General features: G+C 37.2%; 2 protein-coding genes across 7 annotated transcripts; both read left to right on the top strand.

The window, feature by feature from the left end:
- Positions 1-24,625: 24,625 nt before the first annotated feature.
- Positions 24,626-39,024, top strand: LOC110604217 (tRNA (guanine(37)-N1)-methyltransferase 2). 6 transcript variants are annotated; one of them, XM_043952128.1, is made up of 10 exons: positions 24,626-25,138; positions 25,247-25,344; positions 25,728-25,832; positions 31,313-31,375; positions 31,564-31,637; positions 32,310-32,922; positions 33,046-33,204; positions 33,806-33,912; positions 34,474-34,548; positions 38,184-39,024. In XM_043952128.1, the coding sequence occupies exons 1-10, from the start codon at positions 25,044-25,046 to the stop codon at positions 38,244-38,246; spliced, it is 1,452 nt and encodes a 483-aa protein (XP_043808063.1). In that variant the 5' UTR covers positions 24,626-25,043; the 3' UTR covers positions 38,247-39,024. The 6 variants fall into 6 exon arrangements, with proteins under 6 accessions (XP_043808063.1, XP_043808065.1, XP_043808064.1 ...); XM_021742357.2 differs by lacking the exon at positions 38,184-39,024 and adding an exon at positions 34,655-34,923 and having other exon boundaries at positions 24,627-25,138; XM_021742359.2 differs by lacking the exon at positions 38,184-39,024 and adding an exon at positions 34,655-34,923 and having other exon boundaries at positions 25,122-25,138; positions 25,247-25,361.
- Positions 39,025-58,482: 19,458 nt separating this feature from the next.
- On the top strand, positions 58,483-64,927 carry LOC110604157 (syntaxin-32). The gene is made up of 6 exons (XM_043952044.1): positions 58,483-58,812; positions 58,955-59,219; positions 63,156-63,406; positions 63,506-63,681; positions 63,929-64,141; positions 64,533-64,927. The coding sequence occupies exons 2-6, from the start codon at positions 58,973-58,975 to the stop codon at positions 64,690-64,692; spliced, it is 1,047 nt and encodes a 348-aa protein (XP_043807979.1). The 5' UTR covers positions 58,483-58,812; positions 58,955-58,972; the 3' UTR covers positions 64,693-64,927.
- Positions 64,928-72,089: the final 7,162 nt, after the last annotated feature.

The following is a 72,089-nucleotide window of genomic DNA, read 5'->3' as shown; positions in this document are numbered from 1 at the left end:
CATATAAGGCATGTAGGGTGGATATGGGGCAAAACTGGAGTAATCCGACGTGCCTCCCATCGGATACTCTGGGCCCTGTGGAAAGGGTGGATAGCCAAACCCCGAGGCCTGCATGCCTCCCTGGGACTCCCCCATACCTTCTTCTGACCTTCCTACACCCACGCTTGCATCTCTACTCTGATCCTCTTCCCTCACACCTCTTTCTTCTACTGACCTTCCCCCTCTGCTTACTCCTCTCCTGCTCTCGTCAGAAGACCTTCTAGGGTCTCGTGACGTTCCTTCCCTGCTTGACCTGTGCGATCTTGCCCTTGGCAAGGCAGGTGGACGAGCAGCTGTACCCTCACTTACAGGTGGGACTCCAGTCAATCTCGCGGATCGACGAGTTCCTCGCATCTTTACGTTCTGGAAAACAACAAATCACATAACACATCAGCAACACATCAAAACCATGCACATGCATAACTCAGGGCATAGCACATCAGCATAACATCCTATCCTCGTGGACATGTTTTTCCTATGGTGCTTGACCTGCTAAACCTCTCTATGAGCCCAACTCTCTCTCTATAGGTCCGACCATGTGAACCTAGGGCTCTGATACCAATCTGTAACAGCCCGGAAACCGAACTGCCACCGGCACTAGGATCCAGATCGACTTAAGGTCGCCGGGACCCGTAGTAAGCCTGCTATCCTGTCTGTATACCTGTGACATCCCATACATGATCATACATTTGCTGTAAAAACATAAAACTTTTCTTCGTTCTCAGGCTTAACCTGTGCATGCACATTCTCTGTTCTATACTAATCCCTACTAGAGCTCCTCATGGCTCTAGGCGGATCACACTCATAATGTTAAGCCCGGTTTTGCTCATAAACATACAACAATAGATGTAAACATAAACTGATCATGTGAAAAGAACAAGGGATTACAACTCTTATAGTCAAGCACCATTCTATACACTGTACATATACACAATCTCTATACATATACATGTCCACACTAACTATTACAAAACTCTGTACTCTTCCTGTACCCTGCTGAGTTCTCTCTGACCTCTGAACCTGCACCACTGAAGTTAGGGGAGAGGGATGAGCTACGATAGCCCAGTGAGTAGAATAGGCAAATATAGGTGATAAAACATGCTCTCATGGAATGCAACACAGAATCACATCACCTCGGCCGGACGGATCAAAACTCCCTCTATCTCATCTGGGGTACCGGAGTACCATGTGCCTGGTCCCCGTAGGGCTGTTCCAGGTCTTTATGCCTGGTCCTCGTAAGGCTGTTCCAGGTCTTTCCTCTGAGGGCTAATGAATCCTCACGAAGTCCATGCCGTCTCACATAAGCAATGTACAAGGAGCAATGCCAAGTACAAGGATAAATGCAATGCATCATCTTTGTGTACACTAATGCACTCACCCTAAAGCATATTCATGATGCATGAAGCATGATAAAATATCAGTTCTCATATTAAAACATTAAGTTAAATTCCACTCACCTGGTTATCTCTGAACTGACTCTGCAGGTTCTGACACTGGACTCACTGCTGACCTCCCTGATTCCTCTGGTCCGTACCTACACAGGTGGACTCAAATGAGGGACTAAACTCACTCAAGAACATCTCTACAAAACTCCCCAAAACCCCTCTAAACAATCCTCAAACCATCACATAAAACATGCAAAGGAAAGCTGGACAGGGCACTTTCGGCGGCAGGTTCGGCGGCCGAAACCCCACTCCAGAGACGAAACTCATGCATGTTCGGCGGCACCTTCGGCGGCCGAAGGTCTCGTCCAGAGACGAAACTCACACACTTTCGGCGGCCGAACTCCCTCTTTCGGCGGACGAAATCCCTTTCTAAACCGAAAGCCTAGCTTTCGGGGGCAACCTTTGGCAGCCGATTTGCCTCCACAAAGGGTTCGGCGGCCGAACCTTCCTTCGGCGGCCGAACCTGGTTTTGCCCGAAGGGCAGAACCCTGCTCTGTTTCATGCAGACTTTGCCCAAAAACCTACAAACATGCATACCAACTACTCCCAACTAGCATATACACATATATATGCACAAAGGGGTCTAAAACTACCCTAAAACCCCAAACAAATATAGCACACAACACTTAAACATGCTGGAACACCACAAATCACCAAAAACCACACCTAAACCTAAACATGCAAACTACCCATACAAACTTCATAAAACCTTTCAAAATCATCAAAGAAGCTCAGGATCTTCACTTACCTCTTACACAACTTGAGGATGAAGGATCCTAACGTGAAGAAAAGCTCTTCCAAAGCTCCAAGCTTCAAAACTTGCTTCTTTTGCTCAAAACCTTCATAAGTCACCAAAACTCTTAAAACTCTTGAAAGATTTGATGAAAATCATGGAAAACATGAAAGTCAACGTAGGAGAGGCTGAAACTCACCTCTGGCTGCAAGTGGAGGAGAAATAACCTCCTTCCACCGACCCTTGGCCCTTTTATAGGTGGCTGGCCAGACCACCTTCGGCAGCCGAACGTGAAGCCGCAACCATGCAATGTTCGGCGGCCGAAAGTGACCTTCGGCGGCCGAACCTTTGCATTTCTCCCTTGTTGCTTTTCTTTCAAAACTCAAGTCTTTTAACATTTCAAAACATAAAAACCAGTGAAAATGCCTTGAAAAACATATGCCTTACCCTTCTCGAGGGTTCCGACACCCGAGATTCCACCGGACTACAGGAATGCCGATGCCGGACTCGAGCCGGGTATTACATAGAGAGTCCTTGGATGTTTTCCCAGACAAGCTGCCAGGTTTACCACCTGCTAGGAGATGGAGTTTGAAATTGAAGTGATAATGGGGACCAGACCCGTCCCTACCCCTCCCTACAGGATGGCACCTACAGAGTTAAATGAGTAGAAAGAGCAGTTATAAAAGTTAGTAGACAAGGGTTTCATCCGACTGAGTACCTCGCCCTGCGATACTCTAGTGTTGGTTATGAAAATGAAGGATGGATCACTAGGACTTTGTATCGACTACAAGTCGTTGAACAAAGTCACTACCCAGAACAAGTATTTGTTACCCTGGATCGACGATCTATTTTAAACCAGCTAGCAGGAGCTGGTTGCCTTTCCAAGATAGATCTGAAGTCCAGGTACCATCAGTTAAGATCAAGGAAGAAGATGTACTGAAGGCGGTGTTTAGAACCAGATATGGGCACTATGAGTTACTAGGAATGTCGTTCGGGTTAATGAACGCCCTTATAGCATTCATGGATCTCATAAGTACAGTTTTAGTCGGTTTCTGGATCACTCCGTTATTGTCTTCATTGACGGTACCTCGGTGAGTTCCAGAAATACAGAAGAGTATGCCCATTATCTGAGGTCAGGATTGCAGATCCTGAGAGAACATGGCTTGGATGCTCAGTTCTCCAAATGTGAGTTCCGGTCAAGGAGCATATCTTTCTTGGGTCATGGCATGTCGGAAGAAGAAAAGTGAGGTAGACCCGAGGAAGTTGAAGTTGTAGCTGACCAGCCCAGGCCCATTGTAGTGACAAAGATCAAGAGCTTTTTGGGTTGGGCAGGTTACCTACTGGAGGTTCATCCAGAACTTCTCTAGAGTTGCCGCTCCTATGACCAGATGGATCAAGAAGAACCAGAGGGTTGCGTGGTCTACTCAGTTTGAAGAGAGCTTTGAAGAGCTGAAGAGAAGGTGACGTCAGCACCGGTGGTAGCTCTGCCTACCAGTAATGAAGATTTCGCAGTGATCTGCGATGCTTCCCGTATGGGGTTAGATTGTGTGTTAATGCAAGTGATGGGGTAATTGCTTATGTTTCTAGGTAGCTGAAGAAGTATGAGTTGAATTATCCTACACATGATCTAGAGACGGCAGTTGTAATCTTTGCACTCAAGATGAGGAGGCATTACCTTCATGGGGTAAAAATGTGAGATCTTTACAGATCATAACTGTAACGACCCGGAAACCGATACCCCTCTGTAACGGACCGAACCGCCACCGGTGCTAGGATCCAGATCGGCTTAAGGCCTCCGGGACCCGTAGCAAGCCTAACCTGAACTATGTGTACCTGATAAATCCCATACATGATCAAACAAATATAAAAAAACCTGAAAAACTTTTCTTCCAACTATCAGGCTTAACCTAAGCATACACTACAAACATTCAGATATACTAATTTGAACCCGCCCTCAGGGCCTAAACCAATGAATACTACCCGCTTTGGGTTCACGCCCAGCGTCCTTCCCCTCACGGTTATGTTTCTGGGTCAAGGGATTCAAACCCTTTCTTTCCCCATAACACAAACACTGGAACTCAAGGAAACATACCATATGTTAAGCCTGATTTCAACACATTTCTCATCAAGAAACGTAAAACAAGATCCATGTACAAAGGGATTAATCATACACCAGGGCAAAGCACAACTCTATCCATAAACATAACTCTATTTCATATTACATTACATCACATTATCTTACAATACGTTATGTCATTTTTACCATACATGTCCACACTAAAACACTAGTCTATTACAACAACAATAACCTTAACTCTTGCGACTTCTCGATCTTCCTCAGACCTGCAAACCTGGGGTTAGGGGAAAGGGGTGAGCTAAAAAGCCCAGTGAGTAGAAACAATAAAACAGTTCATTAATTACATGCTTTTATGAAATGCGTCACAGCACAAACATTTCACATAACGGATGGACATGACCACCAAAACTCCCTCTGTCTGTAACATATCATGGTGCCCGGCCCTTCGGGCTCCTCAGGACTTCATTATGCCCGGCCCTCAGTGGGGCTCCTCAGGACTTCATTAACATAACATATATAGGGCTATTGGGGTCGCCTTGGTCCATCCACATCAACAGAAAATAATGCAATGCGTCATATTCGTGTAACTAGTGCAATCAACCTACTACATATAAACATGATGCATGAACATGCTTTAGGCATTTGATTTCGTTAAATAAAATATTAAATCTAGTTCTACTCACCTCTGGCAGACGCTGGACTGACTCTGCAACAGCTAACACTAATGGCCTCCTAGGTCCCTCGGGTCCGATCCTACACAGGTGGACTCGAATGAGGTGCCAAATACATTCTAAAAAACTCATAAACAACTCCCCAAAAACCCCTAAAACATTACCAAAGCATGCATAGAAAACAACCATGGAAGGGCTGGACGGGGCACTTTCGGCGGCACTTTCGGCGGCCGAACCCTCTCTCCAGATCCGAAAGTCAGGCACTTTCGGAGGCCGAACATTACCTTCGGCAGCCGAAAGTCTGCTCCAGATCCGAAACACAACTCTCGGGGGCAAGGTTAGGCGGCCAATCTATGCATCCATAGGCAGGTTTGGCGGCCAAAACTACCTTCGGCAGCCGAACCTGAGTTCATCCAGAACTCAGCCTCTTATGTATACCAGCCTCCCAAGCCTTCCAGACACCCCAACAAGCAACCAACTTCTTAAAACACATGCATAAACCTTAACCATGCACAAAGGAGCTTAAACAAGCTTAAACTCCAACAAAGAACATCACATAAACATACATTGGGCATAAAACCCACATAAACCTAAACATGCATATCTACCCATACTCAACCATCAAAACATCTTTAAACTTACTTAAAACTCCATTAAAACATGAGGAAAGCAAGGATCTACACTTACCTCTTGAAGATCGAGGGGTGGTGCGATCCCTAACTCGGAGGTGTGGAGGATCCAAGCTCCAAAAGCCTCCAAGCTCCCAAAACTCCTATTAAAGCTTCAAAACTTCAAAACAAGGGTAGAACTCATGAAAATTTGAGGAATGGGTAGAGAAAACATGAAAACGACCAAAGGAGGACAAAAACTCACCTGAGCTCGAGAATGGGGAGAAAACTCGCCCATTTCCGATCTGAGGGCTCTTTATAGGTGGCCTGGTCAACGACCTTCGGCAGCCTAATGTGCCCTCTAAACTCATGCATGTTCGGCGGCCGAACTTAAGGTTCGGCGGCCGAACCTTGGTTCGTTCAAACAAAGCTTTCGAAGGCCAAAAGCGCTCCCGAAACTTTCCCATATTCGGCGGCCGAACTTCACTTTCGGCGGCCGAACCTGGCAAATGCCTCCTTGGTCTTTTCTTTTCAAAATTCAATTTGTTTTCCATTTAAAACCATAAAATCATGTGAAAACATTTTAGAAACACATCTTACCCCTCTAGAAGCCTCTGGCATCTTCAGAATTCCCGATTCCAACGGAGATTCCGCCGGAAGGTAGGGATTCCGATGCTGGAATCTAACCGGGTATTACATTCTTCCCCTCTTTAAGAACATTCGTCCCTGAATGTTCCACAAACAAACAGGCATTCTCAAAAACATAGCATCAAGCATACATAACTAGCAAGCAAACAAGCAAGCAAAACCTAAAAACCTCTCTCCTAAAAAGAGACACAGGTACTGCTGGAGTACGAACTCCCGGGTCTCCCAAGCGAACTCGCCCACACTGGCGATTCCAAAGGACTTTCACCATCGGGGTTTCCTTGTTCCTTCTCTTCTTGACTTGTGTGTCTATGATCCGCACTAGCTACTCAACATAGGTGAGACCCCCCGAGATCTCCACCTCTGGTTCTTTAAGAACCTCACTTGGATCTGACACGAACTTCCATAGCACAGGAACATAGAAATCCGAATGGATTTTTTTTTCCATGGAAGTAGGTAAATCTAACTTGTCGGATACATCCCCTAATCCTTTGCAGGACTCCAAAGGGTCTGATGTATCTTGGAGCTAGTTCACCCTTCTTCCCTTAACAATGCACCCTCTTCATAGGAGACACCTTAGCAATACCCCAACCTTCTCCTGAAACTCGACACGCTTCCACTGCGCTACTCTGATCCTTTCTCTTCTCTCCTCTTCTCTACTAAACTGACTTCTTCTCTAACTCTCAACAGGTAAGGAATACCTGCTCTTGGTAGCGACCTTGTCCGACTGCCTAAAGTCGACACAGGGTCTCGAGGATTCATCCTGCTTTTCCCATTACAACACTGGAACACTCTAAGGTGAGGTACTAGGTCGGATAAAACCCTTGTCTACCAAGCCCTTGCAACTGCTCTAACAACTCTTAAAACTCTACAGGTGCCATCCTGTAGGGAAAGATAGAAATGGTTCTGGTACCGAGTACCACTTCCATTCCAAACTCTATCTCCCTAGCAAGTGGTAATCCTGACAACTCGCCTAGGAAAACATCTAAGACTTTCTCTCTAACAACTGGCATTGAGGCTGGTTCCCCGACCTAACTACTAAACTCCCAACAAGAACTCGAACCCTCTGACAACCCTTCCTACGCACCCTACGAACCTGACAGGCTGATATCAAACCTCTAGGCATCCCTATACTGTCCCCTCAACAGACTACCTCTGACCCATCCTATCCTCAGAATCTGACTACCCTGTCTCTGCAGACCAAGATAGCATCACGAGTAAAAAACCAATCCATCCCTCGATTGACGTCCAGACAGTCAAGTCTAGGACCTCAAAGTCGGGTGGAAGGCATCTACCCTCAACTGACACAGAACTAGACCGGCAGACTGACTCTGCCACAGCTGGATCACACTTGGGTCCACTGATCCAAAGGGGACACTCTAGCCCAAAAGTTATCAACTCAACCTCTCGACGGCTCCTAGAGCAACTAAAGAAAGAGAAATACCAGGGTTCACAAAAGCATACACATCAGAACATTCAAAAGTGAGCATACCTGGCACCACTGTGTTCGATGCGTCTGCCTCCTGCTAAGCTTGGGTGAAGATCCGAGCTGGAGCTAACAGACCTTCTCCACGGGAACCTACTGAAGAAGAGGCCAACCCTCTTCCTCTACCTCGACCACTGACCTGCAACATGGCTGGAGCTACTGGCTGAGCCGCTCTACCTGAAGTTGCCCGCTGAGACTGTGCCAACCAGGGCGCAATGGGACACTCACGTACCATGTGCCCTTCCTGACCACATCTAAAACATAGATTAGTCCCAATCAGACAGACTCCCTTGTGCGGCCTTCCACACCTCATGCATCCAGAAGTATCGGCGCCAGAACTCGAACCACTACCTAATCTCAGACTAGACTTCAAATTCTTCCAAAACTTCTTCCTCTTCCCCCTCAGGGTTCTGCCCCACTTTACTCCTCTTGTGGCGGCTGTACTCAGAGTGGAGGGATCAATCCCCCCTGAACCTGAGATTCTGGAATCCTGAGTCTGAGCATCCTCCTGAGAATCTCCCTTGCCTTCCTCTGGCACTCTGATTCCCAAACTGACATCTCTTCTCTGAACATCCATCTCCACTTCCCTCATACTAGCTGACATCCTTCTTGGAGCCATTCCTTCTCTGCTCACATCAAAAGACCTTCCAGGGTCCCTCGATGTTCCCCATCTGCTGACTCCCCACGACTGCGCTCTTGGCAGAGCAGGGGAAAAGGTATCCATACCTTCCCTCTCAGATGGAACTCTAGTCGATTCCACAGATCGACGAGCACCTCGCATTCTGGCTCCTCTAAAGAACAACACACAAGCATTCAAACATTAGCATCATACGGTTCAGGTGAAAACACATGAACCTACAACACATACATAGCATACATAGCATAACATTAATGCACATGCATATAATCATGGCATTCCACATCATCATACAAGACAGGACTCTACATCCTATCCTAGTGGACATGATTTTTTTCCTACTGTGCTTGCCCTCCTATAACCTCTTTCCGATGTGTAACACACCGTACTCTTGAGGCCCAAAGCTCTGATACCACTCTGTAACGACCCGGAAACCGATACCCCTCTGTAACGGACCGAACCGCCACCGGCGCTAGGATCCAGATTGGCTTAAGGACGCCGGGACCCGTAGCAAGTCTAACCTGAACTCTGTGTACCTGATAAATCCCATACATGATCAAACAAACATAAAAATACCTGAAAAACTTTTCTTCCAACTATCAGGCTTAACCTAAGCATACACTACAAACATTCAGATATACCAATCTGAACCCGCCCTCAGGGCCTACACCAATGAATACTACCCACTTTGGGTTCACGCCCAGCGTCCTTCCCCTCACGGTTATGTTTCTGGGTCGAGGGATTCAAACCCTTTCTTTCCCCATAACACAAACACTGGAACTCAAGGAAACATACCATATGTTAAGCCTGATTTCAACACATTTCTCATCAAGAAACGTAAAACAAGATCCATGTACAAAGGGATTAATCATACACCAGGGCAAAACACAACTCTATCCATAAACATAACTCTATTTCATATTACATTACATCACATTATCTTACAATACGTTATGTCATTTTTACCATACATGTCCACACTAAAACACTAGTCTATTACAACAACAATAACCTTAACTCTTGCGACTTCCCGATCTTCCTCAGACCTGGAAACCTGGGGTTAGGGGAAAGGGGTGAGCTAAAAAGCCCAGTGAGTAGAAACAATAAAACAGTTCATTAATTACATGCTTTTATGAAATGCGTCACAGCACAAACATTTCACATAACGGATGGACATGACCACTAAAACTCCCTCTGTCTGTAACATATCATGGTGCCCGGCCCTTCGGGCTCCTCAAGACTTCATTATGCCCGGCCCTTCGGGCTCCTCAGGACTTCATTATGCCCGGCCCTCGGTGGGGCTCCTCAGGACTTCATTAACATAACATATATAGGGCTATTGGGGTCGCCTTGGTCCATCCACATCAACAGAAAATAATGCAATGCGTCATATTCGTGTAACTAGTGCAATCAACCTACTACATATAAACATGATGCATGAACATGCTTTAGTCATTTGATTTCGTTAAATAAAATATTAAATCTAGTTCTACTCACCTCTGGCAGACGCTGGACTGACTCTGCAACAGCTAACACTGATGGCCTCCTCGGTCCCTCGGGTCCGATCTTACTCAGGTGGACTCGAATGAGGTGCCAAACACACTCTAAACAACTCATAAACAACTCCCCAAAAACTCCTAAAATATTACCAAAGCATGCATAGAAAACAACCATGGAAGGGCTGGACAGGGCACTTTCGGCGGCCGAAGGTCCCTTCCAGAGCCGAAAGACATGCAGGTTCGGGGGCACTTTCGGCGGCCGAACCCTCTCTCCAGATCCGAAAGTCAGGCACTTTCGGCGGCCAAACATTACCTTCGGCGGCCGAAAGTCTGCTCCAGATCCGAAACACAACTTTCAGGGGCAAGGTTAGGCGGCCAATCCATGCATCCATAGGCAGGTTCGGAGGCCGAAACTACCTTCGGCGGCCGAACCTGAGTTCATCCAGAACTCAGCCTCTTATGCATACCAGCCTCCCAAGCCTTCCAGACACCCCAACAAGCAACCAACTTCTTAAAACACATGCATAAACCTTAACCATGCACAAAGGAGCTTAAACGAGCTTAAACTCCAACAAAGAACATCACATAAGCATACATTGGGCATAAAACCCACATAAACCTAAACATGCATATCTACCCATACTCAACCATCAAAACATCTTTAAACTTACTTAAAACTCCATTAAAACATGAGGAAAGCAAGGATCTACACTTACCTCTTGAAGATCGAGGGGTGGTGCGATCCCTAACTCGGAGGTGTGGAGGATCCAAGCTCCAAAAGCCTCCAAGCTCCCAAAACTCCTATTAAAGCTTCAAAACTTCAAAACAAGGGTAGAACTCATGAAAATTTGAGGAATGGGTAGAGAAAACATGAAAACGACCAAAGGAGGACAAAAACTCACCTGAGCTCGAGAATGGGGAGAAAACTCGCCCATTTCCGATCTGAGGGCTCTTTATAGGTGGCCTGGTCAACGACCTTCGGCAGCCTAACGTGCCCTCTAAACTCATGCATGTTCGGCGGCCGAACTTGAGGTTCGGCGGCCGAACCTTGGTTCGTTCAAACAAAGCTTTCGGAGGCCAAAAGCGCTCCCAAAACTTTCCCATATTCGGCTGCAGAACTTCACTTTCGGCGGCCGAACCTGGCACATGCCTCCTTGGTCTTTTCTTTTCAAAATTTAATTTCTTTTCCATTTAAAACCATAAAATCATGTGAAAATATTTTAGAAACACATCTTACCCCTCTAGAAGACTCTGGCATCTTCAGAATTCCCGATTCCAACGGAGATTCTGCCGGAAGGTAGGGATTCCGATGTCGGAATCTAACCGGGTATTACAATAACAGTTGGCAGTACATCTTGAGTCAGTGAGAGTTGAACCTAAGGCAGAGAAGATGGGTAGAACTGCATAGTGACTATGATTGCAAGATCCAATATCATCCGGGTGAGGCAAATGTTATGTTAGACGTCCTCAGCTAGAGATCACTTGGCAATTTATCCCATATTACAGTGGAGAGAAGGCCGGTGGTTAGAGAAAGAAGTAGAACTGCTGTGAGTCAGCAGAAGAGTTGTGTAGAGTTCCAAAAGGGGGGGGAAGAGTTTTATCAGAGTGCGCAGTAAAAGCTTGTTAAAGTCTAAGAGAAGGTTGTGGTATTACTGGGGGTGTCTCCTTAGAAAGGGTGATTCGTTATGGAAAAAAAGGGTAAACTAACTCTAAGATACATCAGACCCTTTGAAATCCTCAAAGGATTGGGAATGTATCCCACGAGTTAGATTTGCCCACTTCAATGGAAGAGATCCATCCATTTTTCCATGTTTCCACGGTATATGAGTTCGTGTCGGATCCGAGTGAGGTTCTTAAAGGAACCAGAGGTGGGGATCGTAGAGGATCTCACCTATATTGAGCAGCTAGTACGGACCGCAGACACGCAAGTTAGAAAGTATGGAAACAAGGAAATCCCAATGGTGAAAGTCCCTTGGAATCACCTTAATATGAAAAGTGCACCTGGGAGACCGGGAGTTCATACTCCAGTGGTACCGTGTTTCTTTATAGACTAGAGTTTTTGTGTTTTATGATTGTGTTTATGTTATGTATATGCATGTGCTAGTTGAGGAACATTCGGGGATGAATGTTCTTAAGGGGGGGAAGAATGTAATACCCGGCTAGATTCCGGCATCGGAATCCCTACCTTCCGGCGGAATCTCCGTTGGAATCTAGAATTCTGTTGATGCCAGAGTCTTCTAGAGGGGTAAAATGTGTTTCTAAAATGTTTTCACACGATTTTATGGTTTTTAATGGAAAAAAAATGAGTTTTTAAAAGATTAGACCAAGGAGGCATTTGCCAGGTTCGGCCGCCGAAAGTGAAGTTCGGCCGCCGAACATGGGAAGGTTTTGAGAGCGCTTTTGGCCTCCGAAAGCTTTGTTTGAACGAACCAAGGTTCGGCCACCGAACATGCATGAGTTTAGGGGGCACGTTAGGCTGCCGAAGGTGGTTCAGCAGGCCACCTATAAAAGAGCCCTCAGATCGAAAATGGGCGAGTTTTCTCCCCATTCTAGAGCTCAGGTGAGTTTTGGTCCTCCTTTGGTCGTTTTCATGCTTTCTTTACCCATCCCTCAAGCTTTCATGAGTTCTACCCTTGTTTTGAAGTTTTGAAGCTTAAATAGAAGTTTTGGAGTTTGGAGGCTTTGGAGCTTGGATCCTCCACACCTCCGAGTTAGGGATCGCACCAACCCTCGATCTTCAAGAAGTAAGTGTAGATCCTTGCTTCCCTTGGTGTTTAATGAAGTTTTAAGACGTTTTAATGGTTGAGTATGGGTAGATATGCATGTTAAGGTTTTTTTTATGGATTTTGTGCCCAATGTATGTTTATGTGCTGATGGTTGGGGGCTTGGACTAGTGTTTATGCCCTATATGCATGTGGGAGAGTGTATGCATGATTGGGAGAGGGCAAGTGAGATTATGGGTTGCTTTAATGGTTTTGGTGTATGTGGGTCATGAACTATTGATGTGTGCTTTTTGATGTTGTTTTAGGAGTTTAATCTAGTTGTTAAGCTCCTTTATGCATGGTTAAGGATTTATGCATGTTTTTGAGGAGTTGAATGCATGTTTAGGATGTTTGAAGGCTTGTTTGTGCATGAGGCTGAGTTCTGGATGAACTCAGTTTCGGCAGCCGAAGGGACTTTCGGCCGCCGAACCTGCCTGTGGAGGCAGCTTTTGGCTGCCGAACCTTGCCCCCGAAAGTTGGACTTTCGGCTCTGGAGGGGAGATTCGGCCGCCGAAGGTGCCGCTGAACATGCATGAGTTTCGTCTCTGAGAAGGACTTTCGGCCGTCGAAGGTGCTGCCGAAAGTGGCTGAGTTTCGGCTCTAGAGGGACTTTCGGCCGCCGAACCTGCCGCCGAAAGTGCCCTGTCCAGCCTTTTCTTGGGTATTTTTATGCATGCTTTGATGATGTTTTACGGGGTTTTTGGGAGTTTTTTATGAGTTGTTTAGAGTGTGTTTGGTCCCTTATTGGAGTCCACCTTTGTAGGATCAGACCTGAGGAACCGAGGTGTTCAGCAGTGAGTTAGCTGCTTCAGAGTTAGCCCAAAGCTAGCCAGAGTTATGTTTTTGTTAAATTTAAACCAAATGATTTAAGCATGTTCATGCATCATGAATACCATGTTATGTAATAGGTTGTTTGCATTAGAATTCACGAATATGATGCATTACATAATACGATGACAATGATGTGGATGAATATTGAATGATCCTCTAGCCCTCAGTACGATATGATATGATATGATATGACATGGTATGACATGAGATGGAAAGACCAGGTGTGGCCTAATCGCCCCTGGCTTAGTTGGACATGTTATGATATGAGTTATGTAAGGAAAGACCAGGCGTGGCCTTATCGCCTCTGGCACAGTTGGACATGTTACGATTTGTTAAGGGCTATTGGTGACAAGTTCATCCTTGATGTGATATGTTTGTGATGTGATGCATTTCATAAAAGCATATGTTCAAATGATTTTTATTATCGTTCTGCTCATTGGGCTTTATAGCTCACCCCTCTCCCCTAACCCCAGGTTTGCAGGGTCAGAGATAGTTTAGGAAGTCGACAGGATATGGCTATGGTTATGATGTGTAATAGAATAGTAGTGGACATGATGTAATGTAAGGTTGTGTAATGATGTAAAAGAGTTGTATTGTAAAATGATATTATGTAATGTGTTCAAGAGTTATAATATTGTGCTTGGCTCGAGTTGGATAATCCCTTTGTACATGAGTTTTATACTATGTTGATATATGTGTTGGACCGAGTTTGACATAGGATATGCTGACCCTAGGGGTTCTATGAGTTCAGTCATAGTGCATACACAGGTCAATCTTGGTAAAGGTAAAGTTTTAAATGTTTTATGGAAATGTTTGATCATGTTTGGGATTATACCAATTGTACAGGATGCATAGTAGGCTTGCTACGGGTCCCGGCGGCCTTATGCCGATCTGGATCCTAGCGCCGGTAGCGGTTCGATTTCCAGATCGTTACATTCTGTGCAATCTTTTGACCTTTGTGAAGTATACTGGACAATTTGCCCAAATCGTCTTGTCAAATAAGTTTCTATATTTTTAAGCCATTTTTCATCAAATCTCTTTTTTTTATGCTTTTCTGCAAAATATGACCAAAATTACAAAATTAGCTAGAAAATATTTAATTCAATACCAATAACAGTAGGAAAAATGTGCTTAAATTATGTTTGATCACTTAACGACTAGGTGTCAGCTTATATAAAAGTTTCTAAGATATTTGATGCCCAAGCCATGAGGCGAGTATCCACTAGGCTCAACAATTGAATGTTAGTCCCATATAAAAGTTTCTAATGCATTCGAGGCCCAAGCCCCAAGGTGGGTATCCACTAAGCTCAATGACCGGATGTTAGTCCTACATAAAAGTTTCTAACCCATTTTAGGCCCAGGCCATAAGGTGGGTATCCGCCAGGCCACATGTCCGAGTATTGGTTCTGTTTTACAAATAAGGCAAGTTATTTATTCCATGACCATTAGTTAGATCAATAACCGGCTGTTATGATCAGGTGTTAACCCTTTAGCAATTTTTATCAAATATCCAAGTCTGGTTTGGCAATAAACGGAAGAGGGTTACCAATGAGTACCAATAATATAAGCACGTACAAATAATAAAGATATGAGAGAAAATATTTTTCATTAAAATCTCAGAAGATTACAGAGGAGGAGGGACGACTTCAGGTTCCTCTTCTCGAGTCTTTATAACATCAACATTCCCTACATCTATTATATTTTCTGCAGGGACTCGATCGATATCATCAATCATCTCCTTCTCTTGCTCGTCCTCGCTCTCCTCCTCCTCTAGAAGGATGTCATCTATCCAAGCAAATACCTCAGAAGAAAACCACTTCACCAGCTCCTTCTTGACCGAGCCTTGGTCCTCAATGAACATCTCTCCTCCTCAAACCACCGTCTCTTAAAGCTTGATCTCTAATTTAGCAATTCTATTAGAGGCGTCTCGATTCTCCTCAACCTGAGACTGCAACTCCTGGACTTGCGCTGAAGCATGGCCTCTTGATCCTCATCACTCTTAGCTCGATTCTCAAGGACACATTAGGAAGCGTTGACCTTACCCAAGTCTACCTGGAGCTTATCTACCGACTCTAGAGTCTCTTTTATGGTGCCTTTCACTTCATTAACTCGAGTCTTTAGTCTTGACCATTCCTCTACCAGGAGTCTTCCATCTGTCTCTTGAGCTCCGAACTCCTGCCTCAGGGTTTTGTTACGCTTTTTAACCATATACGCACAAAGGGCACTCTTAATAGTAAAATGCATGACGTTGTCAAGAAATTCATTCGTCTTGATCCCGTTAAGACTTTCTAATAATTGAATTCCTTGAAAATGTATTTTTTAAAAAATATAATTTTTATAAAGTGGAGTATTTTAAATAAGCAAAACCTTAAAATAAGTAAATTTCAACGGTTATATATATATATATATATATATATATATATATATATATATATATATATATATATTAAAAATTATTTCGTATTAAATTATTTTTTACTAAAAATTAAATGTAATCAGTATATAGGTATTGTGCTAAACCGGAAATTATATTGTTATATGTTACCATGGAAAACTGAAAATTCAAGACCTTACGATACTAATAAAAATAATAATATAATTTTAACTTCTCATATTAATTTCACTAAATAAATGCATAAAACACAAAAAGTGATTTCCGCTTATTTTACAGAAAAAATAAAATAATTTTTTGCGGTTAAGGTACTTCAAAAATTGGTGAATGAAAATAGTTTTCTAATAAAATAAGTCATTTAAAAAATTTTAAATCTTATTAATATTATTAAAGTTTCCACATATAAAATTGCTAATATTCTTTATTTTTCACATATTAGTTATTTTCACAAGAAGCTTAGGATAAAATAAAAGAGAAGGGAAAAAATATGAACCTTCTGCATTTGAAAAAAATTTTCTAAAAAATTTTTAGAGCACATTTTAGCAAGAGTTTGATGGGAAATATGTTGGTGGATGAAAATGGGGTGGGTTCTAATTTTGCCCTGATACTATGTTAACAAACAAGATTTGGAGAAGAGAAGTGAGTGCTCTCATTACATTGAAATGTATGTACACCGGCCATATAATTACAAAAGAGAGCTTGGAAATGCACATGATTTAACAACTCAATCTAACTAATAGATTCTCAGTTATTTGGTGCTAACTTTATTTACATGTGCTAATATTCCCTGCAAGCTGGAGAGTAACAATTTACAAGACCCAACTTGACTATTAAGTCTTAGAATAGAGCTGTACTTAATGAATGAACTGGAAGCAACTTGATAAGACCATCCTGAAGCTTTGCACGTACGAGATGGCAATCAATTTCTATATGTTTAATATGTTTATGAAAGGCTAGATTTGCTGCTATTTGAAGAGCTGACTTATTGTCACAGTATAAAAGAGTTGGCTGAAGATGTAAGATGCACAAATCATTTAATAAATACTTCAACCATTACAATTCATAAGTTGTACTTGTCAAGGCTCTATATTCTACTCTAGAGGAGGATCTTGATATTCCACTGATTAAGGAAGAACCAAGAAATATACAAAACCTTGTTATTGACTTTTGAGAATCAACGCAACCAGGCCAAATTGAGTCACTGAATCTTTTAAATTGAAGAGTAGAAGCTGCAGGTAAGAAAATACCAAATTCTAGAGTGTTTTTTATGTATCTAAGCACTATGTGTGCAACTTGAAAATGGATGGATGTTGGTGTATCTATGAATGGATTGAGGTGTTGCACTGCAGAGAGATATCAGGCCTAATTGAAGTCAAATATAGCAGTCTTCTAATTAGCTTTTTATATTGTTGAGCATTAAGCAAAGGCTCTCCTTCATCCTTGCTCAATTTCACTTTGAAGTCCATGGGAGTGGAGGCAGATTTGGCATCCAAGAAACTTGTATCAAAGAGTATATCAAATGCATACTTTCTCTAATTGAGAGTGATACCTACTGAATTCCTGCAAACTTCAAGTCACAAAGAATTTTAATTCTCCCAAATCCTTGATTTTGAATTTATCATCAAGGAAGGCTTTAACATGAGCTAATTTAGTATTATTTATGCCATCTAATATAAGGTCATCTAATATTAGAAGAATGATAGTAATGTTTGAAGAAGAATGCTTTACAAATAGAGAATTAATGTGAGCATGAGAATGACACGGTTCTTCAATAATAAGTTGCACATTAAAATGTTCACATTCTTCAAATATTCAATATGGAAAGCTTTGAATTATAAGGAATCAAAAAGAATTCGAGTCATTCATTTTGAATACCATGCACGTTTGAAAGATAAGAAAAAGAAATGATCTTATTTTTCTTAAAAAATTTGTGGATCCAGTTTCATCCATTATAAGTTCACTTTTGGAAGCTCATGTATGAGATATTTTAGTACGTTTTGATGTTGTTTATAATCCTATATGGATTAGGAGTCAAATTAGTAGGATTAGATGTAATTTTCCTTGTTCAAATAGGTTTTCTTATGTTTCCCTATTTCAACTAAGATTTGTTTTCTATTTCAATTAGAATTTTTTTTTCTATTCCAACTAGGATTAGGGGATAAGTTAATAAGTGAAGATTTGATATTTTTCTCCATAATGAATATTTATTCTTAGAACTTTAGTTCTTCTCTATTATTTAGTAACTTATTAAAGTTCAACATTGTGATGTTCTGATATGGATCTCATCCATACTTAGTTAACTTATCAAGAACTTCATTAGGGGATATTTGGCTATAAACAGCCTTTATTTTGTATGTAGAAGAGAATAAGTTAATAAGTGAAAATTTGATATTTTTCTCCATAATGAATATTTATTCTTAGAACTTTAGTTCTTCTCTATTATTTAATAACTTATTAAAGTTCAACATTGTGATGTTCTGATATGGATCTCATCCATACTTAGTTAACTTATCAAGAACTTCATTAGGGGATATTTGACTATCAATGGCCTTTATTTTGTATGTAAAAGAGAAGAAGTTAATAAGTGAAGATTTGATATTTTTCTCCATAATGAGAATTTATTCTTAGAACTTTAGTTCTTCTCTATTATTTAATAACTTATCAAATTTAACCTTGTGATATTCTGATATGGATTTCATTCATACTTAGTTAACTCATCAAGAACTTCTTGTAGCGTTCTCTGGCTAAAATTGTTTGATTATATATGTTACTAATCACATTAGTTAATTAGGAGTGTAGTAAAACAATCTTCTGGAAGATATCTTTGCCTCGTTCTTTGTCAAGTTGTGTGACAGGATTCTTGATCACGAGTTGATCTTGGATTCTGCATCAGTTTTATATTAGAGCACAGTGATACATACATTTATTTCGTAAGTTTTATTCTTTTTTTCGTTTAATTTTATTTTTTTAACTCGTTGTTGCATTATTTTACTTTATTTCATAATTTTAGTTTGTAAAAAACAAAAAAAAAGAAAAAATAGTTATATTTCTATTATAAAAAAGGTAAGATGTCAAAATTCAGTACTTCATTCGAGAAATTTCATATTGAATTCAAAGATTTCATGAAAATCTTAGAGAAAGCCATCCAGAAAGAGAATGAATGAACTACCAATAATAATGTAGATCGATTTGAAAATAACTAAGAAGGTGATTCTAAATCTAAACATTACCATATGAAGAAAAAGCCAAGAAGATGTGATAGAAAGCACTTTGGTAGACTAATTCCAAGAAATCCAAGTTTCCACTGCAATTGTTGAAAAGCACAACCAATAAGAAGTTAATTTTCAAGACATTGAAATTAAACAAAATTTTGATATTGGATTTAATTTTAATTCAGATGATTATTCTATTTAAGAAATCTAAAAAGTTGAGATTTTAATTGCTTTTGACATTATTGCACAAGACAATCTGTGTAGAAATGATCCCGTGTATGTAGATCCTTTTCTTGTCATTATGGCTAAAGATTCGAGGACGAATTTTTTCGAGGAAGGAGAGAATGATACAAGCATGAGAATGAAACGATTCTTCAACAATAAGTTATGCATTAAAGTCTTTACATTCTTCAAACATTCAATATGGGAAGTTTTGAATCATGAAGAATCAAGGAGAATTCTATTCATTCATTTTGAATGCCACATTTGCAAGATAAAAAGAAGAAATGATCTTATTTTTTTAAAAAAAATTTTGTGGGTTCAGTTTCATCCACTATAAATTCACTTTTGGAAGGTCATGTACAAGATATTTTAGTGTGATTTTATGTTTTTTATAATCCTATATGGATTAGAAGTCAAATTAATAGGATTAGATGTAGTTTTTCTTGTTCGAATAGAATTACCTTTGTTTTCCTATTTCAACTAAGATTTGTCTTATTTTCCTATTTCAATTAGAATTTATTTTGTTTTTCTATTTTAACTAGGATTATGTGATATTTGGCTTTAAATAGCTTTTATTTTGTATATAGGAGAAAAGAAGTTAATAATTGAAGATTAATATTTTTTTCCATAATGAGAATTTATTTTTAGAACTTTGGTTCTTCTCAATTATTTAGCAACTTATCAAGATTCAATCTTATGGCATTCTAATATGAATTTCCTCCATACTTAGTTAACTTATTAAGAATTTTTTATGACATTCTCTAACTGGAATTGCTTGATTATTTATGTTACTAACCACATTAGTTGGTTAAGGGTATAGTAGAGCAACCTTCAGAAAGATATCTTTGTCTTGTTCTTTATCAAGTTGTGTGACAGAGTTCTTGATCATGAGTTGACCTTGGATTCCACATCAAGAAAGATCTGAAGAGGACTAAGTATAACCTATTGATAAAAGAGCCAGTGATAACTTTGAAAACTATTGTCTACTAGCCTGTATTAACCCATATAGGGATTTTTGAAGTTTACATACTTGATTGGGCTTAGAAGTTGAAAGCTAGAAGGAAAAACCATGTAGAGATCTTCATTTAGATCACTATGTAAGAATGCATTATTGAGATCTGATTGCTACAAACTACAGTAATGAATGACTGCAAGGGCTAGAAGCAATATGATAGTTATCATTTTTGCTACTGGAGAAAATGAATGAAAGTTATCAATCCCTTTTTGCTGAGCATATCCTTTAGCAACTACGTGTGCTTTATATCTCTCAATAGAGTTATCAGACTTGTATTTGATTCTGAAAATCCATTTACAACCAATGGGACATTGCTAGGAGATAAACTAGTAATCTTTCAAGTAGAAGTTTACTCTAGTACTTATATTTCACCTTCCATTATATGTCTCCAATATTCATGTTTCATAGCTTGGTTATAGATTTATGGTTCAAAAGTGATAGAAATTGCAAGGGAAAAATGTTTATATGCAGGCAATAAGTTGGAATAACATAGTATTGACTTAAGTGGATAAAAAGAATGAGAGGAATTAAGGTTGTTTCTAGGAAAAGTAGACAACAAGTTGTAACGATGATCTTGGAGATATGTGGGAGACTTTCTGATTCTAGAGGATTATTTAAGTATAGAGCCGATTGAAGGCATAGAAGAGGAAGGTGGAATAGAATCATTTGAGATAGGTAAAATAAGGTCTATTGTTGCAAAGAACTGTCTTAAGGTAAAGAGACTGGTGGAAGTGAGGAAGAGAAGTCTTGCAAGGGCAAGATATGTTCATAAAACACAATATTTCGGGAGACAAAAATGTTTATGGTATGAATGTCCAAGAGGAGATAACCCTTGGTACAAGGCTTATATCCCAAGAAAACATATTTTTGCAGCTCTTGGATCAAACTTGGATCTATTTGCAGTGAGTGTGCTAGCAAAGCAAAGAGAGCTAAAGACTTTAAGATCAGCAAAGGTAGGTAACTTGTTGTATAACATCTTATAAGGTGTTTTGTTCTAAATGATGGGAGAAGGTAGCATGTTGATGATGTAAACAACATGTGTGATGTGTAAGGCCAATAGCACTTAGGTAAATGGGATTGAAAAAGAAGAGAACTAGCAACAATAAGTATGTATTGGTACTTTCTTTAAGCAATGGCATTTTGTTGTGTGATTTCAGCACAAGAGATTTGATGTATGGTTTATTTTGTTGCATAGAATGACAGGCCCACTATCACTCCTTATGATCTTGATTATAGTAGAGAACTGAGTTTCAATTAAGTAAAAGAATGCTTTCAAGGATTCTCTGACTTGTGATTTGGATTGTAAGAGATATACCCATGTAAATCTCGTACAATCATCCATGATGGTCAGAAAGTATCTATGATATTTCATAGATAGAATGAAAAAGGCCCCCTCCCCAAATATCAGTATAAATCAACTCAAATGGCATTGAAGTTGTGTTATCTCTTATAGGAAAAGAAAGCATCTTTTGACATTGATTATTGTTTATTACAAAAAAGCTAGGCAAATGTTTATTGAAGGTTTAAAGTTTAGATGTTGAGGGATAACCAAACCTGTAGTGCCATACATCAAATGAAGGAACAATAATTGAGAAGACTTTATGATTTGCATGTTGAAAACCATAGAGACCATTGTGGATTTTAACTATACCAATTGTCTTCCAGCTATCAAGATTTTGTATAAAATAAATATTTTTATTAAAGATGCAACCACAAGGAGAAAAACTTATGAGCTTAGGCACTGGAAGAATGTTGAAGTGGAAAGATGGGATATAAAGAAAATCAAAGAGCAAGAAATCTACAAAAAATATAACAATGCCTACAATTATAGCTAAGATCTTATTGTCATTTGGAAGTGTAATAAAAATTGGATAAAAAGTATGTAATTTGATACTTGACACTAGTATCTACGATCCATTCAATAGTATCATGAGAATAGGCTAATGTAAAATAAGTATAGTGTGAGGATCAAAAGATGAAACGAGATTGCTAGTGGAAGATTGAGGTTGAGGCTAAGAGACTCGCTGAGAAGAAGAAGCACCAACCTATGATGCCTTAAGTAACATCAAGAGATTTTAATATTAATCTTTAATCAACATAAAATTGAAAGTGCCAGAATTTTCATTGTTAATATCAGTGGTTGCAGTATATACATTTTAAAAAACAACAACATTGCTAGCAATAATAAAATAAGATCTAGGCTTGTATCCTGACAGATATCCATGCTTCCTATAGCATGTCTCAATTGCATGTTTAGATTTTCCATAAAAGGTGTAAAACCTTGTATCACTAGTGGATTGAGGAGATTTGAAATTTCTTGGAGAGACAGTATCATTTAAAAATTTTCTTGTTCTTGGATTTAAGTGAGAAGATTTGGAGGATCTAGCAGCTAATGCCTTAGAGTCAATTGAATTAATAAAAACAACATTAGAAGATTTCAATTGTCTTTCTTGTTAGATAATTAAAGAGAAGGCCTTGTTAATTGTTGGAAAGGGATCCATCAATAAAATATGAGATTTGATAATGTTATATTGATTATTCAAATCTTTTAAGAACCTCCATAGTTGCATTGTTTGCACAGAAGCAGTTAGGAATAGGTCTGAAATTCAACATCTGATCCCAAAGAATCTTTAGCTCTGTAAAATAATATGTGACATATCTATCTCCTTACTTAAGAGCATATATTTCTTTCCGTGAATTTAAAATCCTTAAAATATTAATTTGAGAAAATCTTTCTTTTAAGTCATTCCATATGTTTACCACCTTATCAATCCATATAATACTATGTGTGATTGATTCAAAAAGAGATCTAATAAGCCAAGAAACTACCATATTATTTCATCTCATCCATGCGAAATATAAAGGATCAGTAGCTGCAAAAATTCTCAAGGTTCCATCAACGGAGCTTAATTTGTTCTTTGACAGAAGAGCCATTCTCATTGCTCAAACCCAAAATGATAGTTCAGTCTTGCAAGAACTGGAGACTCCAGAACTAACATAAGATTCTTATTAGGATAAAAGATAGTATGGACTGAAAGGATTTTGGGTGACATTAGTAACCTGAGTAGTTGTTTGAGCTTGACTCAGGACTGCCATGAATGCTTAAAGTTTAAAAAGAAAAGAAAAATTAAGAAAAAGAATGCTTTGAAACCATGTTGACAAACAAGATTTGAAGAAGAGAAATGAGTATTCTCATTACATTGAAACGTATGTACACCAGCAATATAAATATAGAAGAGAGCCTGAAAATATATATGACTTAATAACTCAGCAAATAGCTCAACCAAACTAACAGATTTTCAGTTATTTGGAGCCATCTATATTTACATGTGCTAATATAATAATTTTAATATCATTCTTGTTTCTGCTATTATAATCTTAGAAGAGTTTGCCTTTGATTCATAGCCATTTTAAATTATAATCTTATTTTCCGTTTATTTTATGAAAAATAATTCTTAAAAAATATTTTCTATATTTTTTTATATTTAAAATATTTAAAAAATTTAGTCAACAAAAGATATTCTCTGGACTAAAAAAATTTAAATTATTTTTTAAAAAAATAACTTCCTCTTTAAAAAAAAAGTCACTTTTCACATTTTAGATATTTTATTATAACTCTATATATAAATTTATTAATATATTTTATTTTTTAAATTAAAATTAAATAATAAAAAATAAATTATTTTATTAAAAAATATTTTTCAACAAAAAATATTTTTTAAATATAAATTATTTTTTACAAACAAAGTCTTAAATATAGATGGATGTTAAATTTACTAAGACTACTATTTATGGAATTAATGTTCAAGTTTCACCCCTTTGTTTATTAACTAAGTTTAATTTAGCTCCATTTTATTTTTTTTTATTAAATTAACTCAAAAATTTTCATTTTAAGCTCTATTTAATTCAAAAGTTAAGAAAATTGTACTGCCTTAGTTAAACTAAATATTAATTCCTGTATTTTTAAAAATACACTAAATAATAATTATATTTTTATACTGTTAATTATTTAATTTTTTTCATTAATTATAGAATTAAATCATTATTATTTTAAAATTATTGAATTAAATTGTTATGGTTTAAAATTACAAATACTAATTAAAAATAAGTATATTTTAATCATTTTCAATAGAAAAATACTTATTTATATAAAAATATTAAATAGTTAACAATTTAAAAATAAATGATTACTTAGTGTATTTTGAAAATAGAAAAAATAAGTAGCTAGTTTCACTTAAATATTATAAGTAAATAATGAATTTCTCTCGAAAAATTTTATTCCAAAAATCATGGTATTGAACTTTTTGATTCCAAATAGAGCCATATTGTCATCACCACTCTTACCATATTCACAAACGACATTGTTTAGTTCCATCACACGAGAATCAAGCCCACCGACCGATTACTAGTATGAAAGCCATATCAGTACCTCACGTCTTTATAGTTGTTTAATCGAATTTTCAGCAAAATTCCTTGTTTGGGTGGGTTCAAACAATATGTGGATAATAGCAAGAGGTTTATTTTTTAAATGGGTTTAGAACGGGCTTGGATAGTGATGTCCTTATTTTGTTTGGGTTTGCAGATCCCCAATTTCACGAGTACCCTGCCCCTCATCATGGCTACTTCTCATGTTTTCCTTGTGCTAATTTAATAGGGTTTATCCATCCTCTTTTGTAGCTGAACGGTCCCATATTCAATTTAATTAAACTTTATTGCTTGTTGCTCTACTTTTAACGGCTGCCAGTTGATTCAGTTCTTTAATTACTTCAATGTTGGACGAGAGCAAGTTTGATGTTCATTTGAGGTTATGGGCACTGAGGATCCCTCGTGAGTTCTGCAAAGTTGCCACTCGCTTACTAAATGGGTACGTGTTTTAGCTTAGACATCCAATCTAAAATTTTCAGTTTAATTTTGTAATTAGGAGATTCATTGGTATTCGTTTGAATTGTGTTGCATTTTGAAATTGATGCAGATACTTGCTTGATAAAGCTCGTGTTAAACCCATTACAGAAGATCCTACTTTTGTCAATAATCGTTATATGATATTATCTGAAAGTGTTCAAAATCCCGGTGAGAAATTTTGGATGGTTAGTGTTAGGAAACTGCTGTTTGTGAAATTATTGGAAGTCCCCTTTTTTTTTATTCTTTCTCTGTTTACAGTTAATACCTAAATGCCCGTTTTTAATGTTATGCATATAGAAAGAAGTTGTTGTATCATGATGAATTCCAAGGAATAAAACGCCAGGAAAATAATCCAATAAGTGACAGTTAACATAGTTACTTACAAGTTATTTATTGAGGAATAACAAAATCAGAATTCCTATATTTCTATTCTCTCTCTTCTCTAAGTCTTCTTTCTTTCCTGTCCTCCGAAATTCTGGATATCTACTTATGATTAATTGTATGAAACTAGTTTGCTTCTCTTCTAATTGAAGTTTGTTGATATGGAACAGACTTGACGGATATCCCGGCTGAAAAACTTGATGAGATGAAGAAATTATGCAAGATTGAAGTAGTTCCATATTCTATGACCCTTGGATATTCCTACTGGGGTGCAGGTTGGTGATTGTGCCCTTTTGAAGCGTATATGTAGGCTGTGACGAAAAAGCTGAATAAGTTGGCTGCTATATTGTGCTAACTGTTTTTTGATTCATTTATGCAACTCTGAATATTTATATTTGAAGAATTTTGGGTAAGTTTAGAGTATTATTGTATTTCACTCTTGATCTTTACAATTGATTTATATGACTATTTATACACAAAAAATTATATCTAAACAGAAAGCAAAAGCAAATAATCAAATAATAATTACAGAGATAATTAAAGATTATAGTCAAATCAAATCATATCCCTAGAATTAGCTAGAATCAGCAAATAAGTCAACACTTCCGTTCAAGTTGGAGCAAAGATGTTGCACATGCCCAAATTGCAAATCAGATAATGGTAGATCTTATTGTTAAGCCCTTTAGTAAACACATCCGCAAGTTGCCCAGTAGAAGTCACATGAACTAGGCTCAAGACACCATCTGTTAATTTTTCTTCAATGAAGTGCTGATCAATCTCGATATGTTTCTTCCGGTCATGTTGGACTAGATTTTGTGCTATACTGATAGCAACTTTGTTATCACAATACAAAGTTATCTTGTCACTTTCAGGCAACCTTAACTCCTCCAATAACTTTTGCAACCATAAGAGTTCACGCACACCTTGAGTTATTGCTCTGTATTCTGCTTCAGCACTTGACCGAGTAGCAACACTTTATTTTTTACCCCTCCAGGTGACAAGGTTTCCTCCTAGAACTATGTAGTAGCCAAAGGTGGATCTCCTGTCATCGAGAGATCCTGCCCAATCTGCATCTGTAAAAGCTTTAACTCGGAGGTGACCATGTTTGGAGTAAATAAGCCCTTTCCCTGGTACAGACTTTAGGTATCTCAAGATGCGAAGTATAGCCTGCATATGAGTTTCGCGAGGGTCATGCATGAATTGGCTGACTAAGCTAACAGCATAGGCTATATCCGGTCGAGCGTGTGAGAGATAAATCAACCTTCCTATCAATCTTTGGTATTTTGTAATATCCATGGACTCACCAATTCCTGCTTCCAGCTTGTGATTACTTTCAATGAGAGATTCTGCCGGTTTACTCCCCAATATATAAGTTCTTTTCAAAAGATCTAGAATATACTTTCTTTGGGAGATGAAGATTCCTTTTTCTGATCTAGCCACCTCAATACTTAAGAAATATTGCAGTTTTCCTAGATCTTTGATTTCAAATTCTTGAACCAACAACTTTTTTAGTTGAGCCATTTCCTCTTTGTCATCACCTGTCACTACTCTATCATCAACATACATAATAAGAAGGGGGATCTTACCCTTGTGGTATTTGATAAACAGAGTGTGATCAGTATTGCTCTATTGGTAACCAAAGGACATCATGACTCTGCTAAACCTGTCAAATCAAGCTCTGGGAGCTTGTTTTAGCCCATACAAAGCCTTTTTTAACCTGCACATCTTTCCTTGTGTCTTCCCATCAGCGAACCTAAGAGGGATTTCCATGAACACTTCTTCCTCTAAATCTCTATGAAGGAAAGCATTCTTCACATCAAACTGTTGCAAGTCTAGTCCAAGTTGGCTGCGCAAGATAATAGGACTCTGATTGAGTTCATTTTTGCAACTGAGGCAAATCTCTCTTGATAATCCACTCTATAGGTTTGGGTGAATCCTTTAGCAACCAATCTGGCCTTAAACCGTTCAATTGTGCCATCAGTTTTGTGTTTCACTGTGAACACCCACTTATAGCCAATGAGTTTCTTCCCAGGGAGAGTGACAAGCCCCAGGTCTCATATTTAGCTAATACTTTTATCTTTTCAATCATTGCTCCCTTCCATTTAGGACTTGCAAGAGCTTCCTTTCAATCTTGTGGAATAGACACAGAGGAAATATACAAGGCAAAGGCTCTATAGGAGGGAGACAAGGATTCATAAGAAACAAAGTTAGAAATAGAATGTTTAGTACAAGATTTGACACCTTTTCTTTATGCAATAGGTTTATCTAAGTCATTGGAGCATTCAAGAGTTAGTGAGTAACCAGAAGAAGATTCTTAACTTTGAGTAGACTACATAATGGTTTCTTCTGTCTTGTCTCTCCTCGAATACCTCCTCGAATACCTCCTCAAATCTGGCTTGTCCAAACGTATAATTCTCTTTCTCTAATTGGACATCTCCCCCTGTCTACTAGAACTCAAATTCTCTAGCTGAACCATATCATTCAGAATCATAGAATTCAGGATCACCTCTTCTTGCTCATTATTCTCCCTCTGAAGAGGTGAGTAGGTGGTATTGAAGTAGGGTTCGATTTCTCGGAAGGTAACATCCATACTGACAAAGTATTTCCTAGATAGAGGGTGATAATACCTGTATTCCTTGTATGTCGGAGAACATCCAACAAACACATATTTAAAGGTTTTGGGGTCCAACTTCCTTGCCATCCTAATATGGACAAAGCAAACACACTCAAATGCTTTTGGTGGAACAATGTATAAATTCTTCCCTTATAGAACCTCCAAAGGGCTCATAAAGCCAAGGGCCTTCAGGGGCATTCTATTGATAAGTTAAACAGATACAAGGACTGCATCTCCCCAATATGCTTTGGATAGATTCATGGTGAACATAAGAGATCGAGCTACCTTCAATAGATGTCTATTTTTTCTTTCAATAACGCCATTTTAAGCACTAGAATAAGGATAACTAGTCTTGTGTACTATCCCATTATTCTCCAAATAAGCATTGTCAATTTTCAAAATTTTCACCTTAATATCAAATTGAGTACAAATCATTTTATGAAAACATTGAAAATAAGAAAAGACATCACTTTTAGCTTTAATCAAATAGATCCAAGTCATTCGAGTGCAACAATCAATAAAGGTGACAAACCATCGATTACTAGATAAGGAGACAGTTTGAGTAGGCCCCTAAACATCAAAATGAATAGTCAAAAAAGGAATTTGGCTTTTATTATTACTCAAAGGATAGGAGGTTCTAGTGTGCTTAGCATACTCACACGCATCACAAAATAGAGAACCAAATTGAATTCTAGCAAATAAATTAGGATAAAGTTTTTCTAAGACAAAAAATGATGGATGCCCTAACCGCCTGTGGCACTGTATTATTTCCTGATTGACATCCTTATTTTCTCCAAAACAGGCTTGAGATATCGGAGAACTTGGATCACCTTCCAACATGTATAAGCTATCAAGCAGCCTACCATTGCCAATCTTTTTCCCTGTGCGAAGATCCTGAATAACACAATGATCAAGAAAGAATTTAATTTTACAGTTAAGAGTATTGGTGATAGCACTGACAAATAAAATGTTGATAGGAAAGCAGGAAACATGAAGGACATATGATAATTTAATATTGGGTTTGCAAATAACTGAACCTGTTCTGGATATGGGAGTAAAAGAGCCATCAATAATTTCGATATTATCTTTGGTTAGAGAAGGAAAATAATTGAGAAAGCCTTTAGAAGAGCCTGTCATGTGTCTATTCGCACCAGAATCAATAATCCATGGAACATTATCAAGAGAGAAAACATTACCTGACTTTACAAAGTTAGATGTGGCATTAGAGGATGAAGAGGTGTCAACATGAGACAGGAGTTGCTTAAGACCCTGAATTTCATTAGGGGAAAGGAACTCAATTGTTGTTGTCTCCTTAAAGGGCTCCTCCACAGTTTCTACTAAATTAGCGTGAGTTCTGGAGTTACCTAGTTTCCCTCCACGGCTTCTAGTGGGACGACCATGTAACTTTCAACAAGTCTCATTGGTATGCCTCGGTTTCCCACAATAGTCACAGTGTAGGTGATCTTTCTCAGAATTAGGAGGCTATGGTGTGCTCAAACTAGTAGTTAACCCATCCTTTTCAACTAGCGTAGTATAGAACATAGCATGTCGACGACTTTCCTCTTGTTGAACATAGGCGTGGGCCTTTTCTAGAGAAGGAAAAGGATTTCTTCTCAACACTTGGACCCGAATTGGATCATATTCGTTATTCAACCTTACAAGAAAATCATAGACCCGCTCCTTTTTAATCATTCTCCGAAATTTGACAGCATCTCCAATGCAGTCTTCTTGGAAGTCCTGATAGTAATCAAGTTCTTGCCATAAGCCACATAACTCAAAATAAAATCGGGAGATAGCCATTTCTCCTTGCTTAGTACCATGGATCTTATTTCGAATATCATAAATTTGGGCATCATTCCCAATCTTGGAATAAGTTAAGGACAAGGCCTTTCATATTTCTGCAGCAATATCAATTAACAAATGGAACTTAGAGATATGAGGTTGCATAGAGTTAAGTAACCATGTCATAACAAGACAATTATCCGAGTCCCATTAAGGAAAATCTTGATCACTCTCGTCCGGTTGCTTCTTATTATCAGTAATATAGCCCTGTAGTCCTCTAGTCTTGATAAACAACAAACAAGACCTTGACCAAGCAAGATAATTGGTTCCATCAAGTTTTATGGGACTAATTTGTAAGAAAGAATTATCAGAGTTAAGAATCGAGACCTTTTTACGTTCTGCCATCGAAACCCGTTTACCTTCTGCCATAGTAAAGACAAATGAACCGTGAAAGAATAGGAGTTATCCAAGGTTGTACACACAAGAGAGCTCAGCCGAATCACCAAAAACCGGGTAGTGGCATGGGAAGGCCGGAAAGATGGTCGGAATCGTCGCCGGAGTGATCAGAGCGGCGAAGCAGCGTCAAGCGATGTATCACGCGCTAGGAAGGGAAGGCGCCTGAGCCTCACGCATAGGCTTTTCCGGTGTCGAAGCTGGCTGTCTGGCTGGCGATTCCTCCGATGCCGGCAGTGAGAGGTGGAAATGCTCCTAGATGGGTTAGTACCAAAAAGGTAGATTTAGGGTTTTGAAACCCTAAAGAGGAAAAAATTGAATTTAAACCCTAAAATCAGGAAAAAGCTATGATACCATGAAGAATTTTGGGGAAGATCAGAGTATTTTTGTATTTCCCTCTTAATCTTTACAATTGGTTTACATGACTATTTATACACAAAGAATTATATATAAACAGGAAGCAAATAATCAAATAATAATTACAGAGATAATTAAAAATTCTAATCAAATCAAATCATATCCCTAGAATCAACAAATAAGTCAACAGTATTCAGCAATACCTTTGTGCAGTCCTTGCTGTGCTCTTAATTTCTCCTGCCATTTCTGTTTGCTTGCTGGAGTATCTATGAACTTATTTAAATGGTTAAGGCCTTAGTCATTCCAGGTTGCATATATGAATCATTAACACGCTTTAATTTTCTGGCACTTCCTGAGTTAAATGCTCCAGTTTTCTGTGTCAATATGCAATGCCTCTCACTCAGTGCTGATCATAGAATAAGCCCAAATGCTTTATACTTTAGCACGACAGTTAAAATTATATTTGTCCTTTTGTTAGTAATGATGTCTAAGTCCAGTCTGTATATTGATGAATGGCTTAACAAGCGAACCTGTTACCTTTGCTTGCAGATCATATATTGAAACAGATCCTGCCTCCTGGAGTGGAGATCCCTTCATCTTTTGAAACAATAGTTAAGTTATTCAATTTATGTTGTTTTCATCTTGGGCTTTCCATTTGCCTGCAATTTCCTTTTGAAGTCTTGCAAATTCTTGTATACTATTAATCGCCATGTAGTTTGTGAGATGACCATTGCTCATGGTAGATAGTGAATTTACAACTGGGGAAACATATCATCTGATGAGTGAATTATTATCTACAGGTCATATTGCACATCTGAATATACATGAGGAATTGCTTCCATACAAGGATGTTATTGCTAAGGTTATTTATGATGTAAGTTTTCATCACCTGAGCACGATCTTTGCTTAAATCTCAACTTTTACTCGAGAGAATTATTGTTACATCCCTGAGTTTTAGGAAATTTATTAGTTCGTCATTATAATTCTTTAGCCCAATTAAAAGGTCCTTACTATTTTGAAATGCAACTATTTATTACTTTTGTTAGTCAAAGGACTAAGTAATGAAATGTGAAGGAAATTCTAGTAGTTTGTTTAAAATGTTAGGGATTAAATTGAAATGGTTATTTGTGACATTTATCGAATGACTAATGGAATCTGTCAATATACATAACAGAAGGACTACATAGTTGCATTTCAAAATAGTAAGGAACCTTTTAATTGGCTTAAGAATTATAGGGATGAACTAATGATTTTCCTAAAAAACCCAGGGAGCTAATAGTAATTATCCCTTTCTGTTTTTTGGTAAATAAGCATGATGCTCCCATCATCCATCTCTCTTCTGCTTTTTATTCAAGGAATATTTTTTATTGATGTTTCTTGCAGAAATTTAAGAATAATCTCGGAAGGAAGTTTCTCAACTATCTTAGTTTGTTCTCTTTATAAATTAGTCATGTACAGGTTCTTATGTTGAATGTCCTTTTCTTTAGTTGATAATTTCTTGGATGGTTACAAAGGAATTTTGTTTATTGTTTTCTTATGTTGGCAGAAAAATCATCCCAGGATCAGAACAGTTGTTAATAAAGTTGGAACAATTACAAATGAGTTCAGAGTGCCAAAGTTTGAAATTTTGGCTGGAGAAAATAATATGGTCACAGAAGTGAAGCAATATGGGGCAGTATTTAAGCTTGACTATAGCTTGGTTTACTGGAATTCAAGGTTGGAGCATGAGCATATAAGGCTGGTTTCTCAATTCCAGCCTGGGGAGATGATTTGTGACATGTTTGCTGGTATTGGTCCTTTTACAATTCCAGCAGCACAGAAAGGATGTGTCGTTTATGCAAATGATTTGAATCCCGATAGTTATCAATATTTGAGGATCAATGCAAAACTCAACAAGGTCGATGACCACATTTATGCATACAATATGGATGCTAGAAAATTTATTTCTCAACTGATGGCGGCACCAACTTGTCAAAATAATTTAGAATCTGATGCATCCACTCATAAAGCATGTGGTGATCGCAGCATACAGGCCGATGAGGGAACTCAGCTGGCAAGTGATAATGTTTTAAGTGACCATGAGGGTTTACAAGATTCATTCAGACAGGAAGATGCATCTGTAGCTGCAGTCCAAAGGCCTTCATGTCCTTTCCAGGAAGGTATGATAAGCACTAACTTATGCAATTGATCATTGCAAAAGTTTCGGAATCTGGAGTTAGATGCATGAAACAATCATTTTGTCTTGCCTGTAACGTCTAAACTCTCTTTCATTTTTTGAGCAGAAAGTGAAAATAACCATGGTGCTGCTATTTCTTTCACTTCTAGGAGAAAAAGAAGTGCAAATGAGAGGATAAGAGCCTCTGAGTTGCCCAACACTAAGCCTTGGGAGCATGTTGATCATGTGATAATGAACCTCCCTGCATCTGCTTTACAATTTTTAGGTACAGTCCATATTTTACTGGCTACTCTGTCTCATTTGTGTATATTCCTTATGTGGCTAGCAGTTCTGCGGTTATGTAGTAGCAGTTACATCATTTGCTTCCTTAATATTTTCTTTTCCTCCTCTTGAACTGATACCTTTATGGAAATTCTTTTCTCCTTCACCTGATTTAGGACTGAGCCTAAAATATTCTCTAGTTGCTGTCATTGAGATTTTTTTTTTGGATGTATATCATTCATTCTCTACCTTCTATTCATTCTAGTTTATGAATTTCTACTTTATAATTTTTCTGGCATATCCAGTCCTCCTTGAAGATACTTTTCTCTGTTTATCATAAATGCCATTGGTACTTTCTTCATTTATTTAGGGGGTTTTTGACATCATTTCTTCTTCAGTCACATCTCTTCGCTGCAAGGATGGGGATTTATCCTCTTCTTTGCTGAGGAAAAGCCTTAAAGTTCTTTTTCTGTGTCTCTAAGGTCATTGTGCATTGTATTGTTGTCTAGACTTTCCCTTCACTGCTCATTCTCAAATCTGTTCTACTGCTACGATATTTAGTGGAAAATAAATTAAATATTTATTTTCTTTTTCTCCGCTCTCAGATGCATTTAGGGGTGTTATTCAGAGGAAACATTGGAAGGGGCTTCTCCCTTGGATTCATTGCTATTGCTTCATGCGAGCAAATGAAACCAAAGAGACTATAATCTTGGTAAGCTTTGATTGTAGACTTTGTTCTCACTTTTCTTTCTTCAACTTTCTTCTCAGTAAACAACCAGAATTGAGCCTGGTGCTCTAGTGGTGTAGACTGTAAATGCTTATAACTTGTTTAAGGTTGTTGGTGTCGTGGAAAGCTGCAAAAAGGGTTTATCTTAATATCTGTGGTTTTTTTTTTAAAATGCCAAATTTACCCTGGAGACAAATATAACAAATTAAAAGGGTTTATCTTAATATCTGTGGTTTTTTTTTAAAATGCCAAATTTACCCTTGAGACAAATATAACAAATTTCAACTTTCGGTCTAAATTTGCCCTAAACTATCATTAGAAGGCTAAACTTGCCCTAAACTATCATTAGAAGGCTAAACGGACTAAGTAGTAAGTACTCTGATCTACTTAATTTGCTTAGTCTTCTAATGAGGCAAATTTAGAACGAAAAATGAAATTTGGTATTTTTGACTTGCTGATGTATAATTTAGGGGCAAATTTGATCTTTTTGCCATTTCTTTTTTCATGTTTTGTTATTTAAATAAACTTTATCTGATCTCTTTGCAGGAGGCAGAAGCTGCATTAAGTGCTCGAATAAAAGACCCAATATTTCATATGGTCAGGGATGTTGCTCCAAATAAGGTACAAACTACTAAACTTATTGAAATTATAGGCTTTCTAGAGCAGCTTTTGTTTCTTTTTCTTATTTATTTCATTTTATCAATCAGATATTATTCTTATGCTGCAGGCAATGTTTTGCTTAAGCTTTAGGCTACCAGAAGCTTGCTTGAGAGAGAATGGGCCTAGCCTTCATTCTGCAAATGGAAATACATAATTTTACTGCTTGCTTCAAAGATGATTCTCTGCTAACTGAAACATTTCATTATTTATGGTTGTGGTGGACTTGGTCCCTTGTACTATTACTACATTTACACAAGCATAAAGCAGAATTTTAACATTTCTAGGAAAACTAATTTATGATGCAGCAAATATATATAGCAACTCTTCTTCTTTCTTGATACTCTCGCATTTTCCTCTTTCTTAAATCTAATTTCTTCTTTATTAAACCTAATTAGGGGTGTAAACGAATCGAGTTGAGCCGAGCTTTGAAGAGCTCAAGCTTGGTTCGTTAAAATTTTTTCGAGCTCGAGCCGAATTTGAGCTTTACTCATTTCGAACTCGAGCCGAGTATTAAGAAGCTCAAACTTGGCTCGTTTAGAAAACGAGCTTAGACAACTCGAGTTTTTATCGAGCTGAGTCGAGCTTTTATCGAGTTTAGTCTCGAATAGTTCACGAGTAATTTAATTTATTTACATGTATAATGAGTTTTAGTTTAAAACTAATAAGTTTAAAACTAAAATGATTTTAGTTAAATAAGTATATCTACAAATTAGCACGTAAACTTATAAAGATGAGCTTTTAAATCTTAATGATTCAAATATATGCAAGTTTAAGAGTGTAATTAAACTATATAGAGCTGAATTTTAAAAAATTTAGATTTGCCTCATAAAAATATATGCAGGGTTTGAGTTTATTTCTCTTATGATAGTAATTTCAGTTTACTTAACGAGACTGTTCACGAGCCTATTCGCGAGCCTGCTCATGAACTCAGAAACGAGTCGATCTCACTAGCCTTAACGAGTCGAGCTCACGAGCCTTAACGAGTCGAATACTATGGAGCTCAAGCTTGGCTCGTTTACCAAACGAGCCTAAAAATTAAGCTCGAGCTTGGCTCGTTTAGAAATCGAGTCGAGCTCGGTCGAGCTTTTATCGAATCAAACCTCGAATAGCTCACGAACGGTTTGGTTCATTTATACCCCCTAAACCTAACTTCTTCTTTCCCCTTCCCCATGGAAGACGATCTGCGTCAATTGACTATCGATAAAGAAGAAGATGTTCTCCTTATTAAGAGCTCCAGAGATATTCCGATCGTCTCTTATAATTTATGTATGGTGGGGATGTTTTTCACATACAATCCAATCAATTTTCAGAATATGCAGATCTCTTTGGCAGATTTATGGCATCCTTTAGAGGGGGATGTTGTTGTCCCTGATAAGCTTGATGAAGATATTGCAGCTCGAATAAATGATGATGCTAAAAAAAGGTCAAGAAATACTAAACATAACGTTGTTACATGTTTTCCTTCCTCTCAACAGGATGTCTCTAACAACACTCCTGCGAATGTTAATTTGACAGACAACAGTGAAGCGGCTCATCCCGTCAAAGGTCGGGATAGCCGAAAGCAATGATCGTCCTGTGTTGGAACTGTTGAGAACTCGGCAATCCTCAGACAGTTAATGCATTGAAGGATTTGGTTACTAGTTATAAGTCGAATATTTTATTTTTGATGGAAACAAAAGTTTTTAGTTCTTGTATGAAATTTTTTCGTAGTTTTTTATATTTTGATGGTTGCTTCTCAGTCAATAGATAAGGATTGGGAGGAGGCCTTTCATTAATGTGGAAGAGTCATGTGTCTGATTTTGTGGTTGGCTTTTCTTTAAATTTTATTGATTCGGTTGTTTCATAAGGTAATGTTCAATGGAGGTTTATTAGTTATTATGGGTTTCCGGAATCGCAATGACGACGTCAGTCTTGGAATTTTATTCGAGTTTTATCTCATAGAAACTCTCTTCCATGACTTTGTTTGGGAGACTTTAATGATTTATGCTCGAGAGATGAGAAAGAAGGAGGAGCATCTTTGCCAAATTATCTTATGCAGGAGTTTAAACATCCACTTGAGACATCCACTTGAGGAGCATTTTTACCAAATTATCTTATGCAGGAATTTGATTTTGAATGATTATAAATCATTGTTAGACTCTAAGAACTGATATTTCTAAACCTCCAAGGAGGCCATGGGCCCCTGAAATTTTTGAAATTTTTTAAGGGTATATAGGTAATTTTTCTTAAACTATAAAAAATTATCATTAGATTCCTACATGTTTAAAAAACTTACCAACTCATCCTTATTTTAAAATTATTTAATTAAATCAGCATTATATTTTATAATTTCAAATTCTTTAATCCATTTATCAAAGAAATTTTTACTATTTAGTTCCTCATCTTCTATATTATTTTTCAATCGAAAAAATTTGCTTCTCATTTTCAAGATTTCAAATTCAAGTCTCCACTTAAATTTTTTATTAGGTTCATTACTTAATTTATTTTTATATACCATTTTTATTATTAAGTGATAGTTTTTTTTTTATTTATCTCACTTAGTTACTAATCTATTTATATGATTGAAATTATACGAAAATAAGTAATCTATAATACATTTTTTTATAGATTTGTATGTTACAACCATAAAGGAAAGAAATTTTTCTATAATAAATATCATTAAAAGTAAATTCTATAGTGATGAACCATAAATAATTTATTATATTTTAATGAATAGAAAATAGATGAGAATGACCATAATTTAATTATAATAATTTATTCATTTTTTATAAAAATTTATTTTCTGAATATATATTTATTTTATACTCTCTTTATTCTATACCTTTTGTCCATTTTAATTTTTTACACATTAAAAAAGACAATTTATTTTATTAACTTTTCAATAATACTATCTTAAAAATGTTAAATTTTATTAAATATTAAGAAATATTTTGAATACTTATTTAGAAAAATAATAATTAACAATAAGTTGATTTGAAAATAACATAAAATTAAATAAAATTATAATAGTCAATTATATATTACTATTATGAAAGAAAGCGAACAATAATTCTAGGACAATAATAAAAAAAATCAACAAAATAATAAAACAGGAGATACTTATTTAAATTGGACCATTGAACTGAATTTCTGCATTCGTCACTGTGTCAAGATCTGTTGAGTCTCGTATCTCTCACTAATATAATGCATGGAAACTCTTTGCTATTAAGTTGGTTAATCGAAAATTTTAATGAGCTACTAGATGATATTGATAAAGAAGTGGTCCAAAAATATGCCCGTGCTTATATTTTGCAAATCATTAGGGTTTTTTTTTTCACTGAAAGGAATTCTAATAGGGTCAGCATAATGTTTCTACCTCTTAATGCTAATTTACATTATATGGTCAACTACATTATCATTCAGAGTATCTAGAATGATATAAAAGCGTTTCTCGTCAATGGATATCACATCGTAGTGCACACAATGATAATATTTTATTATTTAATATATTTTCATATGTTTATATTTATTTAAAATATCATTATTTAATTATATAATGCCAACAGGAGGACGATATGAGAATATTCATTTGATAAATTGATAGTTTTTTAATCCAGGTACAGATCTTATTGAAAGAGAAACAACAGTATTCTATGCCATGGAGGAAGAGAAACGAATAACTGAGATACCTCACCACAGCTTGCTCCTCCGGCACAACTTATGCCAAATGACCCTGACGAACTTGTGGACCCGTCGAGGAGACCTAAGCGTAGATATAACTCATGCCAAGAAGCTGATGTTGATGCACATACCACTATTTCGGCAAATGTCATAATTCCGACGCCCGTTTCATTCCATACTCATCGACCATTTAGTGAGATTGGACAGGACTTAGTGGATCACAATATACTACGTGAACACATAGTAGTTATATGCCACCACCTCATATAATCCCGATGTAGTGGTCCTTTGAGCAGGTTGGTATTTTAGATCATCTATTTCAGATATAGACCTCGGTAGGCAGTATTTTTGATGCTTTAGCCCGACATGTCAGCTCCGTTAATGCATGTTCAGCTGGATATTTTATGGATATTCCATCATCTAGTTTAAGAGCACAACCATTCTCTAGCAATTTTATATAGTACACATCGGGCCAGCATTACTCTACTTTTACATTTGAAGATATCTTTTTATCATTACATTATATTGCAATACAAGATCCGAGATCGGTGGCTCCTGATTTTAATATTCTCATGATCTCTACAAATATTGATCCTGCTGCGGCTGAGAGTGAGGGTATAAGCGGTGACTGCCGGCCATATAAAACTCGACGTCCACACGAAAGAATGGAACGTTTATGTGGCACGAAAGAACATTTGCATCATTCTTAGCATTATTTTTTTACTTTATTATTTGTAAATATATTACTTTATTTTTATACATTTCACCATTTCCTAATTATTTAGGTGTATTTTTTATTTAATTTTTGTAGTTTATATAATTTATAAATATTTATATTAATTATTTATAAATTAATTCTAATAAAAATAAAAAATATAAGAATAAATATAAATTAATATTATATTCTAAATAAATTTAAATAATTAATATTTATAATAATATTAATATAATTTTTATAATTATATTTATATAAATTTAATATATAATTAAATAAATTAATATAATATAATATAAAAAATTAAATAAATAAATTTTAAATTAATCATGCAATATTAAAAATATTACCGTACTTTATTTATAATTTTTTTATTATAATGATTTTTAACGCACTTGAAAAATACGATTGACTTTATCGCATTAGAATTCATCAACAAATTTTTTTTCCGAATAAGAGTTTGAAAATTAATATTTCTTTTCGCCTTCAACTGCAAAAAATCCCACTACATAACCAAACAACCCAAGGTATCTCTCTAATCTAACCAACAAATCAGAATATATCTAACTTAGTCTACCATCGTAACTAATAAAAGAGATAAAAGAGAGGATTATATTCCTTTCGCATTAATTTACCACAGTGATGTGGAAATAAAATAAGTTATCAAAATAATATGGTGAAGAGGGAAAAAAAATTAGAAAACTTAAATTAAAACAGTTTTTTCTTGAAATGTTTAAAGATCAAGGAAACGGGCAGTTTTCCAAACCTTTGCTATTTCCAAAAAACTGTCCGCTTCAATTATTTAAAGCTTAACTTTTTTTCCCCTGAAGTTCAACAAATCTCTCCTAGTTCATTCAAGTTTCTCAGCAATCAGCATACATGTATATATTCACTGGTCAGCTTTAAATTTACAAACACAAAATTTATGTCAAAAATAAATTAAATATATTTTTAGCCAAAAGAGATGTAATTCTATTATAATAAATGTAATTCTATTAAAATCTAAATTAAAATTCAAAAAAGCAAATTACTCAATTTTAATTTATTAAAACTTGTTAAATTTTTATTTAAATATCATTAACCTCCTTTTTAACCTTATATAGTAAGTTTTTAAGTTAGTTCAATTAAAATATTATTTTTCTCTCCGAATACATTTCACATATTTTTTTTTTCTGACTAAAATTTAATAGATTTTAGATATGTATACCAATAGTAATATATTTACACTTACCACATCATATAAAATTATTTTTTTATTATTTTTAATTGTTAAATATACAAATTTTAATTCTTTTAAATGGAATTATGATTTCCTTTAAAAAAATTACTATGAAGTCCTTAAATTTTAATAAAATTACTTAATTAGTCCTTATAATTCTTAATTTCAATTAAAATGCTCCTCATATGTTTAAAATACTAACTATTACGTGTTTCTGGTAATAACTGTTAAGATATTTTATTAAATACGTATGAAAAGTCTTAAATACTCTCACTTAATTCCTAAACGTAGAAACTATTCTCCATCTCTCCTCCACTTTCTAGGGGTGAGTAGTATTCGGTTCAAACCGAAAAAATCGACCGAATCGAACTGATTTAAAATTTTGATTTGATTTTTTATACATTTCGGTTCGGTTCAGTTTTTAATTTCAGAAATTTCGATTATTTCGGTCCGGTTCGATTTTGATCAGAAAAAAATCGAAAAAATCAAACCGAACCGATTAGTGATAATAATATGTTTTTTCAATAATATAGAAAAATTAAATCATATTAAAATTAAAATATTTTAATTAAATTTTAAAATATTAAAAATAAAGTATAAAAAATAAAAAAATTATTAAAAATCGAAACCGATCAAACCGAACCGAATCGAATCGAATCAGACCGGTTTGGTTCGATTCGGTTTCTGACCAAAATCGGTTCGGTTCGGTTTTAATAAACACTTAAATTTCGATTTTCGATTTATTCGGTTTGGTTCGGTTTTGAACCGAACCGACCGAATGCTCACCCCTACCTCTTTCTTTCTCTTTGATTCTCTCATCCCACATGATGGTTATCTAATTAAAGGTGTAGACACCGTGAATGGATTCTTGCTTCACTTTACCTCCAACCATATTTCTAGCATTAAGGATGATTCAAGGACTGATGTTAAGCTGACTTGATTTAGATGTGAAATTTGATCAGGGTCAACAGGCATTTTGTAGGCAATGAATAATGCGATGAAACATGGGCGTGATTTGGAGACCTTTGTTCATATTAGTGGATTCAAGCTGTATTGTTGGGGTCGACGGGAGTTGTATAGGCGATGATGAAGGCACTTAAACATGGAAGTGAGCTACGATGCTGGATTTGAGCCTTTATATACTTCTTTTTGTGGGCAAAAAACGTCGAGGATGAGAGGGATCTATTGAGAATATTAGAACAGGGGTTAGACAGGGTGAAGTGCAGCTAGATTATTTTTGTGTGGTAAGTTCATCAGCATCAACCAAAGGCTCCTCATCGCATTAGAGCTTGGTTCCATTCATAGTGTCAGAACTTGGACTCCCCGAAAATGTGCTTCTAAATTGGATAAATGAGTGATATTAATTTTCTTGAATAAATTTAGTTTTAGTGGATGAATGATATTAATTTTATGGAAAGAATCTAGATTTGATGGATGAATGAATTCAGTTTTGATGCAGTTGGTTTAATTTTTATGAATGAATATGGGTACTAAAATTAATTTTGTAAGGGTACTGAGATTAATTTTATAATTTCGTAATTTGACTATCAGAATTAATAAAAGAATGTAATTATTACGAAAAGGTGAGAGACATTTTAATTAAAACTAAAAATTATAAGGATTAATTAATTAATTTCATAAAATTCAATGAACTGTACTAATACTTCTTTTTTTTTACTCTTTTATTCATTTACCTTTTGATGAAATTAAATATTAAATACATAATTAAACAAATTACATGAGTTTTTTTAATTTTAAATTGAAGTATAGAAGTATAATTAAAGAAAGCGTTAAACCATATTATAGTTTTTGTAATTATCTTTTATTAATTTTATTTTACTTATATTTTGTTAAATATTATTATATTATAATTATAATAAGCTATTTTTTTTAAATGAAAATTAAAAATTTAGAGAGTAGAACATGAGATTTTTCAGATTTATTCAGATATACTTACCACCAAGTTAAGTCTATAAATGCAATAAGTTTATTATCAAACATAATTTAAATAGTATTTTTATTAAAATATTTATTTATTATGAGTATTTAAAAATAAAGAATAAAATATTAAAATAACTTAACTAATAAATTAATAAAAAATAATATAATTTAATATCCCTTTTTTACTTTTATTTTCATTTGTGTTTTGTTAAATCACTTTTACAAATTGAAATGTATTAAAAGATACAATTAAAATGGTAGGAACGACTGAATCTTTTCTAATAATAATAATATATTTGATAAAAATTTAAGTTTAATATTTAAAATTTAAGTATTCATGGATTTAAATTGGTGGTAAGTGTATTTAAGTAAATATGAGATATTTTACATTTTACTCTATCGATTTTAAAAAAAAAATATTAAAGCACTTCAAGACTTAGCCTGGTGGAAAGTGCATCCTGTAGCCTTGAAAGGTCTAAGGTTCGACTTCTCCAATCCCCTATTTCAAAAAAAAAAAAAATTAAACTTTAAAATTCAATATATATATATATTCTAGTTTTTTTAGCACGTGTATATTTTTATATATTTTTTATTTTTAATGGTAAAATTTTAATTTTTAAATCATATTTTTAATTTAATTATATAATTGATGGATTTATAAAAAATTTATAAAAACAAAAGTTTCATTAAATAAAATTTTAAATTATCATTATAAAATGCACTTATAATATTATTATTGTTGATTTTCTTTTATCTATTTATTAAGTAAAAATTTAAAAATTTCATTATCATTATTCGCTGAATCTCTTTATAAATTAAAACTAACAGTATTTTGTTAATTTATATTAAAAATAATAAATTATTTAAATAATTAAATAAAAGCATTTATATATAAATTAATATTATATTTAATAAAATAATTCAGCTATTATATTTATTTTGCATGTATAGTTATGATATTTTTTTAAACTTTATTACATATGTTGATTTTACATAAATAATTACAACCAAAATATCTTTAAAATAAAATATTGAATTAAAATTTAATTATTATAAAATTAATTCAAAATAAAATTAAATAAAAAATATTTAAATGATATATATCTATTATTTTATTGTTCTTTATAAACATATTCATATATTTGAATACTGTAAAATTATAATATAAATTTTTTTAATATATGATAATTTTATGTTACGATAATATATTGTGTTAATATTAAATTAAATTTTTTATAAATATTAATATATTTAAATATTAAATAATTTCATTATACTATTTATATGGCTGAAATAGAACTGAACTGTGATTAGTTAATCTGTAAGAAAGAAAATGTAAGGTGATTGACGCCTATAGCAGTTATTCCGATACTGAAGTCAGTAAACTAGAAAAATGGACGAATATAATAAATTGCTTAGAATTCAGAAATAGTTGTGTAATAACGCATACCTTGATCTCTTTGTTGATTAGTTTTTATATTATCAGAAGGTGGAGTTTATTATCAAATCTCCTGGAAATCCAACTGGTACCAGCTAGTAGATAAGAGATCTCATGACTATAAGTGTAAAGGGAATCCGCTGGATTATTTCCACTAACAGTAACTTTCCTTGGAGTCTTGTCCTTCTCAAGAGAGGGCGAGTCTCGGTGAAGAACCGAGTGTTAGGGTGTCCGGGTCTTCCTTTCTACGGGTGGGACCGTGTATCAGCTTATCAAATTCTTGCTACATGACTCTATCTTATTGTGATGGCTCATGGCTTACTTAGGGGGATTATTATGTCTTATCAGAGACCCCCCGCTGGTCTTCAATTCTTCAGATTCGAGGGTTTACAGTTGCCTTCACGATCTTGGGCACGTGGCATGTCTGGATTGGCTTTCTATGCTCGCGTCTCTTCACCTGCTCCTAGTCATAAATGATGATTGCAGCATTCAAAACCTGTCGTCGAAACCGTCATATAAAAACCCTTCTTCTTCTTTGATTTCCATTTTTGCTCACAACTGGTCTCTACACTCATCTTCTTCATTCCCACACTTCTTTACTCAAGGTAATTTGTGCTTTCCTTCATAAAAATGAATAAGAATTCTTCTTCTTCTTTCTCTTCCTCTGGTGGAAGTCTATCCTCAAGCTCCTCCTCCGGTGGCCCCATTCGCGCTTCTGCTCCCATTGTCCGCTGAGGATGATCCATGAAAATGAAAGTGTTATGGTAAATGACATCCCTTCTGTGTTGACCGAGAAGGATATAAACAGCCTTTATGATCACTATCAAATCTCTCAAGAGACCTTTTAGGTTTATGCTCCCACCCCGTGTGTTTGTGTGGATGATCGAATTCCTATGGAAGATAAAATCATCATCTACGAAGAGCAACTGAAGGTGGATCTTCAATTTCTAATGGATCCATTCTACATTGAAGTCCTTTGTTTTCACAAGCTGGCAGTTGCCCAACTCCACCCCAATAGTTGGAGGATTTTGGTGGCTTTCTGCTTTCTCTGCTTCAATAACAATATCGAGCCGAGTGTTGCACTGTTCTCCTAGCTGTACCAGCTAAAAATCCAGAAGAATGAAGAATTTTGGTTCTTCAGCAGGAGAAAGCGTCAAACCTTCTTTGACCAGACACCTTTTTCCCTCAAGTATTGGAAGAATAATTTTTTCATCCTGCATCACAGGGTATCTAGGAGTTTTGGGCAGCTCTAAATTGATTGGAATGTATACGTGGAGTATCAGAACAATGGGGTTCAGCCATAGGGGGATGAGGAGGAGCCTTTGGACTTCCTCCAGAGGAGGAGCCTCGACATAGAGGATTGATATTATTGTGGCGGTGAGCAATGCCATTTTGTCTTGGCAGAGCCACATTCAAGCTGACCAGGCTCGAGCCCCTTACCCTCCTAGCCTTCCAAACCCTTAGGAAAGCATGTCCCATGTTAAAGAGTAGAGTATTTTTCTTTCTAACCCCTTTATTTTTAAAACTATCTTGCTTACTCACCTTTATTCTATGCAGGTATGGCCGAATCGAGGAACAAATCCCTACTCATCCCTAGCTTTCTACAAGGGGCGGTCTTAAAGAAGTCCCTATTCAAGCAAACTCATCACCGGAAGAGGCTGGAGTTGGTGCCATATAGCCTAGGGGCATTCAACATCTAGCACTAGCCCTGACTCGGACAACTTTTCTACTCGAGGAGCCCTGTCTCTCAATCCTCATTGCCATGAATGCTCTTAGGCCTGGAGACCGCCACCGGTTGAATGAGGATGAGACCGATGATCTCTACGATAATATTATCCACTATCGAGTGGAGAGTGCTCTTTGTGTATATATGGCCAAGGAGAAAAATAAGGCTCTAAGGCGAGAGTTCGGGGCACAGGAGACGGATAAAAGTCTATTGCAAGAAGAGTGCTCGAGGCTGAAAGCTCATATTGACGAAGTGGAGAGAATTATGAAAGAGATGCTGGAGTCAGTGAACAAGCTCCAGGCGGACCTAGATGAGGCCAATGCTTTAAAGCTTGCCCTTGAGAATTGGGCTAAAAATGCCGAGGATCAAGTGGCTATCCTCCAATGGCAAGTCTAGGTGCTGCAGTCTTAGGCTAAGGAGAACCGGGCAGCCTCCACTAAGATTGTTGAATTAGAAGCTGAACTTCAAGAAACGGTGGCTTGAGGAAGGGAGATGTTCATCAAAGGCCAAGACTCGTTCAAGAAGGAGCTGGTGAAGCGATTTCCACTGAAGATTTTACTTGGATAGACAACACCTTCCTGGAGGAGGAGGACGATGAGGACGATGAGGATGAGGATGGGCCAACCAAAGACAATCCTTCTATTCCGACTTCTAATGTAATAATCATAGATGAGAATATAATAGAAGTTCAGGTGGAGGCGATTGATGATGTCCCTCCTGCCTTGTAATTTATCTTTTAATGAATTTTTTTCTTTTATACTTTGTCATTATTTTTACTGAGTGCTTGTATGATCAGTACTCGACTATAACCCTCGTCTAACTATTACTAAATAAGACCTAATCAATTTCTAAAAAATTGCTAAATGGGGCTAAAGACCTAAACAAATATCTAGTAGTTTCTGCCTTTCTTCATGAAATAACTTAAATTGGCTCATTAACGGGACTTAACACTTTGTCAATATCCTAGCGAATGCCCACCTTGTGGCTATGAAATAAATAACTTGAAAAAATAATCCTCAGAACTGGGCACCTGGTCATGCCAATGATTTAAAGATTTTATTAACTGGGACTGACACCTGGTCGTGAGCTTGGCGGATACTCACCTTGTGGCCTCGGCATAAAATACCTTAGAAAATTTTTATTAACTGGGGCTGAAACTTGATTGTGAGCATAACGGATACCCGCCTTGTGGCTTGGATATAAAATGCCTTAGAAAATTTTTATTAAATGGGGCTGACAGCCGATCGTGAACCTAGCAGATACTCGCCTTGTGGCCTGGACATAGAATGTCTTAGAAATTTTTATTAAATGGAACTGACACCTGGTCGTGAGCCTGGGGGATATTCACCTCGTGGCTTCGCCTGGTGGATACCCGTCTCGTGGCATTAGCATAAAATGTCTTGAACAATTTCATTAGCGGGACTAACGCCCGGTTAAGTGCTTAGCGGTTATCTACCTTATGGCTCACCTGACGGATACCTGCCTCATGGTTTTGGCATAAAATGCTTTAAACAATTTTATTAGCAGAACTAACACTCGGTTAAGTGCCTGGCAGTTACCTGCCTTATGGCTAGCCTAGTGGATACCTGCCTCGTTGCGATTTTTCTTGTCCCCATGCTTCATTAATCCATCGTTTCTAATAATTCTAATTTAAACAACAAAATACTTAAAAAATATATATCATAATTTTATTGATAACATTTTATGAATTACAAAAATTCTCCACAGAGAAAAAAGTGACTCTACCAATGTAATATCCGGCTAGATTCCGGCATCGGAATCCCTACCTTCCGGCGGACTTTCCGTTGGAATCTGGAATTATGAAGATGTCAGAGTTTTCTCGAGGGATAAAATGTGTTTTCTGAAATGTTTTTATAAGATTTTATGGTTGAAATGCAAAAGGAATTGAGCTTTGAAAAAAAAAAAAGACCAAGGAAGCTTTTGCAAGGTTCGGCCGCCGAACATTGCATAGTTTTGTTGCCTCCGAACCTCAAGTTTGTCTTTCGAAAGAGGCTTACTTTCGACCGCCGAACCCCAAGTTCGGCCACCGAAAGTGGTGAGATTTTGCATGCAGGTTTGGCCGTCGAAGGTGAGGCGGTTGGCCACCTATAAAAGCCCCGTTGACCGGAAATGGAGTGAGCATTCACTCTCTTTTCGTGCAAAGGGTAGGCTCATGCTCTCCTTTGGTTATTTTCATGATGTTTCTTCAAATCTTTCAAGGTTTTCATGAGTTTTCTCCTTGTTTTGAAGAGTTGTGAGCGTTGAGCAAGTTTTTGAAGTTTGAAGACTTTGGAGCTAGGATTCTCCATATCTTCCAGTTTGAGGTCGCACCAACTCTTGGTCTTCAAGAGGTAAGTGTAGATCCTTCGCTTTGGAGAGGTTTTAAATGAGTTTTATGCAGGGTTAAGAGGGTTTTTATGCATGAGTTGCATGGTAAGCATGTTTAGGGTTTTGATACCCTTTATGAGAAAAGTGTGTTCTTGCATGTTATGTGATGTTTTGTTGGGGGTTTAGGCTAGGTTGAGACCCCTATATACTTGTTGTATGAGTTATGCATAGTTTGAGGTATGTTTTGGGTGTTGAAAGGTTTGGGAGGCTTGTATGCAAGAGAGGCTGAGTTCTGGATGAACTCAGGTTCAGCCGCTGAAGGTAGTTTCGGCCGCCGAACATGCCTTTGACTGCTTGGTTTGGCCGCCTAACCTTGCCCCCAAAAGTTGAGTTTTGGTTTAAAAGCATACTTTCGGCCGCCGAAGGAAGGTTCGGCTGCCGAAAGTGCCTGAATTTCATCTCTGGAGAGGGACTTTCAGCTGCCGAAGGTGCCGCTGAAAGTACCCGAGTTTCGTCTCTGGAGAGGGGGTTCGGCCGCCGAATGTGCCGCCAAAGGTGTCCTGTCCACCCTTTCTTTGCTTATTTTGCATGCATGTTTTGAGGTGTTTTAGAGGGATTTTTGGGGAGATGTTTAGTATTATGTTAGGGTTGTTGGGTCCCTCATTTGAGTCCATCTGTGTAGGCTAGGACCTGGGAAACCGAGGAAGTCAGCAGAGTTAGCTGCTTCAGAGTTAGCTGGTCCTGAGTTAGCCCAGCAGTTGCTTAAGGTGAGTGGAACTGACCTATGTTTTTAAGTTAATGAATGTTTTAGCATGTTCCATGCATTATAAATGCCATGTTTATGATAGGTTGTTGCATTGCATTAGTATTCACGAAGATGTTACATTGCATTATTACGTGAATGTGGGACGGACACTGAGTAGGACCCATTAGCCCTTGAGTAGTATATGACGAAGTCCTGTGGTGCTCCCTAGGGGGCCGGGCATATGACGAAGTCCTGTGGTGCTCCCTAGGGGGCCGGGCAATGAGCTGAGGGATTTCATGGGTCAGTCCGTCCGTGATGTGATTTATTGTGATGTGATGCATTCCATGATAGCATATGTTTTAAATGGTTTTGTATTATTGTTCTGCTCACTGAGCTTTAGTAGCTCATCCCTCTCCCAAATTCCCATGTTATCCACCCCAGTATCAGCCCTACCCACAGGGCTCAGGATATTCTATGGGAGGCACATCGGAGTATCCTAGTTTTCACCCATATCCCACTTATATGCCTTATCCACCTTTGTACCCACCATATCCACCATATCCCATGTATCCACCCTCACCTTTCTACCCCAGTCCAGCATACCCGACTCCAAGGAGTTTTGCACCTTCCCCACCACTAGCAGAACTAGTAGCCCCAGTTATTCAAACACCACAACCTGGTCCATCTGAGAGGAGCAAGGTAAGATGACAGATTACCTAAAGCTAGATGCTCCTAAGTATCAAACTGGAGATGATCCGTTTGAGTACATCAAAGTAGTAAAGATAATAGCAGATGAGCTTGGGGCAGATGATACTAGAGCCATTCAGATGGCAGGGTTCACTCTTCAATGCAAGAAAGCTACGGAGTGGTTTCGCAATTATGTGGACCCTAGACTGTACAGTATGTCTTGGGGGAAGTTTGCAAACGAGTTTGCTGGATGGGCGTTCCCAGATAGCTCCAGAGAGCTAAAGATGATAGAGTTTGAACAGTTGAGACAGACAGATGACATGAGTATAGATGAGTACACGGACAGATTTATGGAGTTGCTGTAGTATGTGGGTCAGGCCTATGATATAGATCAGAAGAAGGCTAGGAGGTATACGATGAGGCTGCATCCTAGGTATTCCTCCTTGATCCTAGCAGCATAGAGGGAGAGTTTCCACATAGTGGTGGATAGTGCACGGAAAATGGAGGCTAGTGCCATGATACAGGGTACAGTTAAACAGTAGGTGGCACAGTCGTTAGTTTCTCACACCCCAGGTTGGGGTAAGTCAGATCCCTCTTCCCAGAGGGCAGCAGCTTCGGGTGGCAAAAAATGGAGTGGTTCCACTAAGAATCCAAGGAAGAATAAGTTCTGGAATAAGCTTAAGGCAGGTCTAGGACTAGGCAGTGGTTCGAGTTCAGGCTCAGAGGTGCCAGTGTGTGGGAGGTGCGGTAAGTCGCACAGAGGGGGTTGTCGTTTTGGGACGACAGGATGCTTCAGGTGCGGCTAGGAGGGACACATAGCTCGTGAGTGTCCTCAGGCAGCTTTCACAGCACTGTCCCATCAGACAGCTCCGGGAAGTATGCCACAGCCAATAGCTCCAGCCACGAAGCAGGGCAGAGGCAGAGGGAGAGGGTTAGCCTCTTCATATGCGGGTCCTCGAGGTGAAGGTCCTTCAGCTCCAGCTCAGATCTTCACCATGACGCAGCAGGAGGCTGACACATCGGACATGGTAGGAACAAGTAATTTTCACTCCCTTATGTTGCGGTGTGTCTGCTTTTAGGAACCCTGATGTTCTCTTTCCTTAGTGCTTTGAGAGCCGTAGAGAGTATGGGTTGATAGCTTCTGGGATTAGAGTGTCCTCTTTGGGGTCAGTGGACCCAAGTGTGATCCAGCAGTGGCAGAGTCAGTCTGCCAGTGGAGTTAAGTGTTTGTTGTGAGTAGGTGCCTTTCAGCTGACCTAGTGGTTCTAGAGTGACTGTTTGATGTCATTCTAGGGGTGGATTGGCTAGCTACTCATAGTACTGCCTTAGATGGCAGAGGCAGAGTAGTCATGTTTAGAGATTAGGATGGATCAAAGGTAGTCTTTGAGGGGACAGTGTAGAGATGCCTAGAGGTTTGATATCAGCCCGATAGGCTCGTAGGCTGTTCAGGAGAGGTTGTCAGGGGTTTCTTGCTCGTGTTAGAGAGCATAGCAGTCAGTCAGATCAGGGGGAGACCAGTTTTAGTGCCCACAGTCAGAGAATACTTAAATGTTTTCCCAGACAAGTTGCCAGGTTTACCACCTGTTAGGGAAATAGAGTTTGAAATTGAAGTAATGATGGGGACCAGACCCGTCTTTACCACTCCTACAAGATGGCACCTGCAGAGTTAAAGGAGTAGAAATAGTAGTTGTAAGAGCTGGTAGACAAGGGTTTCATTCGACCGAGTACCTCCCTTTGGAGTGCTCTAGAGTTGATGAATCCTTAAGGCTTTGTATCGACTGTAAGTCATTGGACAAGGTCACTACCAGTAAGTATCTGTTACCTTGGATCGACGATCTATTTTAGACCAGCTAGTAGTAGCTGGTTGTCTTTCCAAGATAGATTTGAAATCCAGGTACTATCAGTTAAGAATGAGAGTAGAAGATGAACTGAATACAGCGTACAGGATGAGATATGGGCACTACGGGTTCTTAGTAATGCCGTTCGGGCTAGTAAATGCCCCTATAGCATTCGTGGATCTCATAAGCAGAGTTTTTAATGAGATTCTGGATCACTCCGGTATTGACAATACCGTGGTGAGTTCCAGAAATACAGAGGAGAGTGCCCATTCTCAGAAGATAGTGTTGTAGACCTTGAAAGAACATGGCTTGTATGCCAAGTTCTTCAGGTGTGAGTTCTGGTTGAGGAGTATTACATTCTTGGGGTATGATGTCTCAGAAAAAAAAAAAGGAATCGAAGTAGACCCCAAGAAGGTAAAAGCTGTAGCAACCGGCTTCGACCCACCACAGTGACAAAGATTAACAGTTTCTGGATTTGGCAGATTGCTACAAGGAGGTCAGTCTAAGACATCTCTAGAAGTTGTCACTCCTATGACCAGAATGATCAAGAAAGACTAGAAGTTGTGTGGTCTGATCGATGTAAAAAGGGTTGTGAAGAGCTGACGTAAAGGTGACGTCAGCACCAGTGATAGCTCTGTCTACCAGTAATAAGGATTTCACAGTGTTCTGTGATGCATCCCTTGTGGGACTAGATTGTGTGTTAATGCAAGTGGCAGGGTAATTACTTATGTTTCTAGGCAGCTGAAGAAGCATGAGTTGAATTATCCTACACATGGTCTAGAGATGGCAGGTGTAGCCTTTGCACTTGAGATGTGGAGGCAGTACCTGTATAGGGTAGAACTGCTTAGCGACTCTGAGTCCAAGATTCAGTATCTTCTGGGTGAGGCAGATGAGATGTTAGCTGCCCTCAATCGGAAGTCGCTTGACAGTTTATCCTGTGATTTCGTAGAAGGTGTGTAGAATTCCGGAAGAGAGAAAAGCGCAGAAGTTAGTTAAGGTTCAAGAGAAGGTTGTGGTATTGCGGTAAGTGTCTCCTTAAGAGAGGGTGATCCGTTATGGAAAGAAGGGTAAATTAGCTCTCAGATACATAGGACCCTTTGAAATCCTGCAAAGGATTGAGAATGTATTCTACAAGCTAGATTTACCTACGTCAATGGAAGCGCTCCATTCGGTTTTTTCCATGTTCCTAAGGTGTGTGAGTTTGTGTCAGATCCGAATGAGGTTCTTAAGGAACCAGAGGTAGAGATCGCAAGGGGATCTCACCTATGTTGAGCAGTTAGTACGGATCATAGACACGCAGATTAGAGAATAGAGGAACAAGGATATCCCGATGGTGAAAGTCCCTTGGAATCACCTCTGTATGAAAAGTGCATCTGGGAGACCGGAAGTTCGTACTCCAGTGGTACTGTGTTTGTTTCGGCTAGAGTTTATGTGTTTTTATGTGTTTTTATGTGTATGCATGTGTTAGTTGAGGAACATTCGGGGACGAATGTTCTTAAGGGGGGAAGAATGTAATACCCGGCTAGATTCCGGCATCGGAATCCCTACCTTCCGGCGGACTTTCCGTTGGAATCTGGAATTCTGAAGATGTCAGAGTTTTCTCGAGGGATAAAATGTGTTTTCTGAAATGTTTTTATAAGATTTTATGGTTGAAATGCAAAAGGAATTGAGCTTTGAAAAAAAAAAGACCAAGGAAGCTTTTGCAAGGTTCGGCCGCCGAAGGTGAAGTTCGACCGCCGAACATTGCATGGTTTTGCTGCCTCCGAAGCTCAAGTTTGGCTTACGAAAGAGGCTTACTTTCGGCCGCCGAACCCCAAGTTCGGCCGCCGAAAGTGCTGAGGTTTTGCATGCAGGTTTGGCCCCGAAGGTGAGGAGGTTGGCCACCTATAAAATCCCCGTTGACCGGAAATGGAGTGAGCATTCACTCTCTTTTCGTGCAAAGGGTAGGCTCATGCTCTCCTTTGGTTATTTTCATGATGTTTCTTCAAATCTTTCAAGGTTTTCATGAGTTTTCTCCTTGTTTTGAAGAGTTGTGAGCGTTGAGCAAGGTTTTGAAGTTTGAAGACTTTGGAGCTAGGATTCTCCATATCTTCCAGTTTGAGGTCGCACCAACTCTTGGTCTTCAAGAGGTAAGTGTAGATCCTTCGCTTTGGAGAGGTTTTAAATGAGTTTTATGCAGGGTTAATAGGGTTTTTATGCATGAGTTGCATGGTATGCATGTTTAGGATTTTGATACCCTTTATGAGAAAAGTGTGTTCTTACATGTTATGTGATGTTTTGTTGGGGGTTTAGGCTAGGTTGAGACCCCTATATACTTGTTGTATGAGTTATGCATAGTTTAAGGCATGTTTTGGGTGTTGAAAGGTTTGGGAGGCTTGTATGCAAGAGAGGCTGAGTTCTGGATGAACTCAGGTTCGGCCGCCGAAGGTAGTTTCGGCCGCCGAACATGCCTTTGACTGCTTGGTTTGGCCGCCTAACCTTGCCCTCGAAAGTTGAGTTTTGGCTTGAAAGCAGACTTTCGGTCGCCGAAGGAAGGTTCGGCTGCCGAAAGTGCCTGACTTTCGTCTCTGGAGAGGGACTTTCGGCTGCCGAAGGTGCCGCCGAAAGTACCCGAGTTTCGTCTCTGGAGAGGGGGTTCGGCCGCCGAATGTGCCGCCGAAGGTGTCCTGTCCACCCTTTCTTTGCTTATTTTGCATGCATGTTTTGAGGTGTTTTAGAGGGGTTTTTGGGGAGATGTTTAGTATTATGTTAGGGTTGTTGGGTCCCTCATTTGAGTCCACCTATGTAGGCTCGGACCTGGGGAACCGAGGAAGTCAGCAGAGTTAGCTGCTTCAGAGTTAGCTGGTCCTGAGTTAGCCCAGCAGTTGCTAAAGGTGAGTGGAACTGACCTATGTTTTTAAGTTAATGAATGTTTTAGCATGTTCCATGCATCATAAATGCCATGTTTATGATAGGTTGTTGCATTGCATTAGTATTCACGAAGATGTTACATTGCATTATTACGTGAATGTGGGACGGACACTGAGTAGGACCCATTAGCCCTTGAGTAGTATATGACGAAGTCCTGTGGTGCTCCCTAGGGGGCCGGGCATATGACGAAGTCCTATGGTGCCCTTTTTAGGGCCGGGCAATGAGCTGAGAGATTTTGTGGGTCAGTCCATCCGTGATGTGATTTATTGTGATGTGATGCATTTCATGATAGCATATGTTTTAAATGGTTTTGTATTATTGTTCTGCTCACTGGGCTTTAGTAGCTCATCTCTCTCCCAAATTCCCAGTTTTGTAGGGACAGAGTTAGCTATGGGAAGTCAGAGTCAGCAGAGTTATGAGTATGAGTTGGCTTTGGTTTTATTATGTAAGAGAGTAGTGGACATGATGTAAAGTAAAGGATTAGTGTATAATGAAATGTTTAGATATGTAATGTCATGTAATGGATAGAGTTGTGCTTTGCCCTAGTGTATGATTGATCCCTTGTTATGCATGAATCCTGTTTTACGTTTCTTGATGAGAAATGTGTTGAACCAAGGCTGACTTATGATATGCTGACCCAATGAGAGTGGGTTCTATGTTTTCAGACATAGTGCATGTAGGTCAAGCTTGGTAAGGGGAAGGAAAGTTTTTCAGTTTTTATGTTTATGTTTGATCATGTATGGAATTTATCAGGTACACAGAGTTCAGGTTAGGCTTGCTACGGGTCCCGGCGGCCTTAAGCCGATCTGGATCCTAGCGCCGGTAGCGGTCTGGTTTCCGGGTCGTTACACTACCATCTTACTCGACCAACTCATAAGCATAAGGACGAATAACCTCGGCATTGGTTCTCATCCAACTCACAAGTCTTGGCATACTTATTTGACCATACTCTATGTTTAAAGACTTGAGATTGGACTCAGGAGCTGAATTTCTATGACATTCTATCTCTATAGCCCCTTTTTGCCACTTAATCCTCCTGCAATTACATAAATAACCCCTACGGGTTCATTTTAATCAGGATTGACTGGTGCTCTTACCTTAGGCTTTGACCTCTTTTTTTCTCTATCTTTTATAGCAAACCTCCTCAGGGTTCCATCTTTAACGAGTCTTTCCATCTCATCCTTCAGTTGCATGCATTATTCTATAGTGTTCCCATGATCCTCATGAAATCGACAATACTTTGTTTTGTATTGTATGCCTGATTTTTCCAAGTTAAGAGTAGAGGGTCATTTGACCTCTTTGTCATTTTTCTTGATCCACATAAGTATGTTTTTCTTGATCCACATAAGTATGTGTATTCGTGAGTCATTTAACGAAGTATAGTTTCTAAACTTACCTCAATCACTCCTATTTTGTAATACTGGGTAACTCTTTTCACTTTCATAGGTTTGCTTATCTTACTTCTAAGTCTTACTCTGGCCTAGTTTCTTGTCCTCTATCAACGCTTGAACTTCATCATCCAGCCTAATGTACTTCTAAATTTTATCTATTAGTTCTTGATCAGAGAGTCCGTGAATTTGATGTTGCACATTCCTTTTTTTAATGCTTCACATGCTATTTCATGATTTAATTCTTCTACCTGTATTACTTCAGTATTGAAACGTGAGATAAAACTCCTAAAGACTCGCTCTCTCATTGGAAGATCTCCCACAAGTCAGATAAGAGTTTTTTAGGAGGTATGCAAGTAATAAACCTAGATTGGCAAATTGAGTAAAGCTTTAAATAGAACTTGGGCTCAGATTGTTAGTACCATTTATGTGCCAAAACTTTAAGTGTGGACGGAAATACTCGGCATAATACAAAATCATTGACGTCTTGAAGCTACATCGTTGTTTGAAGGTCGCCAAGTGACTCCTAAGATTTGTTGTTCCATTATATTTATCCAAACTTGGCAGCTTGAACTTGGTAGAGAAAGTTTCTGCTAGGATCTTTTTTGACAGAGGCGAGGTATCTTCCAAGCCATAGTTCTCTTTCTACTCCTTCTGGTACCTTTGCATGACCCGTATTAGCTTCCAATCGATATCCTTTAGAGTCTCATTCGGCGACTCCTTTTCTTCCAACTTGGCCTTCCCTTTGAACTGCGTTTGGATCGCTTCTGTCTAAGTCCTTAAGGTATCAATGAAGGCTTCCTCCCTTATCCTGGGAGCCATAAATGAGGCCTCTTCCTGAGTTTTATATTGCTTGAGAGTGGCCTGCAACCTTTTAATATACTGGAGTATTTGCTCGTTATTCAAATTGTTCAGATCCACCTCATTGACCATTGAGGGTGTGTTTTGTCCACTACCAGGAGTGGAGGAAATGATAGCACAATTATTGATAGGAGCCTTAGCAGCAGCTCGTGAGTTATCATCCATTTAGAGAATAAAAGAGGAAAAAGATTTCTTTTTAAGACAAATTGAATAAGAGACCAGTTTTTATCCAAATGTACAAAGAAAATTCAATGGATTTTCCGGTAATGGACCAAATGATGTGACTGAAACGAAGCTGAGTTGTGATTGGTCAATCTATAAGAAAGAAAACGCGAGGTGGTTGGCACCTATAGTAATCACTCCGATACTCAAGTCAGTAAACTAGAGAAATGGACGAATGTAAGGAATTGCTTAGAACTCACAAATAGTTGTGTAAGAATGCATATCTTGATCTCTGTGTTCATTAATTTTTATATTATAAGAAGGTGGAGTTTGATATCAAATCTCTTGAAAATTCGACTGGTACTGCCTAGTAAATAAGAGATCTCGTGATTATCAGTATAATGGGAATTCTCTAAATTGTATCCACTAATGGTAATTTTTTATGGAATCTCATTATTCTTAAGAGAGGGTGAATTTCAGTATCGAACTGATTACTACGGTATTCAGGTTTTCCTTTCTACGGAAGGAACCGTGTATCAAATTATCAAACCTTTATCACGTGGGCTTATACTATTATGACAGTTGATACTTATTTTGACCGATTATTTATCGCATCAACTATTAGTAATAATATAGATTTTTTTTCAAAAAAATATCTAAATTTATTTACTTCAAAAATAAATTTATTATTAATATTTTTTGAAAAAAGTAAAATAAATATCAATTATTTTTTAAAAAATAATTTTTTTTTATTTTATAAATATATGAATTATAATTTTCACATAATAAATTTTATAATTTTATATTTTTTATCTTATTATCAGTTAAAATTATTTTTATTATTTTTGTTTATTACCATCCCTATATAATTTTTATGTAACTTTTTAAAATACTATTACTTGAATACTCCAATTGTTTTAAATAAATATATTAAATAATTTGAAATGATTTTTTTATATTGATAATTGATATATTAATCTTAAATAAAAAAATTATAATTAATAAATTATTTTAAATAAAATAAAAAATTATTTTAAAACAACATCAATTAAAAATCTCTCATTATATTATATAAAATTTTACAGGTTTTCATATAAAATAAGGCAATTTATATGAATCTATTTTACTTTTTAATTTTAAATAATAAATAATATAAATAATTTAATTTAACTTTTATGATAAATTGATAAATATTATATATTATTGATCTACTCTATTATAAAAAAAAATAAAAATTACAGGACTCTATTGTTGTCCTACAATAAATTGATTTTTATTTTAATTATAGACATACTAATTGAATTAAATAAAATTATTATTATTTACGGTAGAAAAACCTATTAACTATATCCAGTTATTTTAATATAAATTTTTTATTTAAGTGGAATTTTTTAATATTTTATTAATTAAATTAAAATAAAATTATTAAATAACATAATTTCTATCATAAAATTATTGTTATTGTTATTGTTATTATGTGTAGGATTAATAATACTTCTATAATTATATATTATATTAGATAAATAAACAAAAAAAGAGTTAATTATTTTTTAATAAAATTATATTTATAATCAGTCTTATAATAATTTCAATTCAATGGTATTCAACCTCTAATTTAATTTGATTCATGGTAAATAAATTTTATGATTTTATTTAATTAAATTAATATTATTAAGAGTCTCATTTATGAAAAATTATTAATTAATTGAAAGTTATAATAATAAAATTTATATGTAAAATAATAATTTTATTCTCATTAGGATTACACTGAATATACATAGAATAATTTTAAAATTTAAATTTAAATTTTATATTATTACTTAATTTTTATAAATATTTAAAAATATAAAAATATTTTCATTTATTCAAAAATTCCCTCTTCTTATATGTAGATATAGATTATAAATTATAGATTTTTTATAAGATAAATAAAAATAAATAAAAGATAAATTTAGAGAGAAATCGAAGGAAAGAGAAAGTTTTTTATTAATATGAAACTTGCAGTAACAAGAAAAATGAGTTTAGAAATAAATTAAATTTGAATAATTAAATTAAAAAAACCGTAAAAATTAAGGAAGTGCGGGTGCAAATTACTTGCGTAGTTGCATTTAACATCTCCCAACAGAGGATATCAAAAAGAAAAAAAAAAAAAAAAACAAAAATCACCCAAAAGAGCAAAACGGCGCGATTTAATTTGCGCGCAAACGGTCGTATATATTTGGATGTAGCCGCAGCCATTAGCTACACATGAACCATCGCAAGCGGTGCGTTTTGGGCACAGGAAAACAAAACTATAACCCGAAAAATGATTATCGGGTAGATCTAGATCTGCTCTCACTTCCAGCATTTTTCCATCTATCTCTCTCTCTCTCTCCCTCTCTCTCTCTCTCTCTCTCTCTCTCTCTCTCTCTCTCTCTCTCCCCTTCTCTCTCTGCAGTTCACCTCCAAAATCTGCATGCTTCATTCATCAACACCTCCCTTCAAGTCTCCTCTAATTACCATTCTGTCTCTTCTTCCTCTCATTAACACAAGCTTTTCACCAACTAAAACGCCGGCGTTTCATCACCTCTACACGCATCTAACCAATCCCTAATTTTGGTTTTCCAGGTATCTTCCGTGCTTTCTTTGTTCTTCCCTCTCTTTCCCTAACTAACCTAATTGCACTCGCTTGTGCACCTTCACATGACTTCATATACGAATTGAAAATTTTTCTGATACAGTTGTTCTCTCAATTCGTTTTTCTTTTTAGAAAAATTATTCGGCAGTTATGTCGGTGGCGTCGGGGAAATCGTCGTATCGGGATCGGACGCAAGAGTTTTTTAGTGTAGCGGAGAGGCTAAAGAAATCATTCTCGTCGGCGAACAATGCAGCGTCATCTAGCAGTACTAGCAACAGTGCGAAGCCTGACGCCACGCGATCTGCAGTGTCGATTCAATCGGAGTTCAATAAACGAGCGTCTAAGATAGGGTTTGGGATCCACCAGACTTCGCAGAAGCTAGCGAAACTTGCGAAATGTGAGTTTCTTTTGATGCGTTATTTTGATAACTTTTGCTATTTTGCCTTTTTATTATAGGATCGTATTTTACAATGGCGTTCTTTTATATTTCTAAAATGTTAAGTTTGCATTTATGCGTAAGTTAGGGTCCTTCGATAAGTATGTCATAATAGGTCTGTGTGTAAGCGATGTAGGCTGGGTTTGTGTTGTGATCTGGTGTTGAATGTGGGGTTTCTGCTTTCTACTTATCGCTGCAATTCAAAGGCTTGTTAGAACGAATCCAAATACCTCGAGCACAACTGTACAAGTACTCAAAAGTTGCATAAATTCTGATTATCTTTTATTTTTATCTGCCTTTTTAAGTAGCAGCTGCTGGGTGGAATGACCATCTCCTACAATAGGGAAACATGAAGTTGAAGTGGACCCTGGAGGCATTACCTCCTCTAATTTAGAAATTGAAATAACTACTAGGAAAAACGTAATGCAGAAAATAAAGGTAATGGTCTGGATCATGGCTTTTGACTGGACTATGGCTGGTGATTTTTTTGTCTTGCCCTAGGAGAACCAGTTATAAACTGGAAGGCCGGATTCTGTTAGTGTGCTAACATTACTCTCCTCCATCATGCTGCACTTGCCTTAAGTGCCAAGTTAGGGAATTTTTGTTGCATGGAGGCATTTACCGTAATGTGTCTGGAGGTGAGGAATTATGCTGATGCACAAGAAATTTTATTGTTTTCACCTCAATTTTATTGGTCAAGGAATGATAAAGGAAGTGATGTTGAGGTATTTGGATGGCATTGTGGAAGCTGATGTGTACTGTGAGCCCTACATGATAATCTTTGAGATTGGAGACATGGAAAAGTGGACGGAATCTTGAAAGCCATACCATGTTCTGCAAAATGGGAACAGGGGCCATAGAACTTGGCTAGCAATTTTTGTGCTGGCTGTTAGTCCCAAATTATTGCCTATAGGGTTGTAGCCAAGGTAGGACCATATACAGGCAATGATGAGGATCACAGGTGGTTTTCATTTTCTATTGGCCTGCAACAAGTTCTACCTTAAAGAACCCATAGTTTCACCTATATTGCAATGTTTGGTCAATTTTGGATAAATGTGGATCATAGTTACTTGGAAGGTGGTTTCAGTAGGTTGCGGTATGGGAATGGATGCTTGGTGCACTACTTAGTTATTTACTAGTTACCAACATTGGATAAAAAGAAAATGTTAAAAATATGTAATTGGCCCATATAGTTTGTTTTATAGACTATTACTAATGTATGGTTTGTTTTTATATGACTTATAACAGGGCTAAACAACTAGTCACTTAAACTTTGTTAAATATGTAATTGGCCTGCCAATTTTTATTAGCTAGGCTAAACAGTTAATTGCTCAATCTTTATTAAAATATGTAATTGAGTCCATCAATTTGTAAATAACTAGGCTAAATAATTATCACTTAATCTTTATTAAAACATGTGATTAGATAAAAGTATTAATTGTTTTGTGAAAGATGATAATCATTTTGGTAAAAGTATTAACTGGTAATTAGTAAATAAATTAATTTGTAAACTCTGAAAGATGATGATCATTTGTGTGAAATTTTTTAATTATCTTGAATGTAGAAAATTTAGTAAATTAAATTGGTTTGATTTGGTTTTTCAGTTAAAAATGAATATTGCTCAATTTTTGGTTAAAATTGAATATTGCTCAACCCTACAAGAGGGAAACATGGAAAGCAAAGTGGAGCCGTTATCTCCTATAATTTAGGAATTGAAACAACCACTATGGAAAAAGAGAAACAAAATATAAAAATGTAGATAGCAAAATTAACTGTTTGGGTCATGGCAGTTGACTGGATTGTGGCTGCTAAATTTGGTCACATCTTTCCCTTGAACGTGTTGTGTTGGTTTGCTAACTACATACATTTTGCCTTGAACATGATTACGTATCATTAGATGATTTCACCTGCTTTGGTTTTGAGGGTTCAAGATGTATGGTAATAAAGTTTCCTCATGGATGCAGAACATATAGTTTGTTTATTTTGCAAGAAAAGAAGATATAGAAGTTAATATTGGTGTGAATAATTATTTTATTTATTTTTGGGTGGAGGGGGGGGGGGTAGGGACTATGGAGAGAATTGTTTGTAGGTTATTGCATTAGCTAGTTGGGGCAATATTGAGAAGTATTTGTTTATGACGTATCACTCAAAACATGGATGGATGTGTGCATTTTTTTTATGAGCACCTAAGATTACATGAAAGCCGGACAATATGGTTATTAGATTGGAAACAGGAGCATGATTGAGTTATATCTGTGTGATTGTGAATTTCTGATGAGGCCCTTTTAGCCATTAAAGTGTAAATTATTAAGGTCTGTATATAAAAGTAATCCTCATTCAGAGTGATAGCTTAAAAACTCATATTCTGCAATTAACTCGAGCAAAATTGCAGAGATGGTGTTATTGTATTAGTAACTCTGAAAAACTAAGTATGTCTTGTTCAAGTAATGCTTTATGGGTTAATAGCTCACGTTGATTGACCCTTGATGTCGTTTTCATTTGGTTAATGTAAGTTCTATAGTTTGCATTATGGGTTAAGAGCTTGGCCCTTAACACAAAGTAATAATGGTAATATGAGCCATGAACGCTTATGGTGAAACAAAAATTTGTGAAGTGCATTCATATTGCACTGATTCTTTGGTAGAATTTCTTTATTACTCATGCTTGGGGTTCCATAAGCTTTTTTTTTTTTCTTAATTTACTGTCTGTTGCTCTGCATAGCATGGTTTTAAATAACGGCCTTAACGTACATTACGTAACGGCTATTATTTATAGGTTTTCGAGCCTGCTGTGGCCGTTAAGGCCTGTAAATAACGGCAGGAAAATTTTGTTGCTGGAACGGCCATAGCGGCCGCCACTTTCCTTACCAATACAGCACCAGCCTTTATATGCATTATTGAAGGGGGAAAAAACTGATATTTACTTCTTCTCTTTAGCCTTTTGTCTTTCTTTACTCTTTATTACTTTGTGTCTTCGCCACAACCAGCAAGCCAAGCAGTCCTCCATCCAGTACTCTATTCACTTCTCCAGACTCTAGCTCTAGGCTCCAGTGTTCTTCCATACTTCTTCCATACTTATTTTTCAGCCTCCATTTCAACTTTTCAAGCAAAAAACTGCCATATTTCTCTTAAATTTTTTGATAGCAGCTTATATACTTAAATTTCTACTCAAAAACCTATCCTAAACGATCATTCTGGTAGTATTAATTGAGATAAGTTACTATATATAATGTTTAAAATTTATGTATTTTATATTTATTTGATATATTTGTACTTATTATTAAGTTGTATAACTTAATTTTCATTATATCTTTCAATATATTTTAATTTCATGAATTTTACAAATTTTTCCAAAAAATTTGCACTGCGACGGGCCGTTACCGTTACGTTACGATTGTTAAGGCCTGTTTCCGTTACATGCGGCTGCGAATGCGGCCACGACCGCGATTTGAAACCATGCTGCATAGTTTTTGATCTTTTACTTTGTATAATGAAAAACTATGGGGAATCATTTTCTAATACTTCTGGGAATGATAATAAATTGAGATGATTCATTGAGTTGCAAATATCAAAGCTACGTATGTTTGTGGGAAAATGAAGTTCTCTTATTTGACGTTTTAATTGTAAATTAACAAGAAATTTTTAGTTGATTTTCATTTTTTCTATCAAGATAGTAATTCTGCATCGGGAAAAGCCAATGGTATACAAGATTGGGTTTTTAGAATAGCTGGTGCACTTGGAAAAATGTATATAGATCTAAAACTGCCAAACAACATGTCATGTAGACCTATCACTATGATAAAAGTATTAATTGTTTTGTGATTGGATCCATTTTTTGCTATTCTGGAGGAGCCTTTAAATGATTAGCCTCATTTAAATGATTTATTTATTTAATCAGTGGCAAAGAGAACATCCATGTTTGATGATCCAACTACGGAGATCCAAGAGCTTACAGCAGTTATAAAGCAAGATATTACTGCCCTTAATGCTGCTGTTGTAGACCTCCAATTCCTTTGCAATTCCCAGAATGAAAGTGGAAACATCTCAAGTGATACCTCAACTCATTCAACAACTGTTGTTGATAACTTGAAGAACCGGCTGATGAGTGCCACAAAGGAGTTCAAAGAAGTCCTTACGATGCGGACAGAGGTACGTTAGAAGTTTCTGCTCGACACTGGAAATATCTGTAGACTCTTGACATTCATATTGTTAATCTGCTACACTTCGAGGTTTTATGTATATTTGCAGAATCTAAAGGTCCATGAGAACAGAAGGCAATTGTTTTCTTCAACTGCTTCAAAAGATTCAACAAATCCCTTTGTCCGACAGCGTCCTCTAGCTTCCAGATCTGCTGCTAATGCATCGCCAGCTTCTCCTCCTCCATGGGCCAATGGTTCAGCATCTTCATCTCAATTATTTCCCAGGTGCAAGTTGTAGCTTACTCGATTAGTAATTGTGATGTCAGTATTTTTGGTTGGAAGCCACTTTTCTTCTATTTTCGAGCTTCAATTTTCTATTCATTTGTGAACTGTTCATGATTTTCTCTGATTTCTGATGTTATAATCATTTGGATGAGGATGGTAGAATTGATAGTCTGAAATGGGATTCATTTTGAGATGAGCAAAATGCCTTTGATTTTTCCACTAAAGTTTTCTTCCATTTCCTCTACAGCAAGCAGACAGATGTTGAGTCACAGCCCCTTCTGCAGCAGCAGCAGCAACAGCAGCAGCGTCAACAGCAACAGCAGATGGTTCCACTACAAGACAGTTACATGCAGAGTAGAGCTGAGGCTCTACACAATGTGGAGTCAACAATTCATGAGCTGAGCAACATCTTTACACAACTAGCAACCATGGTTTCACAACAAGGAGAGCTTGCAATCAGGTTTGTTATTAATTATGGCATCCATCCTTAAAACAAGCATGATCTTGTGATTAAGTAAAAAAATGAATGTTTGTTTTAATGTTTCCGAGTCAAAATGTGGTGCTCATCTTATGGTGGTTGTTCTTGTTTGGCTTCTCTCAATGGGAACAATGCCTTTCTCTGTGAGAGGTTAGTGTGCTGGCTGCTGAATGTTTGTTGCATTAACTGGCCTTCTTTACGTGAATGAATTATGTGATTAGAGATTTAGAGTCAAATAAACCAAATAGTACTGATTAAGTCAACAGAATAATAGAGTGATGAGTTATTATGAAGAGAGAGGAACTGTTTTAGATTTATCACCATTTATTAGCAGCAGTTGACAACTCACCCATGGACTCCACTGTGACTGCAGGATTGATGAGAACATGGACGAGACACTGTCAAATGTAGAAGGTGCACAGGGACAACTGGTCAGGTATCTCAACAGTATTTCATCCAACCGATGGCTGATGATCAAGATATTCTTTGTATTGATTGTATTCCTCATGATTTTCTTATTTTTTGTGGCTTGATAATATACAGTACAAATGGAAAAATAAAAGGACCATGTAAGTTTTGAATGATTCGAGCCTATTATGTTATTCTTCCCTTTAAAATTGAGAATGTAAAGAATGTCGTTTGTACTTATACGATGAAAGATGGGTCAAAGGGACCTTGACAATTTTTGGCGCAAAAAATGTTCTTAATTTATTGAAGGGATTGGCCCTTGTATCTGTGTCTGCAAGAACAACGGCCACTTTTTGTTCCCGGACTGCATCAAAGTTCTCGATTCCTGTATGTTCATGGACTGCTGCGATTTTCCCCGTAAAGAATATGTAGTAAATTATGTTTGAAAAAACTGTTCTCAATTTTTGGAAAATTCTCTTAAATTGAGTAAATTGTTCTAACTTGTACTTTTCTCTAAAAGGGAAAAAGAAAGAGGTCACTTCAATTGGTTTATTTTCTATTAATTCTCTTGTTTTGAAATGATAAAAGTTAATTATTTTTTAATTTTAAAAATTTGTTTTAGAAGTAATTAAAATTATGTTTCATTTTATAAGAGTAGTGATGAATCAAAACTTAAATATATGTTGATCTTTATGGATCAAATCAAAGTTAGATAAAAACATGTTAATTACTTCTATCAACTTTCCCTTAATCCTTTATTTTTTTTATAGTAAACAAAAAGATATTAAAAATTATGCAGAAACAATTTCAGAAATAATAATATGATCAGCTAAAGATGGTACTTACTCAATCCAAATAGAAACCTCACTCAATTTAAATAGAAATCTGAGAGACTATAACCCCTAATTTGGCAAATACATGGGCCACTTTATTATTGTCCCGACATGCATAATGCCAGCAACAGCCTTCCAAAGTCATAGCAACATCCATAGTCTTGAAGGATAAAGCCTATCTCATTTCGCGGAAACACGCCCGATTGAAGTTACTGAATCACCGGCAAACAGTCAAATTTCACCACAGTCCTACAAAAACTTAGTTCTCCCGCCAGCTGAAGACCAAAATGGATTGCTTTGGCCTCATAAGCTACTACTATCCACCATCCCCTGCTATTACCAGCCGCAGATGCCAAGACCTCTCCTTGTTCGTTTCGAAACACAACTCCAAAACCAACCATCCCCTCAATCACTGTGCTTGCATTCACGTTCATTTTAGCCACTCTTCCTCCGGAGCTTGCTAGCCAACATGCATGGGCATCACATCTTGTAGCTGTTTTGTAGACGAAGACCTAGTATGGTTAAAACAAGAGACCATATCAAGTGCTCTTACTACAACTCTATGCTGTGAAAATGTCTCCCTCTCAAAGACTATCCTGTTTCTTCCATCCCAAATATAGTAACACAAGCAAGCAATATGGGATAATTCTGTGAGAGAACATCTCTCTATAATTTCCATCCACCAATATTTAAAACTACTCCCCTCAATTTGACAAATCCACGACAATCCTAATGCACTCCAGACACCTTGAACAACACTACAGTCATGACACAGGTGAACACTAGTTTCAGGCAAATTACACAATATGCATAAAGAATCCATCCCCACCAACTGACGTCCAAGACGTGCTCGGGTTGGTAATATATCCAATGCAGCGCGCCATAGGAAATTTACAACCTTAGGAGGAGTAGACATCGAACACCCGTTCGTCCAGAACTTCTTATCCAACTCCACTGTAGAGGAAGCACCTCTATACGTGCATGCTTGAGTTGTAATGTAATTCTGTAGCCACTTTTAACCATGTTAAACCCCTTAGAATCATAGTGCCAAACTATCCGATCAGGTTGCAGATGCTTCCCAACAGAATGGTTTGAATCCTCTCAATGTCCACCGGATGAAAAACAATTTCAATCAGTGATCAATTCCACCTACATTAAGAATGATCAATTAACACATAATTTAGCATCCTCAGGGAGCATCCGAATAGGAGTAATTGCTCGAAATAACAATGGTTGAGGTATCCAAGGATCTCGCCAAATATGCACTGACTGGCCATCACCTATTTTCCACCGTATATCCCCGTAAGAGTACATCTCTTCCAGATAAGATACTTCGCCAAGTGTAACTAGGAGAAAATCCCACAGAAGCATCCAGGAAGGAAAAGTTATAGTAATATTTAGCCTTTAGTAATCGAGACAATAACGAGTCTGGGAATTGTAGTAGACACCAGCCCTTTTTTGCTAGCAAGGGCTGATTAAAACATTCAAAGTCACGAAATCCTAAACCTCTTTCCATCTTTGGGCGACACAGCTGTTGCCATGACCAGAGGTGCAACTTACGTTCATTCCCTTTCTGATTCCACCAAAATGGGCATATCATCGATTGGAATTCAGCACAAAGGGAAGCTGGTAGCCGAAAGCATTGCATGACATACGCAGGAATAGCTTGTGCCACCATTTTTATGAGGACATCTCGACCAGCGGTAGATAAAAACTTTCTTCCATCCCTGCAACCGAGACCAAAGATGATCTTTAAGATAGCGAAAAACAATTTGTTTAGATCTACTAATTGCAGTGGGTAGCCCCAAATACATGTCATGGTGTGAAACCACACGAACACCCAATAGAGATGATAAACGTTGAGCTGGACCCGAATCTGTATATGCACTAAACACCATTTCAGATTTATGCAGATTGACCTTCTGTCTCGACAGCCTCTCATACTTCTCCAGAATGCAGAAATAGTATTCACCTCTGCTATGGTAGCATGCAAGAATAAGACGCAATCATCCGCAAACAATAGCTATGATAAAGTTGGGGCTCGACAACAAATTCTAACACCCATCAAAGACTCATCCACAATTTGCATCAATAATCCTTTAAGACTATTAGCAATATATTTAGTGACTATTTTGAAGACTATGTTACAGAGGCTGATCGGACAAAACTCACTAATGGACTGTGGTGATATAAATTTTGGAAGTAAGCATATATGCGTATGATTCAGGTCCGGGGGAATACAGCCTCCATGCAAAATCTGAAAAAACCAATGTAACCACATCCGGCCCTATGATATCCCAAAAATTCTGATAAAATAACGGAGGCAACCCATCAGGACCCGAAGCCTTGTTTGAATGCATTTGGTGTACTACCGTGAAAACCTCATTAGCGGTATAAGGTAGTTGTAACACATTATTCATACTGCAATAACCTTGCTAGGAATAAACTCCAAACTTTCAGAAATGGGACCAGGAGAGCCGGATTGAAACAGTTCTAAATAAAATGTCAAGATATGGCCTTCCAGTCGAGAACCTTTTAGCTCAGTGTCGTCTGTATCAAACAGGTGATGTATCATGTTATTTCTTCGCCTACTAGTTGCCACTGAATGAAAGAACCTAGTGTTCTAGCCACCTTCCTGTAGCCAAAGTTGTTTAGCCCGTTGACACCACATTATCTCCTCTCGTAGAGACAATTCTGCTAATTGGGTTTTAGAGCTGCCTGACGCTGCTGGTTTGCTGTCGTTTTAGAAGAACACAATAAATGTAACTATGATTCAATTTGTTTCCATTGATGCTTGAAATTACCAAACTGCTATCTACTCAAACCCATCAATTGTGATGAACAAGCCTCCGCTTTTTGTGACCAATCATAGGCCCCACTCCCAAACATTGGACTATCACAACAAGAACGAATCACATCTCGACAAGAGATAGACCCATATGGCTTCAAAATCAAATTGTTTATAACCTTGCACAGTAGCAGGAATACTATTAGCCATATTCAACAGAACCGGCAAGTGGTCTGAGCCTGTCCAGAGGAGATGATTAACCGTAGCACTTCCAAACCTCAAGTTAATTTTGCTGAGCAGTCTGCAAATTCAAAATGGCTTTTAGATTCTGGGGCAAATCAACATGTGACACAGGATATCCAGAATTTATCTCTTCATTCAGAGTATGATGGTGGTGAAGATGTTATGCTTGGTGATGGAATGAGTCATCCTGTACTGGTTCTGTTTCTTTCTCAACTCCTACAAGAAATTTAATGTTGAATGATGTTTTTTGCGTGCCAGCTATTAATAGAAACTTAATCTCAGTACATAAATTTTGTGATACAAATGATGTGGAAGTTTATTTTAATTCTTTCTCTTTTGATGTGAAGGATATGCGCACAGGGAAGCTGCTGGCGAAAGGAGAGCCTAAGAACGGACTCTACGAATGGCCCCCAGTCTTCTCAAAGTCGAAATCAAATCTCATTGTGTCTCATACTTTTTGCACTTCTCAATCGTTATGGCATCGGCGTCTTGGTCACCCTTCTGCTCCTGTTATTCGTTTTCTTCTTAAGAGTCTAAATAAAAGTTCTGTTAATGATTCTTTTCATTGTGAATCATGTAAATGCAACAAAATGCATAAAGTTCCTTTTCGTGAGTCTTCGGTTACAAGTTCTGCACCTTTAGAATTGCTTTACAGTGATATTTGGGGTCCTGCCCCGGTCTGTTCAATGGAAGGATTTAAGTATTATTTGATTATTGTTGATCATTTTACAAAGTATGTATGGCTTTTTCCATTGAAAAAGAAATCTGAAGTTTCCCCAATCTTTTCTATCTTTAAACGAACAGTTGAAAAATATTTTAAACGGTCAATCATCTCTGTCTATTCTGATAATGGTGGCGAGTTTGTCTCTTTAAAACCTTTCTTTCAGGAACATGGCATAACACATTTCCTCACACCTCCGTATACTCCGGAGCATAATGCTACTGCAGAAAGACGCCATAGACATATTGTTGAAACTGGTATGACCATGTTACACCTAGCCAATCTTCCTTTACATTTTTGGCCACATGCATTCCTTACAGCAGTTTATTTAATTAATCGTATGCCGACTCGTGTGATTAATAATGTCTCTCCATTCCAAAAGTTACATGGAACTGAACCCAATTATCTTAAACTGCGTGTTTTTGGAAGCTTATGCTATCCTTGGCTCCGTCCTTATAATTCCACAAAACTTCAATCCAAATCCTCACCTTGTGTATTTCTTGGTTACTCTACCAATCAAAGTGCCTATAAATGTATGGATGTCAAAACCTCTCGAATTTATGTAACTCGCCATGTTCAATTTGTTGAAAATGTTTTTCCATTCCAAAATTTCGATACACAATCTGCTCGTCCCACTGAATCTACGTTAGACTCGTGGATTCCTCTTCATTTTGTTATTCCGATCAGTTCTAATAATGCAGGAATGGGGTCTGTTCAACAATTGGCTTTTCCTTCGCCGACGGCAACCTTGGAGCATCATTCGCCACATCCTAATACTGAGAATTTGGAACCAGAATCCTCAGGTATGAAATCCGCCTCTGCTCATGCTCAGGACACTACTCCCTTGTCTGTCGTGTTGCCTTCTAGTGCAACAGTGGCCGATTCACAAAGGCAATTGACAACTGTGCCAATGGCACCTCAGAATACTCATCCGATGGTTACTCGAGGCAAGAACAATATTGTCAAACCTGTGCAGCGTTTATGTTTGAATGCGGAACAAGCTAATGATTCTTTGTTGGTTGTTCCTAAAACAGTAAGTCAAGCTTTAAAAATTCCACAGTGGAGAGCTGCTATGAATGAAGAGTATGATGCTTTACAAAGACAGAAGACATGGACATTGGTGCCGAAATCTATGGCAACTAATGTGGTCAGTTGCAAATGGATTTTTCGCATCAAATATGATTCGGATGGTAAACCAATTCGGAACAAGGCACGCCTCGTTGCAAGAGGATTTACTCAATGGCCTAGTTTGGATTATGATCAGACATTTTCTCCGGTAGCCAAACATCCAACCATTCGCATTTTGTTATCTATTGCTGTCACAAATGATTGGCCATTGAGACAGGTGGATATTAATAATGCTTTCTTGCATGGGCATTTAACCGAGACTGTCTTCATGGAACAGCCTGTTGGATATGTTGATAGTAATGATCCCACTGTTGTATGTCGACTGCATAAATCTCTGTATGGGCTAAAACAGGCACCAAGGGTTTGGTATTCGGAGTTGAAAAATTATTTAATTAACAGTGGATTTGCTCAGTCTCACTCTAATACTTGCTTGTTTACTTACATTCATGATAGACTGATTATTTATGTTTTAGTCTACGTTGATGATATAATCATCACAGGAAACAAGTTGGAAGCAGTGGAAGAATTTATCTCTCAGCTCAAATCCAATTTCTCGGTTAAAGACTTGGGTGATTTAAGTTATTTTTTGGGTGTTGAAGTCAAACGACTGCCAACAGGAATTTTTCTATCTCAACAGAACTATATCAGGGAGATACTTGAATTTGCGAAAATGGAGGGTGCAAAGGCTGTCAATACTCCATTGTCAACATCGTCCACTCTTCGGTTAGCTGATTCAGTACATCTTGATGATGTTTCCAGTTTTCGCAGAGTTATTGGCAAACTGCAGTATCTCTTACTTACTAGACCAGACATTGCCTTTGCTGTAAATAGGCTTTCTCAGTTCACTTCTCGACCAACCATTAATCACTGGTCGGCGGTTAAACGGTTGTTGCGATTTTTAATTGGTACTTTTGATACAGGTTTATTTCTTCAACGAGATTCCAAGTGTGATCTCCATGCATTTTTCGATGCTGACTGGGCCGGCAATCTTGATGATCGCACGTCCACAAGTGCTAATATTATTTTTCTTGGCCGCAATCCTATTGCTTGGTCATCCAAGAAGCAAAAGTCCGTTGCGAGGTCCTCCACAGAAGCTGAATACAAGTCAGTGGCATCCACATCTGCTGATGTTACTTGGGTTCGAAATCTTTTAGCTGAACTTCAGGTGAACATCTCTTCTACACCGGTTATTTATTGTGATAATCTGAGTGCCACGTATGTTGCTGCAAATCCCGTGTTTCACTCAAGGATGAAACACATAGCTATTGACTACCACTTTGTCAGGTCGCAAGTACAAAATGGCTCATTGTGCGTGACTCATGTCTCCTCAAAAGAACAGCTTGCGGACTTGCTCACTAAAGCTCTTTCAATGCAAGCTTTTAATAAATGGTGTGACAAGATTGACATTTCTTCACGGTCTGCCATCTTGCGGGAGGGTATTAGGAGATAAGAATTTATCTTAACCAAAGTTTGTTATTCTGTTAGCTACTAGTTGTTATCATAATAGTTGTTGTATACGTTTCTTAGTTAGGGTTCTCACACATTATTCTGCTGTATAAATACAAATGTAAAACCTCTCTAATGAATGGAATCACCTATTCCTCATTTTAACTATACTGAACACAGAAGTCCACATGATGTTGCGAATAAGATAACGAATTCATATTAACGGTATCAGACCAGAAACACACTAACCCACCTCCTGAACCAGATCCACGAACCATGAACACACTCTTAAACCCGAGCACGGTACAAATAAACTCAATCCTTTCTTTCCCAACACGAATTTCCATCACAAATAAAACATCA

The sequence above is a fragment of the Manihot esculenta genome, chromosome 16 (assembly GCF_001659605.2).
Source record: "Manihot esculenta cultivar AM560-2 chromosome 16, M.esculenta_v8, whole genome shotgun sequence".
NCBI lineage: Eukaryota > Viridiplantae > Streptophyta > Magnoliopsida > Malpighiales > Euphorbiaceae > Manihot > Manihot esculenta.
Note: the sequence above shows the minus strand (reverse complement) of the source record. Positions and strands in the feature narration are given on the sequence as shown.

Excerpts from the sequence above, each read along its gene's own strand:
- LOC110604157 (XM_043952044.1), top strand. The coding sequence starts at position 58,973 with ATGTCGGTGGCGTCGGGGAAATCGTCGTATCGGGATCGGACGCAAGAG. Across the intron at positions 59,220-63,155 it reads GCTAGCGAAACTTGCGAAAT|TGGCAAAGAGAACATCCATG; the intron begins GTGAGTTTCTTT and ends TTATTTAATCAG. Across the intron at positions 63,682-63,928 it reads TCATCTCAATTATTTCCCAG|CAAGCAGACAGATGTTGAGT; the intron begins GTGCAAGTTGTA and ends TTTCCTCTACAG.
- LOC110604217 (XM_021742357.2), top strand. The coding sequence starts at position 25,044 with ATGTTGGACGAGAGCAAGTTTGATGTTCATTTGAGGTTATGGGCACTG. Across the intron at positions 25,833-31,312 it reads ATATTCCTACTGGGGTGCAG|ATCATATATTGAAACAGATC; the intron begins GTTGGTGATTGT and ends CTTTGCTTGCAG. Across the intron at positions 31,376-31,563 it reads TTCATCTTTTGAAACAATAG|GTCATATTGCACATCTGAAT; the intron begins TTAAGTTATTCA and ends TATTATCTACAG.